Genomic DNA, 65,489 nt, shown 5'->3' with positions numbered 1-65,489 from the left:
AGCAGGAATATGAAGTGCAATTACTGTTGATTATGTTAGAGGGATGCTATCAGAATTGAAAACACCAGATTTGGAACAGAATGCTCTTTTAGGTGATTTTTAAGTATCCCTTAATTTTTTTTCATATCGCATTCCGTGCTGCTGACTTAACTTTTCTTTGAAAACAAAACAAAAGCCCTCCACGCCAAATACTTACACATCGCTTTACAAACAGTCTACTTTGTGCTTATATTTACCACTAGCTGTTCTTTTCATTACACATTTACTTCCTCTTTGTGGACATTCGGGTGAAACTGCTGAGTCCAGCTCCACTGCCTGCTGCTAAAGAGAATGAGTATAGGCAGTTTCTCAGAAGACTTAACATTAATTGCAGTTTAAGATGTTTTTTCTCTGTAAGCATGTGTGTGTGTGGTTTAAAATGTTAAGCTAACACAAACTGAATACCGAAGGAGCATTTTTTTCCCTCTATCCTGTTACATTCCACTTTATATAAGCAATTTATATCCCTAAATTAAAAAAAAACCCTTTCTAACATTCTTGTGTAGGGCACTTGAGAAAAGAAAACACAGTATTAACTGTTCTGAAGTCTGCTTTTAGGAGGGAAGCATGTTGGCAAAGGAAAGCTTCATCCAATAGGGCCCCCCATGAGAACATCCAAATTTAGATTAAGGCTCCGTCTTCATGAACTGCTTCTAACTTCCAGTGTTAGACAGCATTTGCCACAGCTCATCTGTGTCCTTGTGCTTCTGGCAGCTCGGTGTGGCTCCACCCAGCAGCTGTGGCATGAAGTACCCCCTGGGAAGGCGTCACCTGGTAAAATGTGCCCTCGTACCTGCAGCGCTGGGCTGGACAGCGGTACAAGCAGGGGAGCTTTGGTAACTAACATACTCAGTTTTTGCCAGAACTGGAGTTCCTCTGGCAAACTTGGTGCAGATGAGGCCTAAAAAAATATCAGGCTTTTCTTTGTAGCATGTTACCATAGTACCTAAACACATTCATGCACCAAAAACCAGTTCTGCTCTGACTATTCTGTGTACGTGTGGGCCTAGCCAAATGGGATCACTGTGTCTGTTCTCAAAAAAATGTTAACTGGATATATTTTATGCAGCATCTGGATGCGAAAAAGATCATTTAATAGTTGTAAAAGTGCTTAAAGTAATTATGCCACTGTTCATGTTATCATAGACAGCCATGAATGGTAGAAAGTAAATCTGGAATAGGCTTCGAAGAGAGGTGGTACTATCACCTAACTTGGAGGTAGGTCTTCAAGAGGAGGCTTGATAGTCACCTGGCTGGGGTCATCTAACCTTGGTCCTCTTTCCTGCCAGGCGCAGGGGGTTGGACACGATGATCCTTTGTGGTCCCTTCTGACTACAATCTATGAATCTATGAAATGGCTAGAAATGAGTTTTATGCTGTGTGCACCTTCCCTGAAATGCATCAAACAAATTGGAATCTGTTTTCTGAAGCTTGCTTTTTATCTGTATCCTCTGCTTGTGCAAAAGAGTAAGGTTGACAAAATCAGAGTAAGTTCTTTTTAATTTTTTAAAACAAAGTTGATTTTGATTGAAACAAAAATCAGGATATATTTATAAGCAATTTAAACTTGAAAGTTAACACAATGAGCATACTAGAAAAGGAAGACACAAATGATCAATTTGAAATATTTAATCATAAAACACACTTGCAATTAGAGCTCTCCACTTGCTTGCACTATAAAATCAGCATACTGTCCAGATAAATCAGCTATGACCCTAAATAAAATGGGCCTGGAAAAAAAACCCATGTAAAGAGCTTGTCCCCCAAACAGGGATGAGTAAAAGAGGAAGGAACTGTCTAAAACTTGGTGTAAAAAACCACAACAAATAGCTACTGAAGGCTTCAGCTGTTTGCTGTGGCTTTTGTTTCAAAGGGTGTTGCCACTTTTCCAAGCAGTGGCTGGGAGACTCTAGCTTGTTGGAGAATTTGGGCCCTTTGAAGCAAAAGCTGCAGCAAGCAGCTTATCCTCAGTTTGGTAACGTGCTGTGAACCGCCCAATTCTGAAAGATCCAGGTTCTAGGGGACTATGAATGCATTGAACCAGAGCTTGAAAAAGCCATTTGCTTCTGACACGTGGGAAGCATGCAGTGGCAAACACGAGGGCCTACAACAAAACTTTTGTAAAAATTAAGCTTGCTTTCCTTACCAAAAAGACTTTTTGCCTTCCAAATATGAATGCAGAACTATAGTCTTTGCAGACCACTTCAGTTCCTTTGCTGCTATTTTAGTTTCTCCAGACAGCACCAAAAGTGAAATTACATCTTCTCTGATTTTCTTATTACTGTTCACAACTGTAGCCAGCAACAAAACTGATCTGAGTCACGTCAGTGTATGTTGTCACTGCTTAGGACGGAGGCCAGTTGTGGGAGAGATGAATAAGCTAGTCCCAAGTCCTCTGCCTGAGAAAGCTGGAGATGGGTAGAGCAGCAGTGGCTGGTCCCTCCTTCGTAGCAGCCAGCAGACATGGTGGGAGGGCTGGGGGGAAAAGAGGAGCCCTTTTCCCTTCCAACAGCGTGGAATTAGGATAGAGGGAAAGGGCTTCGAACTCCAGCTACTAGGAGCTGGTCTTTGTCCAAAGGCTTTGCCTGTTGAGACTTCCGATTGGGAGTTGCTCGGTTTGGGAGTTGGCCTAGCAGGTGTAGTTCTCTGTGTAGCAAGTGTTTGAACCCTTGTCATATTACAGATCTCGACTCATTAATATACTAATGAATCAAGAATAAGCTATAACTTGTGTTGACATTTAAGAAATAATTAAAGAATGGCATTAAGTTGCTCTAAAAATGTTTGCAGGTTTTTGCAGAAAGTGTAGCCTTAATTGACCCCTTAAATAAATTTTGTGGCCCAGAAGTGCAGCGCTGTCTTTTCATTGCTACAGTTAAAAGTCATCAGGGAAATCTCTCTTTATTATCAGAATTTTAGTGTGGGCAGGGTATTAAAGACAGTTGTCTTTATTATGTCCTGTCATGTGGGAGGCTTATTTTCTTCTTTCCCCATGGTTTTATGGTACTTGCTTTAAAAAAAAAACAAAACCCAAAACCCCTCAAAATTTGCATGGATTTTGAGTGTCACCCATTCAGTATTAAGTTTTCATTAACCATCTTTTGTAGAAGATTGTAAATGTGTTAAATCTTCCCAAGTTACAATATCTAGTTACTTGATCAGAGTGGAGAGGTTAAATTAAATGAAGTTGCTATTTTGATGCTTTGAGTCGTTTGGATTTTGTTGTTACATGTTCCAGCAAATCTCATTTTGGGGCTTTGTACTATATTCTGCCTCCCCTTCCATCCTCCTACAAAAAGTACTAGATTCCCAAGCTGAGTAAGAGGGATGCTTGAAACATCTTTAAAAAAATAATATAGCTGGCTGATACTCTTTCAGATCTGTTCTACATGGATTGGTATAGTAATCAAGCTGCATGTATTTTAATTCAGCACAAATGTGCCAATTATGGACTGCAAGGTGTTTCATGAACTGATGGTACCTTTTGTTCTTTCTTAGAACAAGTGATTTGTTTAGGGAGGTTGTAAACCATGAATTACAAAGGCCTTTCATGTGTAAGAATGAGTTTTTCCAGACAGTAGCTGTCAAATTAGCCTTCTCCTTAGTTTTCATTTACATTCAAATACTGTTCTGTTTAAATGTATTCCTTTAAAGAGCTGAGGAGCCCTTTTTTTTTAGATACTGAAAGCACAGTTTTGTTTGGAATTGGATACATGGTTTTTCTGCTGCAAAATGAGCATTTAGATGTATTTTTTAATCAGTTGACAAAAAGGGCACTAGAAGTAATTTAGCATCCACAGATGACTGAAAGGGAAGATGTAGTGTGAAACAGTCTTCTGAACACTGAAGTATCATTTAACACACTGACTGTGAAAACATTTACACAAATCCAAGATGACTTTGAATTTAAGGCAAGCCCCAGTTTGTTATAATTTTCCATGTGGGGGGGCAGGGTGGGGTGGTGCATCTTAAATTCATCCCCCCAAGGAATGAACTCCCCCACAGCTTGGCCCACTGGCAGGAAAAGCAGTGGCAGGGGGCTAAGTGGTGGGGAAAGTCAAGGGTGGGCAGGAGGCCCGCTCTGTCTTTCTAGCCATTTGTCTCTGCCACTTGCAGATCTGGAAAGGTGTTTTCTATGAAGCCCTTGGTGAAATTGCCTTAGGTGTGGTACCCTGATTCAGTAGGCTTTAGGTTTATAAAAAAGGTACATTTGTGTGGTGCTATATCAGGCGCTTAGAAGATCGGAGTCCGAGACTACCCTGCACTTTTAAATCTGCTCTGTTTTGAAGTCCCTCTACAAGGTGGTAATAGAAAGGTTGCATTATAGAAGGCAGTTTTCTTACTGTCATGTTTCCTAGAGCCTGACGAGCCTTCCTCTGAGCCATCCTGCAAGCTCTGCAACAAGGATGAAGGTGGCTGAGACTGAGCACCCAGGATAGCCAAAGGCAGGCTGTCTCAGTGGACAGAGACCAGCAAGAAGAGCAAAGGCAGGTCTGACAAGTGATGCATTTGTTTGTGCTTCCCTCCTATCCCTCGTCTTTCCTGCCCAGTGCATGGGGGCTGGACCTGATGATCTTGCAAGGTCCCTTCCAGCCCCTTCCAGTCTATGAATCTATAAGCCCCTCCACCCCAATTACATTCGGTACACTTGTACTCAAAGGAAGAACAAAACAGAACAGAGCAGTCTCGAGTTGCTTTATCAGCAAGAGATGCACTGGGCATTTACCAGTAAAAGTAAGGAGTTCAGTGTCCTCTGGTAAATGGTGCTTGCTCCTGCCACACTGTGCTTGATTTCTGAAAACCAAGGATTGCAGCACTGTCGGGATGATGTGCAACAAATGTCCCAGGTCCAGGAAGAGCACACACCAACTGCTGAAACTTCCTTAGCCTGACGAAGGGTTTTTGAACTCGAAAGCTTGCTTAATTAACTATTCTCCAACTATTTGAGTTGGTCTAATAAAAGATATCAAATTCACCCAAGGAACCTTGTCTGCCCAGGTCCCAAGTGCTTTCTTCACACAGGCTGTGGGGGTCGACAGGGGCTGGGTGATACTGGTGAGGTAGTGATTATGTCCCAGTCTCCAGGCTGTCTAGAAGCCATGTGTAGCTGCTGGTCCAGACCAGGAATCCTTGCAGAGTATCTTTTCCACCAGGATAGAAATTTTATCAGATCCTCTGTGAGAGCCTCCAAAAAGCTGTGGCTGGTTACTTGCATCTTTTCCTTCAGGTTCGGGGTCTAGTAGCTGGTAAATGAACCAGGGCAGCAGCAGGAGAGGGTCCTGTAGCAAGCTCCCATGTCAGCTGTGGGGCTCCTGCATTGCTACCAATAGCAAATTTCTTAGAAAAAGAAAAGATGGCTTCCTGATGTGTTATGCTACTGCTGTATATCTCAGTATATCTCACAAGCTTCCTGTTTTTAAATCGGTGCCCTCAAGTAGGGGGGCCTTGTGCAGGGCATCTTTAACAGGAGCAGCAAAGCTGACAGTGATGAAGAGACGAGAGACACTTCAAGGAGGAAGGGTTCGTGGAGCTGCTGAAATGCACCAAGGTTGCCAAATGTCAGTGGAATCAGTGGGCACCCTCAGGGCTGCAGCTCCTAACCTTTTGCCGCAACATTGATTTATTCCCCTTATTCAGCCATTTTTCCTCCAGTATCTTTGCTTTTTGTTCCTACCAGTCATGTGGCACAGGTAAGGATGGCACTGTTCATAATAAGGAAGGGTTCGATCATGCTGGAAAGACTTTTGGAATCCATACTGGTGGAAAGGGTAAGAAATTGTAGGGGTCTGTAGGCATTCAAGAATGAATGGGCAACCGAACAGAAGAAACAAAGGAGCTAGTAGAATGCCGTCATGGAAGACAGATGTTGTTCAGCCACAACTCCCTGAGTGGTGTGAGCATCCCATAATGTGTCTGCCACATCCCTGCATCTGAAGGTGGAGCAGGAGCTCCTGTTTATCTGACATGGTTGCTCAGTGTCTGTGTGTGATGCTGGCATGAGCCCAGTGATGCGCATGCGCTCGTGGTCTGACAGAGTTGGCTGTTGAGTCAACAGAACTTGCAAAAACTTTGCAGTTCTGCATAGCAGATCCTGGCTGTTTCAAACTGGGCACCCAGAAAATAAGGTGTGCCAGTTACTGGGCATCTTGGGGCCAATACTGCTTTGAGCAGGCAGCTGGACTACATGAGGTCCTTTCCAGCCTAATTTTCCTATCACCCTGTGATCTGCTAGAGCTCTCAGCTGCATAGATATGGGAATTGATAGAGGCAGGTATTTTCTTATTGCATATGTGCCTGCTCTAGACTGTCAGCTCCCTGGGGCAGGGACATGGTTATGTTTATACATTTCCAAGTACACTTGAGGCACTGGTATATGATAGTAATCTTAATTACACAGAGAAGTTGCCTCCAAAAGATCTTAATAAAAGAACGGTAAAAGAAGAAATTAAATACAACCAGTGCACAGTAAAGAAATGCGGACAAAAAGGGATCGAGACAAAAGCAGTGTTGAAGAATGAAGTAGTAGCAACTGTGCCATTGGCCTTAGTAACTCAATAAACGTATTGCTGTATTGTCAAGGTTATAACAAAAGCCAAAATAGGATCACTAATATAATAATGAACTAGCAAAAAGCCACTGGGCTAATCTAGCCCATTCATTAGCTCATCTTGAAGCCTGTTTCCATTCAAACCTCCTTTAAGGAGTCTTGTTAGCTTATGAAGTGGCACATGGTGTCACTCCCTCAACACTATCTGGTGTGAGCGTGTCTCAGCCCAGTGGAACTGGTTCATTTAAGCATCACGGGAACAGGATTTGGGGATCCTGGGCAAGGGATGAAGGTCCCCAGTTTGCCTTTGGATGAAACTTTGCCTAGGCTTCCTGCAAGTCATGCATCATCATTAGGGTGTCCACACTAAACCTCCAGTACTACAAAGCTACAGGGTTAGCAGCATTAGCTGGCAACAGGATAGGGCTCCTTTCCTGTGTGGTGCCCACAGATGGTTGGGGTGAACCGGTGCATCCAGAGGGAACCTAGCCTGGTAAAGGCTTGCAATTCTAATAAAATTGTTAAGCAGCTTAAGCATAGGAATAGATGCTGCCTCTCCAAAATACATTTTTTAAGCTGTAACATCATGCATCGGATCTTCTTCAACCGTGTTTTGCTTTTTGATTCAATAGACTTCCTTTTTGATAGGGCACTAAAAGGGCTTCTAACAGTATGGCATTTATTTCTGTTGTGGTATGCTGATGACATACTCATCTCTGAAGTCCTTTTAGCTAAAATCATTTAATTCTTTTGTCTTTTTACCACTAATCTTCATATTGGTTTTAGGGATGCTTATGTCTGATGGAATGCTAGGACATAAATTTATAAGAGGAAGAAACATTAGAGACCTCTCTGTAAGGCAGAAATACCCTAGGGCACATCTGCCTTTTCCAAATGCACATTTAGTTTTCATTTCATCAGGCTGATAAATTAGAAGTTACCAACAACAAAAAATACAGTGGAAACTATTTTTACTTTGGGAGCATAATAAAACCCTATCAGTTTTCTTGTATTTATTACCTTGGAAACTACTGTGTTAGGTTTTGTTTCTTGACTGAAACAAATGTTATTGTGTAACAGAAAAAAATCCAGTTTCATTGTTTAAGGATTGTTTTAGTTTTCAACTAAGGAGATGTTTAGGGTTTGTGGGTCTGTCACTTCTTTTTTCTTGCTCAGATTTCTTAACAATAAAATTTACAAAAGTTTTATTAAAAGGCCTGAAGTCTTTTTTTTTTTTTTTTTTTTAACATAAAGATTTTTTTCTTTATGTATTTATTAGACTAAATGTATGTGCCACCCTTCCAGAAGGGCTCAGGTGGCTTGAAAGCTTGGCACATTGATAGTACTTGCAGGTGGTTGCCCTTGACTGACCTTGGGGATCATGAATGGGGCATAAGGGAGAAGGTAATTCCTTAGGTACACAGAGCTCAAACCAGACTATTTTACTGGTCAAAACCAGCACCTTGAATCGCACCTGGAAAACTTGGGGCACGAGTTGTGCTCCTGGCATCCACCCCTGTCAAAAGGTGGGATGAGACATTCTGCAACAGCTGCAGCTTCCAGGTGGTCTTCAAGGGCAGCCCTACATAGAGCGCTTTGCAATAGTGTAGTTTGGATGATGGGGACCAGAATCTGAATCTGAAGGAAAGGATCTCAGCTTTCTCAGCTCGTGGAGTTGGGGAAAGGCACTCCTAGCCACTGCTGCCACCTGGAGATCCAGGAGCACCCCAGTGCTGGGAACCTGAGTGACAAGGGGATGCTGAACCCCATCAGTGATAGGTGTCCCGTTCTTTCGGGCCACATGGATTGCTCATCTCTATCACCTGTCTTGTCTGGGTTCAGCTGCATCCAGTCCTCAACTGTGGCCAGGTCCTGAGAGAGGAGAGGGACCCTGGGCTGCAGGTTGGATGCGAAAGAAAGGTAGAACCAGATGTTATCAGCATAACGATGGCTTCTTTCTCCAAATTTCCGCACTGTCTCGGCCAGGAGCCTCACGTATGCATTGAACAGGAGGGGTGGTGGAATGGAGACCTCGGGGACGCCACAGGGAAGGTATTGAGGGGGTGATGAGCCCGCGCTCATCACCACTCTCTGGGACCTCCCTGTTAGGAAAGAGTGGAACCAATTAAAAGTGGTCCTGCGACAACCTGATAGGTTGCGTATAAAAGATTTATCCCTCATGCTTGGCTGTATCAAAAGTCCCTGAATGATCTGGCAAGATTAACAAGGCAAAATTTCTCTTGCTGCTCTTTGACTTCAGATAGTCACCTAAAGCACAGAGTGCAGTCTGTGTGCTATAACCAGGGCAGCAGCCGGATTGACAGGGTCCAGGAATCCATTTGCATCCTGTCTGGCAACCACCTGTTTAGTGACCTTCCCCAGAAAGAGGAGGCTTTAAATAGGGTGGTAGCCTGGCTGGAGAGTCAGTGTCAAGTGATGGTTTCTTGCGTAGAGGCCATACAATTGCAGAGGTGTCTGCAAGGAGGTACTGACAGCCTCCATCAGCAGTGGCCCCAGTCTCCTTCATCTGGCGTTTACAAGCCAGGATGTGCACAGATTTAGTTCGTAGTTAGCTGCCCACATCCTCCACCCATGCACATCCTCTGTCTCAGTGGGCAACAGCATGTACAACTGACCCATATAAATTGGACAGGGCAGAGCCTCCACAAACTGACCAGGTCATCAGTAACTATCAAGGTCAGTAGGATTGTCCCCCAGAGAGTTCTGGGATCCTACTGGCTCCATTAGTCAAGGCAGACCAGCCTACGTGGTCCACCACCCCAGTGCGGGCATTTGAAGGTCCAGGATGTGCATCTTTAGAAGGAAGTGGTCTGACCATGACAGAGGTGCCTTCCTCCTCGATTAACAGGACCCCTGAAACCAGGAAGGTGCAAAAGGGGTCCAACATGTGCCGTGCCTCCTGTGTTGATCCAGTTACTGCCTGGGATAGACCCACGGTAGTCATGGAGGTGATGAAGTTCTGCCCCAGCCCTGAAGAGTTGGTCTCCATGTGGATGTTTGTCATTGAAGACGATAAGTCTGGGCATCCTCAATGCCATCTCTCAAACCAGCTGGGCTAGCTCAGCAGGGAGTCTGCTGTGCAGCCAGGTTCTCGGTACACCAGCAGGATCCCCATTCCATCCCTGGTCTCAAACGGGTGGGTGCACTTCATGGCGGGCAAGTTTGGCAGCAAATACTGCTTATTGCTAGATTGCCTTTGAAGATCACTTCTCCCCCCAGAAAAACCAACAAACAAAAAAACCCAGCCTGCCATTTATAGGCTGATGATGCACCCCGTACCTGGCCACAGCTATTTTTGGTAAATGCTGGTCCAGAAGCCTCTTCCAGCCAGGTCTCAGTGATGCATGCAAAGTCAGCAGCTGCATCCTGAATAGGATTGGAGGCTACTAATGCTAGGTCAGTGGTTAATAAAACAGCAATCGGAAACAGTGGTTGATCAGGTTTTCACTGGCCCCATGACTCCTATGTAGTTAGCTTTATGAGTCTGAAGTCCAGTAGAAGGCAGGGTAGATTTGCACCTTACAGACTAACCAAAGTAGGTACAAGGCACGAGCTTTTGTGAATTGAAGCTAACTTCATCAGGTGCTGTTGAATGTCATGTACGAAGGGACAGAGGAAGAAAAAGATGGGAGCAGACACCAAGTGCTACCCCCTGTGCTCTGAGGGCATTTTCTCTGCCTCTCCTACAGGCACAAATGCCCTTCAGGCTTAGGGAAAGTTGCATTTGTGCCCAAAAGCTTCCAAAGAACAATTTTTCCAACTATTTAGTTGGTCTAATAAAAGATTATCACATTTACCCAAAGAACGTTGTCTGTTTGTGTCCTTAGACCAACATGGCTACAAACAGCTACCCTAAAGCATGGTAGATATACATAGTGCTTTTAATAATAATAAAAAAAGCCTGCCCTCTCACTCTAATAAAGGGAATTATAATTATCCCCATTTTACATGTTTACCCAAGACAGCACAGAAAGATTGTGGGAGTGCTGGGAAGAGAATCCAGATCTCCTGACTCGGTCCTATAGGTTAGCCACAAAAACATCCTCCTTCCTCCTCACTTTCCACTGAAGTGAGGAAAGTTTCTATAGAGGAAGAAAAGAAAAAAGACAGATGACAAAGCTGTATGCAGTTTGGGGCCCCACACTTGAAAAAGGATGTGGATATATTGGAAAGGGTCCAGTAGAAAGCCACAAAAATGATTAGAGGTCTGGAAAGCATGACTTATGAGGAAAGGTGGAAAGAGCTAGGTTTATTTAGTCTGGAGAAGAGAAGACTGAGAGAGGATTTGATCACAGTCTGCAAATACCTGAAGGGCGATCGTAGAGGATGGTGATGGGCTTTTCTCTGTGGCCATGGGGGACTGGACTAGGAGCAGTGGCCTCAAGCTGCAACAGAGGAAATTTAGGCTGGAGATTAGGAGGAAGTTTCTCACTATGAGCGTGGTCCAGCACTGGAGCAGACTAGATGAGCTGCAGAATCTCTATCCTTGGACATTTTCAAAGTAGGTTGGGCAGACACTTGGCTGGGATGGTTTATTCAGGGATGATCCTGCCTTGAGCAGGGGCTGCACTAGAATACCTTGTGAGGTCTTTTCCATTCCTACTTTCTTGTGATTGTACAATCCTATAGATATATCGATAAAATCCACGTGACTTTGACTTCCAACACAGTTCTCAGCCTAAGTTGGCAGGACTTCAAGTGTAGCAATTATCCCACCTCCTAAATAAATGACAAGCTATTTGCAACCACCCCTAAAACTGTATGTGCAGTACTGTTAAAATAAGGTACTATTAATTATGATTAGCTTCCATTAACCAGTCTAAATAATTTTTATAGAACAATATCAATATGTAAAAGAGTTCTGCAAATCTTCTAGCCCTGAGCTTATTAAAAAGGAAGGGGAGCCAGAAATTATCTCACTAACAGGGATTAAAGTACACATTTTAAGCTGTATAGTTGTAATGTCAAAGATAATGAAAAAGTGTTATCCCCCTCCCCCCATCATCGGTCATCAGTTAGAAAATGGTAGGTTAAGTCTCTTCGTAAGGGCTGACAGGCAGCTATCATCAGGAGTGATGCAAACATAGGAAGCTTTGCTGAAATAGATGCTTCTTGTAGAGACTAATAGTTGAATTGAGCTACTTACTGAGGATTTTCCATTGAGCTTCAGCTTGGTTTAGTGTGCCAGCACTTAAGAGGGAAAAGGTGGTGCTTCTGAGAGTGTGATTCTAAACTTCTGTGATTCAGAAATCCTACAAAATACCCCAATAATATTCTCTGCAGCACTTGGTTGCCTTTGAATGTCCATACAGGCTTTCAGCTCATCTTACCCACCTGTGAACAGAGTTTACAGAATGAGTCAGTAGCACGGAGTTAAAAATAAAACATGCATCTCCTAACCTAAGATTTGCCTTAACATAGGAGATGTCTAGTTTGGCATTCAGTGGCTGTGTCTACACAAGACACTTTACTGAGCGGTTGACTAATCAACTGCACAGTAAAGCATCACCATCTACACGTGCAGGCATGTACCACACAGTAAACTAGTTTACTGCACAGTAAATTTACTACCTTCATTTACAGGTAGTAAATGTACTGTGCAGTAAATCTACTGCACAGAAAGCCAAATAGCAGTAATTGCATGTGTAGATGCACCTAGTCTCTGGTACCAGATAAGACCCCATGCTTCTGTTTCTGAGGGCAGCAGAAGAACCTGTATAGTGGACAATCATGTAACTTGCCTAGAAACAGAAATAATCACTTGTGTGAGATCTCACTTTACTTATTTGCTTTATAAAGTGTTTGGGAAACTAATACTATTCTTGGAATGAAGGCTTAATACTTTGTGGGATGATGTGTTTTTTCCATGGCCGATGACTGTGGAGCAGTAGAGAAACCTGTGGTGAAGCTCTTGCTTGGCCGATTCTTGTAGTAGGAGATCTGCTTGGAGCAGGAGTTCGTTGCTCCCCTGCCTGCTTTATTGAAGGCAACACATCTTGTTTCTCTGCAGGCTGGAAGATAACGTTGTGAGGCTCAGCTTGTATTCTGGATTGCTGGGAAAATGCAAAATATGAATAATCCTTATGTCTTAGTGGAGCTGGTACTTGGAGATCTGCTGGTGGAAAATTAATGCAACAACGTATAGTAAACATGTCCTATGTTTTAATGACGTATGCATCTTCTTTGGCATCCGACTTGTTCCAAACAACGCATGTTGTACACTGAGTGATGAATCTGAAAGTCCCTTTCCAACTGAGGTGCTGTATTTTGACAATTCAAACTGAGTAAGGTGGTTTGGTCACAAAGGTGTGTCCAGCACTTTAATCCGGCTGTTGTTAGCTTGCTTTAGTGCTTGGATATTCAATTTTATTTGCAGGATTTAAAAAAAAAAATGCCTTTCCTGATTGGTACCGTCTTGCAACTATGGAAGGAAACAAGAAAAGCTTGAACGTTGCCAATATGAATGACAGATTTCTGGAGCTAATATAGCTTGAGAGCTTCCATGACATTAATAAATCCTGTTTTGCATATGTCAGGAAACCAGAAATCCCTTTAAAATATAACAGCTCATCTCATTGACATGCTATAATTATTCAACCATTTTAGTTATAGAACATTGTCCTACAGGACTAAGCTCCGTAATAAAAATGAGGAGCGAAGTGTTAAGCACTTGCTACGCTGCATGTTAAAACCCCACTTTCTTTGCAAGAACTGTGTGTAATTGGGTTGGTGGCAGCGTTTGACACAGGTGTGTTCCTAGAGGGGTGCCAGTACCGCTCTCCCTGCACCGTTGGGAATCCTTTTGAAGTCCTCAGTCTCCATGCTCATAGTAGATGCAGCATCAGCCCCTGTAATACAGATGATAGCAATACTGGCTTTATTTTATTGCATTGCTGTGTAAGCAACCTACTTATAGCAGGGTTTCCCAAGGTATTTAGCATCCTCTGAATAGATATCACATCTCCCCGGGAACCCTGCCTGCCTGTGTCCTTAGACCGACACGGCTGCAACCAGCAACCTTTGCAATGGTCTAGCTGGTCTAATGAAAGATACCACCTCTACCACGAGTTCTGATTCCTCCTGAACAGAGGAGGCATTTATGCTTGAACTGTCTTTTACTGAGGAAGCTCACCGAGCTCTTGTGGACGGCTACGTTCCCAAGAGCGCGTGTCCAGATGAAATGACAAGCGTGTAGTGATAAACCAAGTTACAGGTTTTCAGGTGTTGTCCTTGTACATCCTAGGGCAGGGGTGTCAAACTTGCCCTGTGCCCCAGCACGGCTGGCAGCGGCTGCTCCAGTGGTGGCAGGGCACTGGCCACATTCATTGGGGTCCCGTAGCCCTGGGCTCCAAGGACATTGCCGGCTGGATGGAGCTGCCGAACATTTGATACCTGTGCCCTAGGGTATGTTCATCCCTGCCTTTCCCTTTATAAAAACAGATCAGAAAGACTCAGGATTGCTTCGTAGAAGGTTATGGGCCAGGTTCCTTTTATTTACTGGGCACACAATCTTCTGTTTGGAAAGATTTTCTTTTTTTTGTGTGTGTAAATGCTGGTTGTGTTTTACATCACAGCGCACCTGGATTTCCAAAACACTGACAGGGATTAGTGAAGTGGATGTGACCCAGTAGCAAAGGAGAACAGTTGAGGGGAGGGAAGAGTTTTTTACTTGGGGCTGGCACGTGCAGAATTTGACCACTGATGTGCACCGGTCAGCAGTTCAGTACCAAACTGGGTGAGGTAAACGTATGCTACCTTTAGTTATGGGTCAGCCTGCTCATTTCAGATATAGAGATCATATCTGTGCTTGCTTAGCTCCCTTCCTTACCCCTTTCCAGCCCCTTTTCCTTGATTAAGTTCCAGGAACTAAGTGTCTGTTGTCCGGTTGCTTTCAACCTTCATTTTTGCTGCCCAGAGTCTAAGCAAAAGCATCTAGGCACCTAAATACCTTTGTGCATCTGTGCCTTATTTCTGTTGCATGAAAACTCTTGTGCAGCAAAAGTATTGTTAACTATAGGACTAAACAAAACAGCAATAAAATGTCTCGGCCATGTCTGCACTATGGGTTCTCGCTACTGGAGCTCGGTCCACGAACGTGCAGATCCAGTGTTTGTTGTTGGGACTCTAAAATCCCGCAAAGAGAATAATTAGGAGGGGGCATTTGGTCCAGTGTCTGAGAGGAGGGCAAGAGAGAGATCGAACCTGTGACTCCAAATGACAACAGAATAATTGCTAGGGCTTGTAATTTCAGCGCGTATTTTAGATTGTGCATAACGAGTGCAGTATTTCCTAGCACGTAATCGATTGAATGCTGTTCTGCTACCACCTGACTTAATGTGCTGTGTAAAATGTAATTAGATTTTGATATTTTAGGATGCCATTTTTATTCCACATAAAAAGGTGCCTCTTGCAAGTACGTGGAGAAACATATTGATGCAGTGTCATGGCTCTATGTTTTTTAATATTTCTGTGATCTGAGGTGTCGGTTGAAGGCTTTTATGCTTTGGAATAATTTTCAGGAGTTTAAAAGAGAGAGAGAGAGAGAGATTATACTCAGTCTCAAGGCCAGTAACAATCAGGCCATCAGAGCTGACCTCCTGGGTGCAACAGTCCATTGCATTTCACCCGGTTCTCCTGCGTGGAGCTGAGTGGCTAAAACATACTCTGGTCCCGAGCCCTGTAAAACAGTTTGCTAAGGATTGGGGTTATGCTTTGGTGTGAGATCTGTAGCCAAGTCTGTGGCACATTTGACAGGCTCTATAAACTGAAAATACTCCAGGACATTTAATGCATTTTACTCTCACTCTTGTGTGCTTTATGAATGTCCAGTACACACAAGATTAGCAGTAGCTTAAATGCAGTGCGTTACCACGTCAGAGATTTCTTTGGTTTTACACTGGCATTGGCAGTTTCATACTAGTTTTGCAAACCTGTGTTAAGTTTAACACCTTTCTCTGCTGCGGTGGTGGAGCGGTACAAATTGAAGATGACCCTCCAATGAATAGGTTTTGTACGTGGAACAGAATAGACATGTATAGAAGCTAATTATTGGGAGGGTTGCCTTGTATTCAATGTCATTTTGGATTTGGGTAAATACGGTATCTTTGTTCATTGAGAATATTAAGTGTTTTTGCAGTGCCTGGCACAGCCCTGAGAAAATTCTCCCTTCAAATGGCTAAACTAGACTGCACAGGAAATGCCTTTTTTATAGGGCACGCACGCAGCAGCTTATAGTGGGGGATTTCAAGGTCTGTTTCTTTTTAGCCCGATGTGGGTTCCCCAACGCAGACATTTTCCCTGCTGACTGTAGGCAAGGCAGTTGTTTTTATTTTACAAGCTGACTCAAGTGCAGGGTCCAGGTGTTGCCCAGCTGCACATTTTCTGATGAAGTAGCACGAAGTGGTGCATTTCAGAGAAGGAAGGTAACTTTGTGGGTTTGGACAGTTCTTACCCAGACCGCATGAGACTGCACCGTATTGAAACTATGCGACTGATAGCCGAGGAGCCCAAAAGGCTGAAGCCAGTAAGGGCATGTTCTGTGTTTCATCCCCTGTTATAAAGCTTTGTTTTCCATCAAGATTGACTATAAAAGTCTTTTCTTTCAGTTTCCCTGGAATTTGAGGTTCGAGGTGCTTTCCAGAAGACAAAACAGAAAACAGCTGTCTGCAAACTGTATGATAAATTTCCTGAAAAAAGTGTGTAGTGAAGCTTATCTCCTTGTGCAGTACATGTATTTTGACAGCATACCCTCCTCTGGACAGATACCACAAATAGACCTGCCTAGACACTGGTGGCTAAATGTATTTATGCACTTCCACGGCTCTGATCTAGTGTCTCTGTTCAGAAACCTGCAGTACAAAAATGACATTTGGGCTTCTGACTGGTCATATTATACTAACATCTGGTTAAAGCAAATATAACTTTGTTTTAGCAGTCTGGTTTGTCTGCAAGATTCATGTGGGGGATGAGAAACAACTTTTTTCATGGAAATGCAGCTGGTGAGGGTGAAGAGCCCTAAAAATGCAGAAACTGGGTCAAATGGAGAAAAAAAATGACTGAGATCAGGCAGAGCAAAGTAAGTGGGAGGACGTTTAACGGGAACAAAAGGGACTTATCTTTGAAAAGTAATGAGATTCCTGATGGGAGGGAAAGGAGCGCGTGCGAGAAGGTGTCGGGGACAGAGAATCTTAGCAGGGAAAAGTGGCGTTGTATCCCACAGGTACATTTTGTTCTGGGTAGAGCCCTGTAGCCCGGGGGGGTCCCGGACCAGCTGGCGTGGCATGCATCCCAGGGCAAGCTCCACACCAGGGCCGTGCACGGACCCCATGTGTATCTGATCAGACCCAAGGCAGCACGGGCCGGATGACGGGGCTCCGCAGGCTGGATGTTCGACGCCCTGCCCTTCAGGCTTCCGGTTTCCAGCATTTTGGGTCTTCGCGGACTCTCTAAACTTTAGGCTTTCCATCACAAAAGAGCTGAGGGTTCAGGCGAGGGTGGCTGCTTTCCGAAGGAGGAGCCTGAACATTGCTTTGTCCATGGCAAGCAGGTTCAGGCTCTTCCACAAAAGAAGGTCCTCCCTTTGTCTCCTGTTGCAGAACAGCCTGGTTGCATTTATTTGGAGTAGTCTTCAATTTTCTACCAGTGCCTAGACATCCCATCCTCGGTGCTTTGGGACTGTTGGAAATGGACCTGTAGCCCCCTGTGCTTTGAACCCATCTACCGCACCCTGCACAGAAATCGTGTTTTAAAAGGTATTGGTCTTAGCAACGTCAAAAAGGAACAGGGCAACTTTTCTGACGTATATTTTTCCAGAACTTTCTGCAGTCCTGAAGCAGAAAGGACAGAAAGCCAAATTCTCTGAAAGGCTTTATTTAACAAGTCTACCCAGCTAGTTTATTTCAGTTAACTCCCTATATGCAGTTAAAGGAGTTAACTGATGATAAATATTTCTCCTCCCCTTTCTCCAACAACAAGGTCCTTTGGCTAGCGGAGCAGATGCTTGTTATAGCCTCTGGGGCCCAACACCGAGGAGTGCTCCTTACTTGGCCACATTGATCGTCACAGAAGGATTTTTAGCAGTTACACTTGAGTATTTTTCTTATGTGCAAAAGCTTTGCTAAAACTATCAGTAACTTCCTCCATTTATTTTTGGTGGTAAGTAGTTGTTCACTCAAGTTTCCTGTCTTAGACTTTAGGAAGCAGGGTTTCAAAATCAATGTCCCTGGAAGCCATTGTTTCACAGTATTCATCCAGTTTATTTTCCGAATGGCAGCTGCAAATACTAATTCACTGTGCAGTCCCACTTAACACAGTCTGGCTTCAGTTTGCCAGAAGACTTTTTATGGTTTGGGGTTCAATGTTAAAAGCAGTGTTCAGTTTTTTCAGTACAGTATGAGAATGTCAAACAGGTGACCGACGGTCTTCCTTCTTGCCAGTGTGTTGTATGGAGATCATGCTAGGTTTGTGGCAATGCTGAGTAATGTTTCCCAGGGAGGGGCTGCTGTTTTCTCTCTATCCTACAGTGGGGCGATGTGCAGAACTTCCCGGCACGTGGCTGTCTAGGGTGGATTTTGAGAGGAGTCATCGGAAGTTTTTTTTTAACTGATTTTTAACGTTGCCTTGGCAGCAGCGTACGTGGGAAGTCCCTGGGCCATCTGCATAATTGGGAAAGCAGAAATTGCCTGCATTCGTGGTAACAAAGGTGGCAGTTTTGGAGTGATGTTGTAGCCACAGTGGTCCAGGAATGATGTGAAGCAAGGATTTTTGTAGCTGATAGATGTTATTGGACCAGTTGCATGGTTGGGATAAATTTTCTTAAAATAGACACGTGTGGATTTTGCCCATTCTTTGCTCTTTTGTAGTTTAATTAGCTGAATAGATTTTGCTTGAATATTAAATTATTTTTGGGTTGGTTGCAAGAATAAATATTGACGTTAAAGAAAATTAGACGCTTCCAAAGGCAAATGCTGATCCAAAGGACCGTAGTTGTCTCCGAGTTTGTATCTTATTGTTATGTGTTGTCTTGTTGTGCCTAGCATGGGAGAAAGATGAGAGGGAGTCCTGTAGATTAAAGACAGAGAGAAAGAGAATTGAAAATCATGATTGATACTTGTTGAACATTTTTAATGTTACAGGGAATAGGTGGTGGCGTTAGTTTAGATTCTGGTTCCTTTTTTAAGCAAAGGGTAAAAATGGTGAAAGGTACAACGGTTAACCTTTTTTTTATTCAAGGTTTTAATCTGATTATGTTAATCATCAACATCTTTTTTATGATCATTTTTCTCCATTAGCCTCTCGGTCCTCTGCATTTCTCTGGTCTTGGGTAAATTTTTGACCTTAAGAAATTTCTTTTCTTTCCCACAGACCTATCAAAAAATAGATTCACGGAAATTCCTCCTGATGTATGGCTGTTCGCACCACTCGAGACATTAAATTTGTATCACAATTGCATCAAATCCATTCCCGAAGCTATTAAAAATCTACAGATGTTAACGTATCTTAACATTAGGTGAGTAACCTTTTCTCCCCTTGTCCTGTATCTCAACACTAGACCCCCACAGCTGGTGATAGCCTACCGTCCATTGCTCTTGCTCCTTCCTTTTTTTGGAGTAGTAACTTTTCTTAGGCTGTAGAGACTGGCTCGTTCTGCACAATAGGTTCAACTTGCTTGTCATACAAACAAACGATGATAGATGTGCCTGCAGCGCTGAAAACAATTAGCCACATCATCTGAGAGGAGGAACGAGAAATAAGCATCAGCTTTCCAGGAAAGATGGGTACGCTGTCCTGTGCTGCGGAGGTAGGCAGGTGGAGGATGTGTGTGAAAGGAAAACTAAGACCCCCATACATAGTTGAGACCTGGCCTTGCACAACCTGCCTCCATTATGGTCCTCGGTTGCCTAAAATATTCTAAAATTATTTTCTCCGTTGTAAATTCTGCATATGGGTTTTATGACCCAATTTGAGATGACTTGGTTGAGATATGGTGACTTGGGTCTTGAAACCTCCAATGTACTTTTTCTACTTCTTGTTCTTCTTATCTAAAGACCTCAGATGAAGTTTATTTCAAAAAGCTCTCGGAGATGTACTGCACACGACCCACCTTGAGATAGGAATTGAATGTTAAAGAATTTATGGGCTGGAAAACTTTCAGTTTATGAATGGTGTGCTCTGTGGAGAGTTTTAAAAGCACCAGTAATGAAAGCCCTACAGTGTTTTTTTCTAAACAAATCTCATGCTCTTTCCTGCGCAAAACCTCAGAAAAACAATTCCCCTCTTGTTTTGGGTATGAAAGATGCAGAATGTATTTCCCGAAACAGAAATAGAACTGGATGCTAATTTCTCTGCAACTGAGCCCTGCGTGTTATTGCAGCCACTAAATGGTCTAATGGCCAGTTGAGTTACCTTTCTTTTTTGTACGTACTGGGTAACCTGACCAACTAGGCATTTAAGATAGATGCTGCACCATTATTCTTTCTTCCAGCCACGACCCCCAAGCCCCCTGAGGATAGGTGTGGGAAATTGTAGGAAAAGTACAGAGCTTCTACAGGGCCCAGGTATCCAACATCTCTGAAGTTTCAGTCTGTATTTGCAAATCTGTTTACAATACATTTGTCACAAGATTTTTAATTAAATTTACTTTTTTCCCCAAATTACCCCATGTATCATGGAAAAGAAGCATTTGTAGATGACATTGCTTCTGACAAAGTTTTGGTGAAGGTTTCTGCGGTCCTGTGCACTGTGGTCATGGAGAAACAGAATTAAAACATTCAGTTGTTCTGTTTTGATGTATTTCAACTTCATGCAAGTGATTGAAACTTTTGGTTTTGTTCCAATAAGGAACTGAAAGAATTTTGAAGCCCTCTAGAATGGCCTCAAAGCAGAATTTCTGTACTTTTGACAGCTCTCTTTTTAAACCGTTGAAAACTGCCACGGCTTCCCCTTTATGCCTGACAGTGATTGATTCGTTACTCTAGCTGAACAGTTTGCTTTTCAAAACACATGTCTTGTCTAGCACAGGTATTTTACTAGGAAATGTATTTTTGTATATACCTGTGACAAGAGGCGACCTGTAGCTGGAAGAGTGCAATGACAGCATGAATAGGGACATCTTTCTTGTTAGTGTAGCATGCTTCTGTTGTGCAGGGTGGTTACTGAGGCCCATGATATACAAGTCAGCATTAATTAAAACGTACCTTTCAGCCACATAGTACAGGGTTCGCTGCATCTCTCCATCGATCGGCTGTGCCAAACAAAGGAAATGTTCCTGGGTGTCATTACCCAGAACTTCACGAATGCTTGTTTCAGCATGGTTTGTATTTTTGTACAGCTAAAATTCTCGTCTAATAAGTCAGTAGGTTTTTGTATTTTTCATTTTGTTTCTAGTCCCTTTCACTCGATGATGCTTGGAGGTCGGGAAAGGGGTTTAAATCAGCATCTAGTTCCCCATTTTATTGATGGAAGATGGGCGGCTCTAAACTATTACAGTAGAATATCATTTATTCAGATTGGATGGGGACATGACATTTATTTGACTACGGGGATCTGGCAAACGATTTACGCTAGAAAATATAGCTTACAATTGGATTTAGGTGTATGACTATGTAATAGATAAATTATTATAACTGATAGAAAGAAAAAAGGATTTTTTTTTTATATTAAGAATCTCAAACTCAACGTAAAGTGTCAGAGGCATATAACATTTCTTCTTCTTTTTCCTCCTCCTCTCTTTTTTTCTCCTAGTCGAAATCTTTTATCAACATTGCCAAAATACCTGTTTGACCTGCCCCTTAAGGTGTTGGTTGTTAGTAATAATAAGCTAGTTTCCATTCCAGAAGAAATTGGAAAATTGAGAGACCTAATGGAGTTGGTGAGTATATTTGTGTTAAACATTTACATTATAGAGCATCTTGAAATATGTAATTAAACTTGTTCTTATTAGCATGACTGACCTTACATAAATGTTCAGTTTGTTGTAATTGGGAAATTATGAAGCATGCACAATTTTGAAGTTGTACTAATTTTTTTTGCCATAGTCCATATGCAAATGAAACAAGTTTGCTCAATTGTGTCATCAGTCTAGAACACTAAACCCTCCCCTGTAAAACAATATGTTGTAATCTAACATCTGATTTAAAGAATATCTCTCTGAGAGATTCTCCTTTGCGTGCAAACAGATGTCACCCTTGTGCCCCCGTAAAAATGTTGACGGAAGCACAAATTGCGAACAGATTTTCTAGCCCTTTGTCTCGCTCCAAGTGCCCAAAAATGTTGCTGCAACCAGAAGTGGTTACAGTTTGTGATGCTGTAAATGGGAGGGGATGCTCATGGCCTGCAGAACTATGGGGGTCCCCCACTTGCAGACACACCCCAGTTTGGGACGTGGCACCTGGGGCTGTTGTTCTGCAGGATTGGGCTCCCAAAGCCCTGAGAGGGGCAGGAGCCCAGCCCCATGGGACAGCGGCTCCAAAAGATGTCTATAGACACCAGTAAGCAGATGGGCTGTGTCAGGGGACATCCCAGCACAGCTCATCCTGCTCCAAAGACAATGTTTATACCCCTTGTGCAATATATTAGTGAACTTAATGGCCATTATTTATCACATTCCTTTTCTAAATGTCTTTCACCTGGAAGTCTTCTTTCTGCAGGGGTAAAGAAACATTGTCAGTCAGTTAGCCTGCATATTTAAAAGATCCTTGTTAGAATATGTTTGACATTTCTATAATTTGTTTACCTACTGTCCTCTCCCCTGGTTGAAGTCCCTTGATTCAGAAATATTTACAGATGAAAATGGGATGACTGTTTTTGCTCTTCAGAACTTCGTATGTGTTGCTATAAAGTTAATCTGTGAAAGCCAAACAAGCAGTAATTGCACGTAAGGAGGCAGTCTGGTGTTAAGTAAAGATTAGTTTTTGCAGTCTGGCAACAGCTGCTGCGCCCAGAACGAAACGTGCCTGCACTAACTCCAGCAGTAATGAGAACCGGGGGACGGTGGGTGTCTCGTCAGTTCTTAGGGGTGTTGCTAATTGGACGTTGCAACCAACCAGTGTCCCATTTCTGTCGTAGACATGTCTCGGGGATATAGGTTGCAGCCGTGTTGGTCTAAAGGCAAAAGCAGTCAAAACTCTTGTGACAGGGGCGGCGATATCTTTTATTAGAAGGTGTCTGATGGCAAGCAGGATCTTGAATTTTGCTTTTTTGCTTCTTTTCTTGTTAACAAAATTCAACCTCCTGCTTGCCATCAGACACTTTTGGGCAAATAGACTGCTCCAACTTTTATTCGAGCCTAATTTGCATAAATTGAACTTTCCCACCCAGGATAACTAATACCATTCTCCAGTTCCCCTGTGCAGTATGAAGTTTTATTTCTACCCGGGAGACATTTTACTATTCTTCTTTGCCTGAGGAAGGGCATGTGAGCCCGGAAGTTGCAAATATAAAAATATTTTTGCAACTACCTAGTTGGTCTAATAAAAGATATCACCTCTACCACTAGAGTTCTGACTGCTTTTGTCATAGATATGCACACTTCAGAAATAATTCAGCCTGTTTACCTTTGATTCATTTTTTGGAGGCGAATACAAATAGGAGTTGTTTAACTTGGAAGTAGATTGCGATAGTATGAATGAATTTTAAATTTCTTCTTTTCTCATGCACCCAGAATAGAAGTAGGGAAACTATTGTGTTATGTCTACACCCGTATTGAAAATGGGTCAACAGTCATTTTACACTTTTAAGGCTGGTAGGCAACGCAAATGCCCAGATGGATGCTGGAGAACCATGCTGATAGAAGGAATCCTGTCCTGAGCTAGGGAGCGGTGAAATAGTGAATGAGAGTATCTGTGCAGGAGACAACCCTGCAGCTTCCCAGGCATCCAGCTCTGTGCAGGACTGGGGTTGCCCCGTCCCTGTCAGCACCGGGGAGTTGGACTGATTCTGAAGCTTACGGATTTCCTTATTGAAGAGGAAAGCTGAATGTGCCTCTAAGGACCTAAGCTTTAAAACCAAGCTTTGATTCTTCACCTGTATGTTGGGTAGGCAGTCATCTAAATGTTGTCATAGCATACACAAATCACACCTGGCAAACTAAGTCTCCTTTATTGAACTGAGATTAAAACAGGTTGGAAACTTGCATTTTTGTGCATGTATCTGAGGTCATTTCCAGGTTCAGTACATTAGCAAAGGTTAGAAGCAATCTTGCAACACCTGGGGTAACTCTACTGTTTCATGTGCTCGTTCAGAGATTGCTACACCTTATTGATAACAGGCTGGGGTATTTTACTTTGGGGAGTAGAAGCTCATGCTTTGGATCCAGTAGTGGTTTGGTCATGTAACATAGTGAAGGAGAAGGATTATTATCCCCATTTTACAGAGGAAACAGAACATAAATGACTTGCTTGCATAAGAAATCTTTGGCAGAGATGGGAACAGGTGCATCTTCTGATCAGCAGTCCAGTGCATTAGCCTCAAAGTTAATGTCACTTGTCCACGGGTTTAGGTCTCTTGCCTGGGCGCTCATACTACTAGATGTTACTGTAGGTTGAGGAGGAAGCCCTAAGACTTAGGTTACAGCTGTCTTTGTTTGAAAAAGGGAAAATAATGTCTGTGCTAGCTTTCTTTGTAACATTTCCTTTGTTCAATTTCAGTCAAGCTATTGTTCAACTCACTGACGCCTTATCTTTTGCTTAGGATGTTAGCTGTAATGAGATTCAGGTCCTTCCCCAGCAAATAGGAAAATTGCAGTCACTCAGAGAGTTAAACATAAGAAGAAATAATCTCCATATGTTGCCAGATGGTAAGCTTCTCTTTCTCCTCTCGCTGATTTAAGTCCGTTACACAAAGCATTAGGATGTCTAATTCTGTTTTCTTTCCCCCCTTACAGAATTGGGAGACCTCCCCTTGGTAAAGCTGGATTTTTCTTGTAATAAAGTTACAGAGATCCCAGTTTGTTACAGGAAATTACGCCATTTACAAGTAATAATTCTGGATAACAATCCAATGCAGATACCACCAGCACAGGTTAGTATAAAACCCTTCTGGTTCCTTGGCTAACCATAGATTTAAAAGAAGGGGAAGGCGTGCTTGGTTCATTACCAGCCATCAGTCATATAAAACATCCAAGAATGTTTCTTGACCCATGATCCTTGCTCAGACGTTTTGTTTTGTAGCTTGTCCTTCATCTAGCCCTTTACTGTAGCTGTCAGGAAGCACATAGGACCTGCCCAATCACCCCCAATTCCTGTGCAAGTTGCTGAAGTTCAGCATCGGGTCACTTCTCTGCCCTATGTTGTGTCCATGGTCTGACTGGGTGATCAAAATGTTCCATTCTGGCCTTCAAAATATAGAAATCAAATTTTGGAAAGGAAGAAGAAACTGCTACATTGCATGGCAAACTGATAAGGTATTGTGAACTTCCAGTGGTGCAGCCCAGGAGAAAAACTGCAGCTGCCAGCATTAGGATCAGCTTCCTTTTTCCCACAGGATCCCCCGTCATCTTTCCGCTTCCCTATTGCTGCAAGCTCTTTCCATCTTTACACTTGCTTTTGTCTGCCCTGACGTTACTAGGCCGTGTTATTAGGCCTGTCCAAACGCATCATCCTTTTCTCCGTATTTCACAGAGACATTGTGTTTCCCTTTGTTCCTCTCTCATTCAACGTGTTCATCTGTTCTGCCACCCTCTCCTCACGTAGATGGTTTAAATGCTTCTCTCCTGTTGTCACTCAGATCAGCTGCAGCCTTCTGCTGCAGGCAAGAGACTGGCACTTGCGTTTGCCTGCATAGCAGCTCTGTCTGTCTTGGGCTTTTAGGCAGTAAGATTTTTTCATAGCTTGACTAATGAGCTACCAGAGCTGCATTTTTATTGGGTGGGTGGAAGGCGGAAATCCCTTAGATATAAAAGGTATTTGTTGGTACGTGGTATTGTAAATATATCATGCAGCTAAATAAATTTTTTTGTGTGTTTCCTAACAGATATGTTTAAAGGGCAAAGTACACATATTTAAATTCCTCAGCATTCAGGCATGCCTCAGAATAGATAAAAAACCAGATTCTTTGGATCTTCCATCATTGGGAAAACGAATCCCCTCCCAGCCACTGACAGACAGGTATTTTCCTTTCTTCATTTTTGCTTTGAATTCAATGTTTAGCAGGGCTGTGCGAAACACCGTTTTGTTTCGACATCCGTTTTGCCATTTCAAAGAGACGGTGTTTCATTTTGTCGTTTCATTTCAAAGCACTGTCCCGTTTCGTTTAGTCAAAACTGTTTTGCTGTTTTGACGCGTTTCGGTGTTTCGCTCATAGGCTATAATGGGACATCATGAAAATTCCTAAATCATTGTCATTTGTTGTCTCGTTCAGATCCAAGTTGCAGGGATGGTAGCCCCTTCTGAGGGCATGAAGCCTGCCAAGTTTCAAGTAGGTAGGTGCAGGGGTTTCTTGGAAAACTGCACCTCAAAGTCCTGAAAGCAAAACTCGGTGACGCTTGCTGGCAGCGGCAGCCTCCTGTCATCCGGCACGCAGATCCAGGGGCCTGCAGCCCCGGGAGGGCTGCGGGGCTGTGCCGGACTCCTCCCCGGGGGGTGCGGGCCCCTGGATCTGTGCTGGACGACAGGAGCCTGCTGCTGCCGCCTGGAACCAGCACAGCTCGCACCGAGCGCCGGGCTCCATGGAGTTTGGCCCTGGCTCTGTCCACCTCCCACCACCGGGCTGAGCTCCATGGGGTGCGGAGCCACTCGGAGCACAGCCCTGGTTCTCCCCTGCCTCCTGCCACCTGCTTTGAAACTTGAAATGTTTCGAGTGCCCTCATTTAATTTCGAAGCTTTTTGTTTTGTTTCAATGTTGCTGTTTCGAGCTTCGAAACGAAATACTTGGCGAAATTTCACACAGCCCTAATGTGTAGGATGCTGGAGAAGCACTGCCACAGAAAGTCTGTCCAATTTTACTAGTGGACTAGCTTGTTTTTTTTCTCTCTTTCTCTGTTTCAACTCTTATTACAAAGCAAATTATGATTATTCTCACTGCAGATTTAATGTAGTATATCAGAAATTAGACTGAAGTCTTATTTTGAATGTGTTCATTGAAGCAGGTCACTTTTTTTTCTTTAGGGCTTCTGCAGTACACTATGGCATTACGGTTATATTTCCCTGAACTTGCTCAGAGTGGAACAGTTTGTTAGCAAGAAAGCCTGCCTCCTAACCACGAGACAGCCTTATATATTTGAAGAAACAATAAGTTGAACTGTACCCTACAAAGCTTAAAACAATTTGGGCTTTTTTGCCTTGAGTTCTCCTGAAGTCAGAAACTTGGCATATTTTACTTGACTTTTTTCATAGATGACCTTTTTGAAATAAGCAAATAAATATACTTCCTTCTGCTTGGACTTTCAGTCTGTCTTGCTTTAGGACACCAAATATTCTATACAGCATTGTTGTATTCTTGGCAATACATTTAAAGCTGCATTCACAACCCTTAGGTTTGTCAGTAGTCAGTGCTGAACCAAAGGTAAAAGGTTTTCCTTGTGCTGGAATTTCTGGAACGTTTAATTTCTGAGCAGGGCCCTGAGTAGCTATCCAGACAGGGCTAGCAAGGGGTAGTGAGATGACAGCATTCGACCAGAAGGCAGGCTTGATACTAGTTAGGAAGCCACAACTCTGGGTGAAGTTTTAACGCGTTGTAGTTTCTCAAAGGAAGTGATGCAGCTGGTATTTAACACTGCTCCCGGACATAGTACTTGGGTGGACTGTGAGAAGTGGTCTGAGTTTACAAGAAACTGAACAAGATAAGCTAATCCAGTGGGGGCCAACCTTGTTGGGGAGTGTGCCCCGAGTGCCATTCTGATCTTCCCTGCCCAGTCCCTTGCTCTGCTTTCCACTTCCTGCCCTCTGCTCCCTGCATGATCTGTGGCTCTGTCTTCTGCTCCTTGCCCCGTCTGCTGCCGTGCTGTCCCCTCCGCAGTCTGCCGCGTGCCACGCACAGGCTGCCCGTGGCACAGGTTGGCCACCTTGCAGGCTGATCTTTTGAATCTTAATCTTCTTTTAAAATAGTTTTTTAGCAGTCTGAGAAGGTCCATAGTCACGCCTGTCGCAGCTTGGAAAATAGTGTTTTCCTTTTCACTTCTCATGTAGAAAAGTTAAATTTTACTTTGTGTTTGCCTTTTTCCTTCTTATAGCATGGAAGACTTTTACCCCAATAAAAACCATGGTCCTGACTCTGGCATTGGCAGTGATAATGGAGATAAAAGACTGTCTACCACCGAAGTGAGTTTTCTTGTACTGCTTATTTAAACTTCTTTGTTTTAAGAAGTTTTATTTTTTCCTTCAGATTCTACAGACTTGCTGTGTAATGTTTAGGAAAGCTTAAATAAATGAAAGGGCTGTTGCAGTTACATTCAGTCAAATGTGGTTTGTTTTGACCACATGTTTAGACACAGCATGTAAGGTTGTGTTTTAAATGTGCTTTCGCTTATTAAAACAAATAAAGTGAAGTGATGCATAATGTATTTTTAATGAAAGGGATGTTTATATTGAAAAAATGTGTTCTGAATTCAGATTTGGTAGAAAATGCTGTTTGACGTGTTAGATGTATAGTGATCAGCAGCATCTACTTTTTCCAAGAATCTGCTCATGTAGCTGTATACTTCTTGAGTTTAGCCAGCTGTAGTTTGTGTCACAGCAGTATTACAATTAAACACAAGAACACTGTGAAAATGGAACTAATGAAGATTATTAAAATGTTTAAAATCCAGGTTAAAAGAGACTTGAGCAGGGGTTGGCAACCTTTAAGAGCAGCAGGCTTCCACTGCAGGCCACTGCTCCCCTGTGCAGCACCCAAGCCCCTGCTGCCACCTCCACGATGTATGGCAGCTATTCCTGTCCCCAGTGGGCCAGATCCAGTCACTTTGTAGGTTGGATCCAGCCTATGACCCATAGGTGCTGACCCCATAATTAGACTGTTCACGAAAATGGAAATATCATAGGGTTGTGTCAAGAGAAAACTAAGAAGGAAAGTGGTCACGAAGACTTGAAGTGTGATTCTCTCAGCTTTCAAAACTGGGTGATGCTAAGTGAGCGTTTGGCAGGAAAAATAGTTGGGTGTTTCAGGAACTGCTGCTTTCACAGGTGCACATTTTACTCTGTCAGGAGCATTGTGCTGCAAGTGTTCTGCGAATGAGAAATGCTGATTTGCAAATGAAACAGAGCAACTTGAGCACTTGTTGCATTGGTTGTTAGCCTTTTTTTTCCTTAAATCTTCTTTCATTTGAGGGTCATTAAGGACAGATTCCTTACTGTAGTTTATGGTTTATCAATAAAACATGCAGTGAAATAAGTAATGACCATGGAAGTTATGTTTCTGTTGTCACTGTTTTTGCAGCCATCTGATGATGATACAATCAGCCTTCACTCTCAGGTATCAGAATCAACAAGGGAACAGACTTTAAGAAACGACAATCATTTAATAGGAAATAAACACGACTCACAGAAAGGTAAGGCCTGTGGCACGTGTGTTGTTGTAATGTGCTTAAATTCTTGTTTGGTCAGGGCACAGATCATTTCAGTTAAGTACTTCATAATCTCGCATGATGGTGTAGTACATCTATATCAAACATCATTTATCATTTCAAACATCCCTGTAATAAAATGATAAAGATCAAGTCAGCATATGCACAATGAGAAAGAAATACATGTCTTGAAGATCCTTTCTACATTCAAAAGTCAAGATTTCACCATATCATCTTTTGACTTTGTTACAAGTACCTTTCTTTCTTAGGAGTAACATTAGATTGAGAGAACTGTTTAATATTCTCTTTTCCAATCTCCATCAATCATCACTAGACCAGGAGGTGGATGATTATATTGACCCTAATGCGGAAGATGCAGCTATTCCTGAACAAGGAGATGTACAAATTGGACCGTTTATCTCTTACATTAAGGTACTGTAACTTCAGAAGAGGAGAAAACTAGATGGCACATTTCATTCATTAACATCTAAACTCTTAATTATTTCCATTCTGTATAAGGAACAAGGAAAGCATCCTGAGAAATCTCAGAAAATAGAACGGAATGAAGACTGGGGGGATGAAAAACGGTAAGCCAGCCTTAAAGACCTATTTTCCTGAGTATTTTTCAAACTTCTGCGTGTAAGATGGATGTGCTATGATGCATAGAAATAATTTTGGTTGGGGAGAAAACGTTAAAACTTTTAGCAAGGACTTTTCAACTACAGTCAGGTAACATCTCCATTTAGTTAAAACAAGCAAGTAACAGAATGTGCATGCATTTCCATGATCTGCCAAAAACAAGATTTTTAATCTAAACTAATGTTTCATCTTTCAGGCTTCAGAAAGAACAGTTGTTGGCAGAGGAAGAAGATGAACTGAAGGAAGTGACTGACTTGAGAAAAATAGCAGCTCAGCTACTGCAGCAGGAGCAAAAAAACAGGTATTTGGGTTTTGTGTCTCAGTAGTCAGACAAGTTGCATGCTATTTTTAGTTATCAGATTACATACAGTTGTGCATCTTAAAATCCTTGGTATTTTATAACTTTGAGAAGAGACTTGTGCAACTAAGCTCATTAAACAGTTGAAGTAGTTCATAAAATATTTTTAACTGTGCCATGTGTCTGTTTGCATAGAACTGGATAGAGGAACCTCAGTACTCAAATACAATGTACATATGATGCAGAACAAGGAGCTGATTGGGGTTTTTTTGTAGCTCATGTCATTAAAAGAGATGAAAATAAGTCTGAAGTGAACATATCATATATTATGGAGTTAACCTACCCTTTCATTATGTGACTTGGTGTGTAATTATTTTTCAAAGTAAAACATTCCTATTTGGAAATAGTGGAATCTAGTATTAGAAGATTTTTTAACACTATTGCTGATGTGACAAATTCATTTCAGCTTAGTGTTTAAGCATGAAGATACAAGTATGCACATGTTATTTCTTTGCAGCTGTTGTTCTTATAAAAAAGGAAGTTTTCAACAAAGTTATATGTTCTTGTAGGATAATACATCCTTTCAGATTGCTGAGATGTGTATTTCTAGGTTTTATAGAGGAAAGATCATGGCATGTTCAAGCATGCTTCTTTCACATGACAGAACATGTGAGCAAACAAGCTAGATATCATTAATTTCATCCTGATTTCGTATCTCTCCTCTAGCTAGATATCACAAGTTCATCCTGACTTCTTATCTCTCCTTATCAATTGACATTTTCCCTTGAGCATTGCAATGAAATGGGTTCTTGAGGAGGGATTTGAGCCAGGACTGGAAAATGGCCTTGAGGATTATTTCAGGGGTGGTATTCCATGCATAATATGGAAGAAAGCACACAAGGTGTTTATGCGAGATGGGCCAAAGGGCTGACAAAGGCCCTGCTCTTAGTGGGCTATTTGGGACAAGAGGGTGAGAAGAGTCATTTGCCAGAAGGTGTCTGGGGATCGTGGTCATAGTTAGGAGAGGAACAGGGAACAGGAGCACAGTACTGACGGTGAATGGCGATGGGCAGGAAGGGACCTCTGCTGCTGAGCAATCACAGTCCATGTAACAAGGTGATGACACATCCCACAGTCCACTGAATCCCATTTTCATTAGTCTTGAGTTTCCACATTGCTGCAGATGCTCTGCTGCAGTTTTTCTTAAAAGGCAGTGGGGAAAGATAAACAGTAAGAGATCATTATACCCTGCTACTGCAGCTGGAAAATTGTCTTCAGGACCGTGCCAGTGCTCAGTCCTCATTTGAGTTCGGTGTGAATTGTTCGGAATGACTCTATAGCGGTAATTACTTGTAGTTTCATGTACTGTATTTAAAATTTGGACATGTCCATTGGGATGGGAAAAATAATGAAGATAGGAACATAATTAAGTGTATTAAAAGAAACGTAATTAAGTATATCATTGCTGTTTTATTGTAGTAGAGATTTAAAGTAAGGAGATTTGCATCTAAGGAAGAGCCGTCCTTGCTAAGAGGCAGGCTGGCAAAGATGTTGCTAAGAAAAGGCAAATCTTTGAAATCCTTTCTCTGATATGAAATATAGCCGTGGAAAGGCAGTATTTGAAAGTTGTAGTGTGCATTGTTTGCAATGTGCTGCCACTTGTCTAATAATAGTTTGGTTTTTTTTTAAATTGATAACAAACACCATATTTACCTGCTGCCACCACTGAGGGTAAGCAGCAGCAGGCGGGTGGGAGGCAGCAGCTGCAGCCCAGAGCCTGAGTTGGGGCTGGAGCTGCAGCAGGGTCTGCCCCCCAACCTTGTACTTGAATCCAAAATGAGGGGCTTTCCTCCTCTATCTTGAATTTGAGTAAATATGACAGATTGAAAAACGTTTTATAAATTTCCCAATTATATGATCATTCACTTACCTCAGTATTTAAATGAAGCTGCACACGTTAAACATAACCATTACTGTACTGTATACGGTAATTTAGTTCTTAGTTCTGTCTTTTGCCTCAGGTGGCTCTCTCCTTGCATATTCCTATTTACTTTGATGCCTTTGGAACTTGCATAAAGAACGAGTGTACTTCTAAACTTGTGGTGACAAATTCAGCACTCATTGGTCAGTAGCATTTAGTAAGCAATAAGTTAGCCTTGATTTTGCTTGTGATTTTGTCAATTTATAATTCCTTCTAGTGACAGCAATACATAATCTTTAGATGTTTACAGTAGAAATATTTCTGGTTTTGAATCTGAAAATATGTAAATACTTTCAATGTATAGCTTTGATCTGATCACATGAAATTCTCTAAAATGTATGCACGCAGAAGTAAGGTCTTATTAACAATAACTGATCATTTGGCATGTTTACTTTTAATCCTATGCAGTCTGTCCACTCTCTCCTTTCTCCTTGCTGTACTAATGACTTCCCTATCCTCTCCCATCAACCTCTCCTGCTTCCTTCTTCCATCTTTGGGTTTGATGTACATGAAATGTGAATACAGACGGAGACCATTAAGCTATAGAACTTCATTCAGTGAAAAGCTGTTCCAGAGGACAAGGGCAGCAGGACGTGCATCAAGGTATCCAGTGTTTGTGGAGCTCTAAAATTCAGCAGATGATAATGTGTTGAGCACAAGCAACATTAACTGGAATTTGCTTATTCAAAATAAAATAAAGCGACTGGAGGAATTAGCATAAGATCCCTAATGACTAAAAATAGATCTCAAGGTAAATGATTATGCAGTATTATCCCCAAGGAGAGAGTATGCATTTCAGAACATTAGATACCCTTCCAAAACTGGAGTTTAGGAAGTTTATGAGCTTAAATCCTTCCCTTGGCTCCACCAGTGACTCACCAAACTACAGTTCTCAAACCTCACATCTTGTCCTTTGCAAAAAAAATGTTATCCTAGCATAGCTCAGGAATGTTTGACCGCTCCTCTCCAAATGCCTTCATCTCTACATATGAAAGAACAGTATTTCACGAGAAGACTTGTTTTTGAATGGCTTTAAGCGGTACTTTTTGGAAATACTAGCTTGAAATTGAGTCTGGTTTGGTGAACTTCTTGGTTCCAGTGGGGGACCAAGGAGTGAGCAGACAGGGAAAGCCACATGGGAGTAAAGAAATTCAGTACTGGTATGCAAAGGGAAGAGCCATCTGTGAAGATAGGAAACGTGACTTGAGTCCATCTCTCCTTTGATTTTCAAATTCCTCTGCATCTCTTGTGCCATTGGGAAGGCCCATCGAACTCCTTGTACACCTTGCAGGGATCACTACCCCTGTGCAGTTCCTGCTTCCTTAACATTAAGGTTTAAAGTTAATACGTTTACTTCAATGGGAGTTTTTCTTGTTATTCCATATTTATTATGTCATGTAATGCAGACATTGCAGCTTTATATATAGCTGTTTTTGTCTGATGCTGTTAGAAGACCTGAAAAATTGGATCCTTGATGATAAACTATAGGGAGTATGCACTGCATGATGCAGATCGTTTGTTCATGTCACAGGTTTGAACCTGCATGATCCATTTAGTTAAATAAGATTTACATAATTACATAAACATGCGGCATCTAGAAGACAGCCCACCGCTGAGACTCCTTAGCTTAATGCTGCTCTAACAGTCCGGGATGGGTGTCAGTGGAAGTATTTAATACATTACTTGAATTGATGACTAATAAAGGCAATTTTAGAAGAATGATGTGTCACCTAAAATTACGGTGTCTGTCTTCCTGTAGCCTTCTTCTCTTTCTTTCAGTGAATCATGGTTCTGATTGTTTGTTTGTGTGAGTCCCATTTTGTATCTTAAAAAACCCTGCACTCTGGGCTCAATCCTGCACACATTGAAGTTAATGGCATCTAGCAATGCAAAATTGTTAGTCCCAAAGAATTCAAAAGTTATAAGTCTGACCACTAAATATCTTGACTTCGTTAAAGATCTTACGATTACAAATTGCCCTCATTGATTTGCCTTCTGTTTTTCAAATCTTTAAAAGGACCCCGCATGTCCTGCCAGGTCTTTGGGTGATTGTTTCGAGTTAGAAATGCATGCGCAAATGCAGACCACCAACTAGTTTGGACCGGACCCTCTAGGTTTTAGGAGAAGGCAGTTACCATCTTTCATAGACATTAGGGCTGGAAGGGACCTCAGAAGATCATTGAGTCCAGCCTCAACTCATCCCCATCTTATTCATCCCCATTTTATCTTCCGATTGCTCTTCTCACTTCTTCCCGGTTCTCTAGTTTTTACCCCTTAAAACCTCCTGCCCAGCACCCACTCCCACCTTACCATTTCTCTTGCCCAGCGTCCTAAGTTCTGCATTTTCCTTGCCCTCCACTCTTCCTCCGTATCCACCTAACCGCTTCTGCAGTCTTCCTTCCCGTATGTTTTTTTGTCCCAGTCTTATTCACTGCACTGTGTCCTACCGTTTCCTCTCTCTGCCACTTGTGATGCACAGGGCTGAGCTTCTGTGTTGAAAGCAGCCTGGCTTCCATCCATGGAGAACAACTGAGATGGTGTCCATTGGGGTGAAAATCAGCTGGGGCAGCTTGTTGCTAAAGAGCTTTAATGAAAAGGACACGCAGCGTTTGCAAGACTGAGGTACCATGAGAGTTAGGAACTTTGCTGCTGACTTCAGTGAGAGCAGGATTGGGTTTTGCCGAGTTCCCTTGATAGAAACGCATTCAACCTGCATGTGACATATGTCCTGACATGCTTCGAATGTTTATTTTGCAGGAAGTGTTTTGTAGGGTGCTCTGTACACTGGAAAGGTTTTTAAAAAGAGTGCTGTTTAGATAAATGTGTATATTTTTTCCCCCCAGACTCCTTAATCATTCGACCTCAGTAAGCACAAGAAACAGGCCAAAGCAGCAGACCGTGGAATCCGAAAAAAGGTATTAAGAAAATTATAGTCTTATTTGTCTACTCAAGTTACCCGTAGCTGTGTAGTTACTGGTGACACTAAGTGATAGGAGTGAGTGATCAGGTAGCTTGCTGCTTCATTTTATTGTGTGCGCCAAACACTCCGTGTGTGTACAGTCAGTTTATATCACCATTTCTCCTGTTGAAGAGGACTTACTAAATATCAACAGAGGAACAGAAAAATAACAACACCTCTATAAACTATTCTAAACATTTTCAGGATGCCTCAGGCACTTTTTTTACTCTGTCAGTTAAGAAATGCGTTTTGGTGGTGTTGGAGAGATGTTAGTATTGTTTAGCTTTTTGTATCATTCAGATGAAGCATTCTCTGAGCCTCTGAATTTAATCTGCCCTTTTAATTCTAGCGATACAGGCAGATAGGCGATACAGACGCTTATCTGTATGATGTTTAACTTCCGTATGATGTTTAACTCGGCAGTAGGTGTGACATTTCTCACGTTGAACATTTCTTGAGTAGAATGTAAGAAATAATTAGTTTTTGTGTTTGTCGAGGAGCTCCTGTATTTAAACCGTTAGTACTTAAAAAAAAATTGTCAACTCTTATATGCCATAAACACCACGTTTTCAGGTTATTTGGGCACTGAAATGTTTAACAGTAAACTGAAAGTAAACTTCTTTTTTAAATGATCATTTTTTCAGGGATATCCTTAACTCTGCTTACTCGAGTTTTTAATGGAAGTTGTTGCAGCTAATACCAAACATTTGTCAACTCTAAAAAGAAGCATTGAGAAATCCAAGTCATCTTCCTCAGACGTGGGGGGGTGGAAAAACTCTTTTAACGTTTTGCCGGTCAACAATCAATGTCAAATCCTTCCCGCAGCAAAATGGTTGGGTTTAGCATAAAGTGGTGTTATGAGAAGGGGGTGTTAGCAATGAGTAACACTTTTACTGCAACATTCGTCCAGGGATGCATGCTGCATCACGCTATGTGCCCCTAATTCAGGTTCTGTTTGTACGGGAGACAAGTAGAGGCTAATGGATGAAAAGCAATTATAGCTATCTAAAAGGTGAGAGAGAGAAAGTAGATGAGAGAGAATACTATACACAAGGAGCAGAAAGCAGTTCAGTACTTAGAAATCTTGGTATACTCCAGCTGCCTTGGTCAGCATTAGCCAACAAACTTTTCTTTGCTGGCTGCTCACAGATCTCCGTGTGTCAGCTGCTGGCAGCCTTTTTGGCCCACTTATTAAATGTTCAAGCATGTTCCTTCCCCGTGCTGCCTCTCATTCTAGAGAAACTTTCTGTAGGCATCCACAGCACTATCTCATCGTACTCCTTCAGAACCTTCATTAAACCTTTCTTTTCCCGACTCTTGCAAAGCACTTGAAAATAGTTGGGGTGCCGGTTCGTCATGCCAGTCAGCATTATCTTTTTTTATTTTTTCCCCCACTTCCCTGTCTGGTCTCTGTGTGCTGTCTCTTGTCTTGTAGATAGGATGTAAGCTCTTTGTAGCAGCGATAGTCTCGTTATTCTTTGTTCTTTATCATTCTAGTCCTCCCCTCTCAAAAGGGATGTAGCAGAGGTAGATGAGGCACAGAGAAGGGCAGCAGAGATGACTGGGCATGGGGAGGCTTCTGTACGAGGAGAAATAGGCTAAGCCTTTTCATTTTAGACAAACACCGACTGATGGGGATGACTGGTGATAAAGGTCTATAACAAGGGTATTCAGGCCATGGGCCAGATCTGCCCTCTGGAGTCATGTCATCAGCCCACGGAGCTCCTCAGGGGTTTGAAAATTTGGCAGTGGGGGTGCAGTGATGACATTAATTGCTGTTTCCCTGCTGCCAAATTTCTGGACCCATGGGGAGCCCCGCAGGCCAGATCATATGGCTTCAGTGTGCCAAATCATGCCAGCATGTGCCTGGATCTGGGTGCACGGGGCTCGGGCTGGGGCTAGTTCAGAGACCTACAGGCCGGATCTGGCCCACAGCCCATAGGTTTAACACGCCTGTTGTAAAACCCAATAACCAAAGAGCATTGGACACGTTCATGCAGGATTGGTCCATTGGGGGATATTAAACACAACCTCCAACTTAGAAATTCCCTGGCCTCTGAATGCTGGATGTTGCAAGAGAAGAGGGACAGGACAGATGAGGCTGGACGGGTCCTGCATAAATACTCTTCCCCTTAGTGTCCACCCTGTGAGATGCAGGATACTGAGCTAGAGGGATCTATGGTCCAGCCCGGTACAGCTTCTTTTATGCTCTTACATTTTCTTTACAGTGCCTAGAATAAAGGATCCTGGTTCATGGCTAGGCTTCCTAGGCGCTGTGGTCATACAAACAATAATCCATTCAGATCACTGTTGTAACCTGTCTGTAACCTGTCTGGTTGATCTGGCACGTTCGTGAGGATTCCTGCCATCCGCCACAAACGGTTTTTCATGTACTGGCAACACAGGTATGCATCTCGCTGTCATAACCTCGTAGCATAGTGAACCTGCACGATTCATGCCACGTCTGATGTTCACTCCATTTACTATCCTTTCACCTGGAAAAGTTGTAGTCTTGTGTCTTCCTCAGCTTCAAAGCTTCTGGAGCATTCAGGCATTTTTCCTTTCCCATGTATTTTACAGTGATTTTACCCCTGTGTCAGGAAGCATCCTTTCCTGCTGGATGGTACAGCACTGCTATTCAATGAGCTGACAGGTGTGCTGGTGCTTGCGTGTAATGCACAAAGCAAGACAGCTTTGTCTCAAAAAACTTACAGCATATGTGAGGAAGCAGTGATATGTCTTGAAAGTAATGCTTAACTCCTCCGAGTTCAGTCATCAAAGCAGTGGGAGATAGCATTCATGATGTCTGACTACTGTCAGGAGCAAGCTTAATGGGAAAGTCCCTTGTCCAAGGGTGACCGGCATTTTTTTATCACTTAGTCTGTTGTTTTGAACCAGTCTTAAGTAGGTGAGGAACAGATACGATATTTCTAAGAAGGAAACTTGGCAGATACAAACTTACTTCCTTTCAATGTCAAAGAGAGGAATTTGTTAACCAAAAAGTTTAGAACCTGTAAAGCCACAGTCCCGTGTCTGAGATGAAATGCAGCCCTCCAGAGCAACCGTTTCTGGTGCTAATTATAGGATTCACTTCAAGCAAGAAACAACCTGAGTAGATTCTGTTGCCTGTTTAAATATTTTCTGTAACAAATGGAAATGCAGAAAGAAATAAATGCGCAAGGAACATTTTCTCCCATGTATAACTGCTTTGCAGTGCTTTCTCTTTCTGCTTTGCTTTTCTGGGGAAATATGTGTCGGGTATATGTATTGTTCAGTAGTTTTTAAACTGCCTGTGATGTTTCTGGCAGGGGCATGGCTCTTGGCAGGAAGATGTATGTTGTCTTTTACAAAAGACACATTATCGTTGTACGACCCCAAAGTGAATTCTTAAGGAGTTTTCTCTGTCTGTGGTTTCTGCCTTCCCATTCTTCCGTTTTAGGTTTTCCAATACAAATATCCTCAAAGTAAGATGACTGCACACTATACTAGCCCTCAGTGGGGAGTTTCCCAATTTGCATTTTGTTTCCCCAGAATAATCCTGATTTTGCTTCTGCAGTCTGGAAGAAAGCTAATAGATTCAGGTGCTGGATTGAGTTAGGTCATGTGGTGAGATGTGAAATCCTATGGCTCACTGCTGAGCAGCACTCAGTGGTTGGAAAGCAGGAAAGAGCAGTTAGTATCCACAGCCCATGAACCTTTTCTCTCCTTTGTGGAGTACTTGATATCCACGGTATCCTCATCTATAACCTTTATATCTCATAGATTTCATAGATTTCATAGACATTAGGGCTGGAAGGGACCTCGGAAGATCATCGAGTCCAGCCCCCCGCCCAAAGGGCAGGAAGTCAGCTGGGGTCATAGGATCCCAGCAAGATAAGCATCCAGTTTGCTCTTGAAGGTGTTCAATGAAGGCGCTTGAACCACCTCCGGTGGCAGGCTGTTCCAGACCTTGGGGGCTCGGACAAGGTCTGGAGGTCTTGCAAGGTCATGCAAGGTCTTGCATGTTGCACATGCAACATATCGTTGCATGTGCTCTGGTCATACGGCTGACAGTCTGGGTATACGCCGGCCACGTCCCGTGAGGGTACAAGTTCGTGTTTGTAAGCCTGTCTAGAGTGGCAGAACCTTTGCGATGAGGGCCACTTCCTGTGTTTCTCTCCGTCATAATTGACCACGCAGTAGCATGTGCTGCCAGACGTTGGAACAGTTGCCCCTGGGCTCTTAAGGGGAAGTGCATGTTTTCTAATGCTGCCTAACCTGCCCCTTCACCACCCCCGAACCTTCAAGCAAGTGGCATTTACAGCAATGTGAGAAGAGGCAGGGAGTCATACGGTGCAGGCTCAGCCCCTTCTTCTCATGACGCATGGCCCTTGCAACCGTAATTAGCCTCCTTTCTTCTGCAGCAGAAGGGAGCATTGTACTGTAAATATATTACAGCTTTGTACACCAACATCACATGAGAGCCAGTATTTGAAGGACATTGCTTATTTCTTCTTTTCCCTAAGTACAATATAGGTATCGCAGCATTTTAGCAATATCTATTATCCAAGAGCTGGAAGGTACCGTATGTGCCTAGCTATGCATGTTATGAGAAATGAGCATATTATATGTCAGAAGACTATGAAAACAAGTTTCTAATATACTGAAATTGGTGCCTTTTTAATTTTTCCTCATTTAGCCCTTTATACCTATAATTTTTTGAATAATGTGGTTTCCCCATGGTACCATATCATTGGACAGTAGCAAATGTTGTACCTATAGTAGGGATGGAAAAAGCACTTATGATCAGAGCACTGCAGATCTGTGACCTCAGTAGTATGGAAGGCTTTAGAGCTGATTTTGACAGGGGAAAAACTAAGGATATGAAGTAAATGGAAAATGAGATAAAATACAACTTGAATTGGCCAGACTAACCTGTCTCTCTTTTGACTGATAACTGCTTTTGTAAACAAAGGGAATGTGATAGAGGCCATCAGTATAGAGGACCAGACAAACATCTGAAGTGGTGCCACTTGGGAAATTGTGAATTAAGTTGGACAAGATGGGTATTAGTACAAATAGGCAAGGGGATTACGGACTGGTTAAAGGGAGGTGATAACAGATAGTGTTGAAGGGAGAAGTCTCATATGGGAAGGGGAGTTACTAGTAGAGTCCCTCCAGGATCAGTTTTATTTAGTATCTTCATTAATGACTGTTGCACAAAAAAAAAAAGTAGAATCGTGCTGATGAAATTTGCTGGTGGCACAAAGTTAAAAGACATCATCAATATAGAGGAAAACTGGAATACCACAGAGGAAGGATGGGATTGCTTTGAGGTCTAAGAGTAATAGAAATGGAATAAAACTCAATAATACAGAAGACAAGGCTAGGCACTTGGGGAGTAATAAAAGAGTGGCTGCCCTAAGCCTGGTGCTCGGCAGCTAGAAGTGACCGAGGAGGAGAAAGGCCTGTTTGCATTAATTGTTCACAGAACGAGCCTGAGCTGCCAAGGTGCACCAGCTGTGGGAAACAGTTCAGCCCTCAGATGTATCGGGAAGTGTCTCCAGAAGGATTGGGAAGTGTTTGGGTCATATAAAGCTATGTTAAGACCTCATCTGGATATTGTGTAAAGTTTTGGACATTTGTGTGAATTCACATGGAACAGATTCAGAGAAGGTCTACCTGAATGGAGCCTGTCTTGTGAGAGGATCCCGAACTGCGCTTCCTGAGCTAGATGAGGAGAAATGGGGCCGTTCGTAACTACTTTTAACATGGTGCTTGATTAGTTTACGGAAGCAGTGATATGGCATTATTGCCTGTGAAGCCAGGGGGCTGGACTCAGTGACTCAGACGATCCCTCTGTTCTTCACACTCCGTCCCCCGGGATTAGCCATGTTCCCGTAACAGCTTCTCCCGACATCTCTATCTGTGAGATGAAAATACCAAAAAAAAAATGCTAAAATCTGTGTCCTTCTGAATTTCGACTCTTCTCACCTTGCTCCGTTTCTTCCCGCACTGTTAGCTGACGTCTGTGCAAAACGGCTGAGCAAGCTAACACCAGGCAGGGAATTTTCAAACCTTTCCTCTTACTTAGGATGACCAGGTTAAGACGCCTAGATTGATTTCCAGAGGATCCAGGTATGATAACTCCACGTTAATAATCGAGGAGTGTCCATTGCTTGCAGGTCTGAAAAGCATTCCCCACCATTCTTAAGGCAAGCACCCAAAGTTAGTAAATATTTGGGCTTTGAATACTGTCAGAGCATATCAGTACTAGCAAAGTAAATTGAAACCGTGCGATTAGTCTTGCGTTCCACATAGAAGTGAATAAAATTAATAGCGTTAAGACTTTTGACTTGGTTTGTATTTCTCATTGTACGGGTGCAACAGTGGTCAGAAAAGTGTAGTTAAAGAGTATTTGGTGGCTTATACTAAAACTGGAAGAATATTTTGAGGGGTTCTGTAAGGGTCTATCTTGAATCTGTTACCATTCAGTATTTTCATCAAAAGCCTTGGATGATGGAATAGAGAGCGCACTCGTTAAGTTTACAGATGATATCAAGCCAGGAGGAGTTGCAAGTGTGTTAGAAGACAGAATTAGAATTCAAAATGTGCTAGACAAGAGGAGTCATCTGAAATGGGATGAAATGCAGTAGGACCAAGGGCAGAGTACTACACATACACGTGAAGTAAACGTTCATCTCAGGTAGGACCTCAGCAGTGTCTGCACCCAGTTTCAGACAGCAACCTTCAGGAAAGATATGGATGATTTGGAGAGAGTCACGAGAGAGGAATAAAAAAAAAGAATCGGAGATCCAGAAGACGTGAGCATTGGGTTTGTTGGGTATAGAAAGACAAGACTGAAAGGGAGAGAAGTCTTGAAATATATAAAAGGTTACTACAAAGAAACAGAACTGTGACGATGGAAGGAACTTCTAGGGTCGTCTAGTCTAATTCCTGCACAAATGAAGCTTTCCAATGCAAGACAGACATCCTTCTTTTATTCCCTCAGACCTGAAGAAGAATGTCTTGCATTGGAAAGCTTGTCTAACTATCTCAATGGTGCAGTTGGCCCAATAAAAGACATCACTTGATTCCTGGGCCATTATGGCTACAACGTCACTCTAATATGACCAAGATTTTATAAAAATGGGTTTTTGAATTTTTTTTAAGGTTACTGGTGCCATCTTGTGGCTCACTGTAAACTGGTAAAAGTCAAATCACAAGTGTGCGTGCGTGCGTGTGCACACACACACACACACACATCTCTTACGCGGGTTGGCTACTTACTTTTAGGCAAAGCCGGAAGTGTTCAGATAAGCCAGTGCGAAAGTTGAGGTCCTTTAGAAAGTATGGTTAAAAAGTTCAAATCCTGATGTGAAGGTACATCTAACTGTGTTTCAGCCTTACATTTTGTATAAAGTCTGCCTCGTTGACAAACTCTAAGCCTGCTGCAGATGCACTTGTAGCTCACACTCAGGGGGTTGGATTTTCCCAGTGGTGCCTGCACCCCGTGCCTCCTTGTAAACCTGCGAGAAGGCATGAAGAGCAAGGTAGCCACAACCCTCCTCCAGTTTCTTCTTGCAGCAAGACAGAACCCAGCGAGCCTCTAAGCCACTTATGGTCCCTTCAGAGCCCCTAAACCAGTTATCCTTCCAACCCACCTGGTGCCCACATCTGACCCTTGCTGAAGGAGAGTCCTTGCAAATAGCCATTAGATACCCCCTCTGTACAGTGGGGCAAGGCAACCGCTGTGCCTCCGAGTGGAAAGGATCAGTGAGAAAGACCTTTCCTGGATTGAAAACTAATAGATACGAAACAGAGGGTTAGTCTTCTCTTTTTTTGCCATGGATTTAGGTTAGCAGTGGGGGCCACCCAGCGATCTGTACAGTGTTCAACACAGAAATCATCTGAAAAGGGGAGTGAATAGTAAAATGGCATGGTTTGCAGTTAATTCCCAGAGTGCTCAGTGTCTGAGGATAGGGAGAGACCTAAGACGTGTCAGGTGTATAAAACAAACAAGGGGGGTGAAAATTTGGAGCAGAGAGTGACAAAACTTCTTATAGGAGCAGCAGTTGCAGCTTGCCCCTGCCTGACTGTCACCACAGTATAGTTGACTGTGGATGTAACTCCAGCGATCAGGGCGTGCGGGGTCCCTTCCAGGCCCCAGTCCGCAGAGCGTGGGGTCTCTCGTGTTTCAGAACTGCCGAGCTAAGCTCTTCAGCTCCAGATGGGAATCTGCTTTTGGCTCTGGAGTTTCCTCCTTAGTTCCCCAGATTGTCAGCAAGGAAAGCTGCTGGTAAGCAGTATGGAAGAAATGAGTTTTGTGCCCATGAGAACATTGAAATATGACCTTTAAGGAAGATTTTGCTCAAGGAATAGAGAGAAACGCCAACTGTAGATTTATTTTGTGATACTGAATAATACAAGGAGTTTGGGGTATTGCCCTCGAGTGCCTCTGCTTTATTTTTGAGATTTATCGGTTTACTTTCCCTCTCTTCTAATATCATTCTGTTCCCTATTGATTGTGTAGCGGTTCTACACGCACCGTAAACTGACTGTACACAGGGCAACCCATGTAAAAGCAGAACATACTGCTTTATTGGTAACATGAAACACAACGTGCCTCCACTTTTTGGAGAAAGGCAGCAACTAAATTTCACAGGAAGTATTTTAAGGATCTGTTTGAATCTGTGTTGAAAGTAAACTGCTGGAGACTGGGAAGCACGTAGAAGAGGATGAAATAGATCTGGGTGCAAACATGTAATGTGACATTCTAATAGAAAATCATGGAATTCGTTTTTGGAGTATCAATTTTTAAATTGTGAACAGTAGGTCAGCACAGTGTTGCTGGGGATTTATATATTTGTAACACTGTGCCCAACTTTAACCTATCCCCTTGCATGAAACACTTCTGTCTTCATGTAAAAGAGTAAGAACATAACTGGGCTGGGGGGAGCGAATGGGGTGCAAACATCACAGCTGCTGCCGCTGCCCAAAGCACAAAACTGCCCAGTTAACACCTCTAAAATATTTTGGCATTCTTGCTGTTGACTTTTTACAAATGTTATAACACAGCAGCTAATAAAACCAAGATCATACATATTTATATGGGCTTTTGTTTTTAAGTGTCTCAGCAGATGAAGCAAACTCTCCGTTGTCTCCATACAGCTGGCAGGTAAGTAGGTGCATATACAACTAAATCGTATTTTTAATGCTTGATCACCATTTCAGCAGTGACCTGTGCGTAGATGAGTCACTTCCTCTGATTTCTTTCAGCATGTGCGCACACAGACAGTTTGCAGGTGGAAGCTAAGGTCCCTCTTTATGTAGCACTCCAGTTTGTTCTGTATCCTCATATCTTCAGGTATTAGTCACGCTGTCTTTAAGAACTTGGTAATGCTGCTAAGACACGGACTGTGTGTTTTTCTGTCTCCTTGTCTCAGACTTGCCAGATTGTTATTTTCCTCAGGTTTAACAAAGTCTGAATCTTGTAGAGCTCCAGTCTTCGCTGTGTGCGCCTAATTGAGAAGTGGTTCCATTACACATCAAAAGCGTGTGAAACTTGGAAGACCAAACTCCGAATGTTTGATTTTTAGATGTTGATTCCTCATTTGTGTTTTGATCGTTGTTATGGTGTCCAGGTGTGCTAATAAGAAGCGAGGTTTAGAAAAGCCAGTTGGTTGCTTTGCGATCCTTGTAGTTAAATCATTCCTTTTGAACCACCTTCCTTTAGCTTTTGTGGTATGGCTACGCCTGCAAAGTAAGGTCACAGCATGGCGGTACTCCCCACTCATCACGTATGTGCATGCTTTTTCCCCACGTAGGGAGCAGGGGGGTGGTATCCCCCCTGGCTATGGGACAGGAGTAAGACGGGGTGGGAAGAAGTTACTTTATACCTCTGTTTGATGCGAACGGGATTGCAAAGCACAGTTGGGTTTGGCTGAAGGTTTGCTCTTAAGGGTCATAGCAAAGTGGGGTGGGGGGAATTTCCTAGTTTTGAGGTGTCGTTTGGAGAGGTGGCTGTTCCTTATCTCCGGGGTGTTGGCATTCATCGGAAGCCATTCTGAGCCCTCCTGATAGGGTGGGCTATAAATCTTAACAATAATAATAGCAATGCAAGGTATCTTATCCCACTCTCATGGAGAGGGAAGCTACCTTCCTTTAACGTTGGGGTAAGAACGTGCACAGAAGCAGGTACAGTTGGGGTAGCCGACATGCTGCAGGCTCACCCCTAGCTTACTTTACAGTAACACGCCTGTGTAGTCATCCCTTCCTAGAATAGGACAGTGCTTCTTAATTACTTCCATTCACTGATCTCTTATGACTAAAACTTTGATCATTTCCTTTGTTTCCTCATATTAATTTGTATGTTGCAAAGATAGAAGTTTTCTAGCGCTATCTAATGAACAAACACATCATTGCCGCTAAGGATTACAAGAGCGTGCTTTTAAAGAATAGTTGTGGGCGGTTGGCCTGATATGTAAAATTTATGCACATCCCAATTTATCCATATGGGAACTGCCACCGAAAGCGCATGAAAGGCTAGTCAGGCCTCATACTAACACTCATAATAGTAATTGTAGGCAATGGCACATGGCTCACTCGTGAAAGCCAGGTGCAGCCTGAATGACTGGGAAAGATATGAACTTTTAAAAAAGATAAACGTGTTATGCTTTTCCGATTCCTCGTGTAGAATTTATTGTAGAATTTTGAAACGCAAGAAATGTTGTCCAGAGGTTACCCGTACTTGAGATGTGATGAAGTCATTCTGCCAGGCTAGCCCAGGAAAGACTACTGCTTTCAATAAAACATGCTTTTCTGTTCAGCTTTATTATCATCACGTAATTTTAACTCAGAACAATTCATTCCAGTTCTAATACTTGCCTACTGTGTATTTTTTTTTTTATTTTAAAAAACAAACAAACCAGCCTCTAGAAAATCAGAAGGATGAGACAGATGAGCAGCACTGGCCAGAAACTCAACCAGTTATTTGGCAGAATGAAGAGAGGAGGAAGAGCAAACAACTTAGAAAGGAATATTTCAAGGTATCAGAAATACTTTTTTGTTGGTGCCTTTTTCACTTCGGAACTCTAGCTTTCTTAATCAAAACAAGATCATTTTTCTGGTACAAAAAATGAAGAAAATTCAGCTTAACTTATCACTAAACTATACACCATGTCTCAAAAAATGTCTGTGCACTTCAGTCACTAGGAGTACAGAGGCACGTTGATTAGCGGTGCCGATTCTCATTTTTCAGAAGGTCGGCAGCGCGCTTGCAGCGTGCACGACAGGGGGTGCTCAGAATGGGCGTTAGTGAAACATCCAAGCACTCCTGGTGGCAAACAACAGATATAAGTGTGTACGTTCATTTTGAAACACGCGGCCATATGATACAAGCAGGTACATTAAATTTGCCTTCTGCATTTTACAAGAGCAAGTATTTCTTTGGGTATCCTTTAACCGTACAAAATAACAATATTTTGAATTACTCTTGAACAAAAATCTTTACTCTGCGCCTCTATCCTTTTTGGGGCTATTTAGAGTTGGGAGCTTAGTGGATTTTTTGCAAAAAGAAGAAAAAAGGCAGCCTAGCATTTTTCCTGAACTTGTTATGAGCTATAACCTCCATTTAGTTCAGCCTGGTAGGTGAATAGATGTGTTTTCAGGGGGTTATGACAACGCAGTGCGCTGGAAAATATTCTCTCTCTGAAGCAATCCGTCTTCTCAGGCTGTGCGCTAAAGACCTTGGATCAAGTCTAACCCCCAATTCTCCCGAACATTAATTGGTTCTTTCCTTTCTCCTTCCCCAAACTTAGTCACAAGACGTGTGCAAAAATAGTTTTTATGCTCAGTGTGATGTTTTTACGAAGTTTAAATAAAATGTATAATACATCTTAAAGCAGTTACTATATCTTGATGCAGCAGAGAGGTACTTAGCCATGTTAGCCTGAAGTCATAGTATCTGATGAAATAAGCTGTTGCTTATGAAAGCTTATGCCTCTCTGCATTAATTAGTCTATAAGGTGTCACTCTGCCTTACCCGATACAGCATGTTAACATCAAACATTTTCATAATTGATCTCTTAACATCTAGCTGAACACTTGCATTTGAGACATTTTCTATTACTGCTTCATTTTGTTTGCAGTGTGTATCAGTGGTCACAAGATGTCAGTGTCTACATTTTGCAAAAGCAGATCTTAGTTTTGTCCATCTTTTGGAGATAATGTAGGTGTTTGTGCTTCTGACTGGATTGCGAATTAGGATGTTCGGAACTGTGAAAAGGGCTTCAGGAAATTTAGCCATCATACTTCTATCTGGAAAGGTGGCCGTTCCAAAATGTTATGCAAGTTTGAAGTTAATTGCATTTGAGAACGAAGAGGGTATTGTGCATAATTTAGTCCAAGGCAAAGAGATTGCAGTGGGGAGTGTGGACAGGAAATGGGGTGACTGGAGACCAGAGTGCTGATAAGGGAGAGACATGGGGTGGGAAGCCGGGGGTGTCACTAGGCAAGGAGCATTGTAAGCGAGGGAGACTGAGGCAGAGATTCTGGGAATAAACTGGCTAAGCACGGAGACAGGGACTGGGGCAAAAGACCTGAGGAATAGAGGCAGGGGCAGAACTCTTATTTCACTCGTGCACAATCAAAGTGTGGCTTGAGACTAGTGTTACCTGACTAAGATGTGGGAGTGCTTGTTACCCCCGCTGAGCATGTAAGTGCCCCCATTACAGGAATAGAGAGATGTCCGTGTATCTCTGGAGGGTGATTCTGTGCATATAATGGGTGCAGTCCACATGCCCAAGGTGGGTATCAATCTCTCCTACATGTCAGCAACAGAAAATGGGACTGTGATGAGAAGCTGAGATGAACAGGACCAAGATAGAGACAGGTTGGTACAAGGCATCTCAGCTTGAGCACCCAGAATTAACAGATCTTGTGACAAACTCCTTGTGCTTCAGTTCCTAGCTGTAAAACGAAGATAGAATAGCCCTTCACCTCACACAGGTGCCGCGGAAATAATTTCACTAATATTTATGAACATTCAGGCACTGTGGTGAGGAGTAGTGTAGGAAAAGCCAAGAAGGAAAATAATTCTGTTTTCAGAGCAGTGTTTGAATAGAGTGCAATAAATATGTAAGGAGTATATAAATAAATGAAGGATTCTGTGGAGAAAATAATACTTGATTAGGTAATTAAAGACTGAATTATTATGAAGGATGTGCACAAGAGAGCTGAATTAAAGCTGTACAGATGGCCTTAATTCTGCAAAGTGCCTGACTTTGCAGTGTTAGCAACGTTTTAATATCGCTTTCCACATGTAATTGTACATATAGTTTAAGTTCCTTTCTGATGGATGCCGCTATAGTAGTCGTTTGATATAGTGTGATGGAGTAGCTACGCTGGCGTCAAAATCCAAGACCAGATTCTGCAAAAATATTTTCTAAAATACACACAATGCAATCATAAATGTAAAAATGTTTCTCACTAACATTTAAAAAACATTCTGTGTAGTGCCATAAGGCCTCATTTCTTCCAGTCATTTTAACAATAAGTTGGTTGGCCGTAGCACTGTTACCTGAGCAAAGGTGGTACCCCAGGGGCGCCAGCAGCAGTCAAGACGTGAATGCACAAGCCCTTGTCCCTGTCCCAAGTTCTGCACTATTTAAAAACATTTGCAGGATGATGGTCAGTCATCTATCTAGCAGTCCCACTGGCATGCATTACTTTTGGGACACGTAAAACCTGTGCATTTTCTACAAATAATAAAAAAAAATGTTTATGTTTTGCAGTACAAGTCTTCCAGAAAGAGTTCAAGTGGAAATGAAAATGATGAGGTGAGACACAACGGTGGTATAAAATACTTCAACCAAGACATTACTTGTTTGCATTGTAGTGCCACTAAGCAATCCCAGACACAGCCCAGGAACAGGTTGATGAGCAGGGTGTAAATGCCACAGGCAGGCTGTCCTTGCCCCATAGAGCTTGCAGCCTACCTAGAACACGAGAGATATATATCTGTATAAAATACCACCTGCCATAGACACTGCGCACGGGCACCTGAGTAAAGTAGAAGACATGGTTATTCTAAGAAAGGGCCGTTTCTTTGTGCCTCCCTCATTATACTGTTGTACAGTGGCTGTCTGCATGCCATAGTGCTCATCCCAAATGCATTTCCCAAATGCATTTCCAAGTCTGGAACGTAAAAGCTAAGAGTTAACATTAATTTTAAACATTGTTTTTCCTGTCTTCATTTTTGTCTCTTCTCTTCCACTTGGTTTCTTGTTGCAAACATTTACAGTGAGACTGCTGCTAACTGTAATAATGACTTTACCTTCAACAATATAAAAAATTGTGAAGCAATGCTTTTGATTACTATAGCAGTTATCATTTCAATAGTCGCTCAACTTTTAAGGGGGTGAAAGAATTAGTAGATGTAATAATTTTTCTGTTGTCCACAAGAAACTGCAGTCCAGTAATACAACTTGATTTAAATCCTGTATCTTCTTTAAACAAAATAGATAGCGACTAGCTCCAGTGTCGTACGAGTTTAAATAATATTTATTTGTAGATAAGTGGGGGCTTTGTGATTTAAATACTTTTACAATTAAAAGTGCAAGAGATTAAAGAGGGAAGCGTTTATCATTTAAAACGTAATTTAATTATGACATTTTAAATTTGAATAGATTAAAATAAGTAATATAGACCTGTATTTTTCTTAGGAAGAATTCAAATTAAATACTTTACAGCAAGAAAATCCCTTTTGTCAAAGTATTGTTGCTAAAAATATGCAATAGTTGATTGACTGGCATGCTGTTAATTGCTACTGGACTCTGCCATATTCAAGAGAAATGTTACCTGTGTTATGCATGCATGCAGTCATTTTCATAACTTCATATTTTACCTATTTAAATCATAATTTTCTTTTTATAATTTCATCTCTGATTTCTTTTTAGCAAGACAGTGATAATACTAATGTGTCTCCACAGTCTCCTGTATCGTCTGAGGTACAAGTTTGTGTTTTTTGGTTTGTTTTTTTTTTCTTTCAGGGAACATTTTCTGTGTGCACTAATTTGCTTTCACCATACAAAAATAGGTGGCTCTCAGACAAATCAGAAAATGTACTCAGTGGGCTTTCCTTTGAAGAGATTTGAAACCTTATATGCATATGCCTTAATTTAAAAGTCAGATATAAAAAGGAATCAGTTGTGTAAAAGGAAGATCACTGGATCTTTTTGATTAATTGATGTACAAGAAAGAAACGGTTGGTTTTCTGCCTCACTTATTCCGGCTGAGAGAAGTCAAAGTTGCCGGGCTGAAAAAGGACAGCGTCCGGGTGGCCCAGTGTTTAGAGAGTTGTAAACACCAGTTGTGATTTAGAACGGTGTCCATCCATACACGATCCTGTGTCGCCAGGTCTTCCTCTGAGTCAGAGTTTCATCTCCCACGCATCTGGTTGCCTGATGTACACCTTAGCCTGGCTTCCTGGGTGATTTTTAAGAAGGAAAATGCATGTGGCCTGACTGATATTTCCCTTGTTGCCAGTCGCACTGCAAACCTCTGCCGAGAAGAACAGACGCTCATAAATCTACTATCAGCTAGGTATCGTGGAGTGGGGAGTCAGGAAAGAGTTTATATGCCAGATGGTGTTCCCCGCCACCCCGGTAATGGAGGACTTGAAGTGTCCCTCCTCCAGCTCTAGGGATGGGAGAGGGCCATGTCCCGCACTTGAACATCCCCTTTGTCTTATAAAGAAATAAAAGGGGAGTCACTCCTGGGCGTGCTTCCCCTGCTGGAAGTGCAGAAGGGGGCCCGTGCCACACCGTGGCCTGTGCTGACACTGCAGAGGGGAGGCAGAAGTAGTGGCTGCCTGCCTGCAAGCTGCCACTGCTTTTTCTTCATGATAACCTGGATTGTTATCCCTGAACCTGCTAGGTGGGTTTTGTCCAGAACTGGGGTGAGACATGTTTGGATGGTGAGCTTTGGTAGCAAGACATATACACATCAGTTCATAGATGCATAGATGTTAGGGGCTGGAAGGGACCTTACAAGATCATCGGGTCCAGCCCCCCTGCACTCGGGCAGGAAAGACTACTCCCTTAAATGGTTTTTCAAATACCTATTTCTTTTGGTTTGTTCAGATGTAATGAAATAGGTCCGTCCACTCAACAGTGCTCTTTAAGGGATTCTTTTCTGTGGCTTAATCTGCATACATGCATATGGCACTGAATTAGCTGAACTTTTTTTTTCAAATAATCGAGTTAAATCCATGCCAATCTGTATGTGGTTACACTTCTGTTATTTCCAGCTGGCTTAGAATTAGAAGTAGGTTCATACAGAGATCTCAGTTGCTTTAAACAGAGACTTCAGTTAAACTGGTGTCACTTTTCTGCCTAGAGAAGAGTGTCTCTCTTTGGCGAGCGAACGTACATCACTGCCTTATTATAGCACCCCTCTAGGATTTAAGGCTAGGATACTGCTAGAAAGATGCTAGAACTCTGTTTTTTCATTGAAGCAAAGGGAAGTTTTGTACTCTGAACATGGAAAGTGGTCAGTGTTGTCTTGATGGGAACAGAAGTTTTAGATGTAATTTTTTTATTCTTTTAATTCCCTCAAACACTGGAGGAAAAATGACAGTATATTTTTTTTTTAACAGGATTATGAAAGGACAGACAGTAACTCTCATGGTCCATTTGGTCTCAAACCTAGGTCAGGTAAGCTGCTGTTGTTTAGTACCGCATGGCAGAGCAGATGCTGACTCTCCCCGCTGTCAGGGAGGGGAAGGACAACAGATGCATGAACTGGGACAAGTGGAAGGGGAGAGCAAGTCCTCACAGGCAGTTAACACAGCGCTATGGGGAGAGGCAAGGCCAGCTGCTCGGAGAAGCTTCTCACTGAAGGGCCCCTCAGTTGCAAAGTAATTTGCTACCCCATTCATTTCTCTTCTCAGACGTAAGCCGTCCTGTGCAGACCAAGGATGAGAGTACACACTTGTCCCTGGGAATACTGCAGAGAGGCAAGGACCACTTGCTCTCCATTGAATAGATGTGTAGAGTAGGGAGCTGCCCGTGGTTCTTTGGCTCAGCAGATCTCATGCCCCTTTCACTGCCAAGCAGCTGCTCACTCTCCTTGCAGGGCGATTGCTTTAGATAATGCTGGCTGGCACAGATGCTAATTTCCCTGAAGCCTAGGAAGCAGGGGGCACGCCTTCAATTAATACTTTGTTTCTTAACTTTGTACTTAGTCATATACTGCATTGCGTGTGGTATATAAACTATATGCAACGCCACTGGGAAATGCTACCATAGTATCAGCAAAAAAAAAGGAGACTGCAACTGGGAGCTTCTTTTCAGAAACTCAGTAGGAAAAGCCTGTCCTGCTTCTACACATTTTGGGCTCATGTTTATCTTTTGCAAACTTGAAAAATGCATCTTTCCTTATTACTAACTTATGGATCCTCAGTACAAGAATATACCCAGCGAAGGTCACTCACATATGGTATCACTTTGGCGATTACACTCTCTCCTAACATGGTGTAATTATAAAATGATTGGTATTCCAGTTTTTGAAAACCTTCTCCTTTAAATTGTTCGAGACTTGTGAGTTAAGAGCGTACTTTATTTTCATATAATGTATGCATGCCATAAATGTAAACTAGCATAACCATGACATTCTGAACAAGTCATTTAAAATGTCTGTTGTTCAGTATGACTGGAAACTTTCCTGCTAAAAAAACAAAGTAAGAAGTGAATGAGAGAGGCTGGGCAAGGATTCAGCTTTGAACATATTGTCCTAATTTACCACACATTAAAATATTCCAAAATATGTGCCAAGCAGAGTTGCACATCTAAATTAACTCTCTCTGCATGGTTTCTAGGCACAAATGTGCATGTGTGAAAAATTATCTAGTCTAGTTTTTTCTGCAAGTTTGACTGAACTACTAGCCCAGCTAGCTGATATATTAGGGGAGTCATCTTATGATAGTGATACATCCTATGATACATAACATAGCTGTCTTAACATGTCAGTAGAGTTTTTCTCTTATTTGTCCTTACTGATGGACTCTTCCCCATAAGGCTGTTTTTTTCCAAGTGCTGAAAAATAACTATTAATTTTTCACAGCTTTCAGCCGTACATCGCGCCAGGACTATGGAGCAGTGGACCCTGGATTTACAATGAGAAGGAAAATGGAGCATTTAAGGGAAGAAAGGGAACAAATAAGACAGCTTCGCAATGTATGTGCTATAGTTTGCTATATAGGTTCAGTCTTGGGGCCATAACTTCCCTTTACTCTTCCCTACCAGTAAAACCCTTGTTGTGAAGCCTTTCTATGATAGAGATTATCACGGCTGTGCAAGAGCCATCCCCACAGCAACATAGGTCCACCCTAAGAGCTTGCATATGACAAATCTCCTCCTCAAGGAGAAAATGGCACGAAAGAAAACGAGTGTCTGGCTGGTAGGCCTCTCTAGCATGCTGGTTTGCACATCACGTTTGGGTCTTCAGAAGCAATGCAGGGCAAACAGTGCATTGCGAGAGAAGGCTCCCCTAGTACAGTACATCTTGGCTAGCAGTTTGGTAGTTTGGCTTGTACCTGACCTTGGACTTTGAACACTTGCCTCATCAAACATGGGTGGAAGGTAGGACTAATTGCGGCACGTAGCACTAAGCTGGCACTGAGTGTACCTACCTGCATGTTAGGTCAACATGTCACTGTTTCCCTGGCTTTATTCTCCCGACCATATTTGTAAGTTAATTGTATAAAACAGCACTCATTTGGTTAAACAGCTGTTAAATAACAATGAGGTACAATAGAAGTTTAGGACTTTTGATGACCTGTTTCAGTTATATTTTTTACTTCTCCAGCTCCTAGTTGGACACTATTACTTATCACATGGGTGACATCCCCCACTGCCCAAACTTTTCCAGCATGTGGAGAGATCCCTGCGTCATTTCCTATCATTTGTGTGTACGTATTTTTGGAGGTGACCTCTGCAAAGCAAATAGATCACTTGCTTTTCACGGGGGCGTGATTCATGCCCGTTGTGTCCGTCCCTGCAGAGGCAGTTGACCCAGCTTTGCAACCTGACATGTATACCTGCAAATTCTGGACTTGCATGGGGTGTTCAGTTCATCTTTTTTATGATCTTTGAAAACATCTGCAAGTTAGATGTCATGGCTCTCCACATTTGTGTGAGGAGCATTATTGTGGCTGTTGGCTGAGTCCTTCCCTTAGTACTTCTTGGCCTTTTGACTAAGATCAAGTGTCATGTCCTTGAAGATACACCATTAAAAGTTAAGGAAAAACAGGTTAATTGTATGAAAATGGAATATTTGCAATCAATTATAATGTGTTAGCATAAAAATATTGCAATTTTAAACTTAGTTTAAATTAAAATTGCCTTGATAGTGAGAAGTTTTTCTGTTCTTTTCTTTCTTTCTTTTTCGTTCAATAGAATCTTGAATCAAGGTTAAAAGTGATGTTGCCGGACGACATTGGGGCGGCATTGATGGATGGTGTGGTTCTTTGCCATTTAGCCAATCACATAAGGCCACGTTCTGTTGCCAGCATTCATGTACCATCACCAGCAGTGGTAGGTCACCTATATCTTTATAGTCATAGAGCGATAGAAAATTCAGGGTGGAAGGGACCTCAGGTCACATCCAGTCCCAACCCCCTGCTCAAAACAGGACCAGCCCCAACTACATCATCTCAGACAGGGCCTTGTCTACCTGGGTCTTAAACCCCCTCAAGGATGGAGACTTCACCACCTGTATGGGTCACCTGTTCCTGTGCTTCACCACCCTCATGAGAAAGTGTTTCCTAATATCCAACCTCAACTTCCCTTGCTGCAGTGTGAGCCCATTGCTCCTTGTCCTGTCATCTGCCCTCACTGAGAACAGTCCAGATCCATCCTCTTTGCAGCCCCCCTGCAGGGAGGTGAAGGCTTAAATCCCCCCTCAGTCTTCTCTTCTCCAGACTAAATCAGCCCGGTTCCCTCAGCGTCTCCTCACCAGTCCTGTCCCCCAGCCCCACAACCATTTCCATTGCCCTTCAACCCAGTTTGTCCACATCCTTCCTGGAGTAGGGGCCATATCTGAAGTGAAGACACTCTTGGAGTTCCACGCTAGATAGTTGTAAGTGGTCGTTACTCTGTTGTAGATATACATTGTCAGCTTTCATGTTCTTTCCAGCCCCATAGAACAAGTACTCTGTCCTGGATTAAAGGTCTTTACGAAATGATTATTGTACCTTAGTTTCTGGTCCAACAACGGTTACAGAATTTGCACCATAATTTAAAAAACCTGTCATAAAGAAGTAACTGAGAATCTAACATCCTGTTTTACAGCCTAAACTCAGCATGGCAAAGTGCCGAAGAAATGTTGAAAACTTTTTGGATGCTTGCAAAAAATTGGGCGTCCCCCAGGTATACAGATTACTTGACTGACTAATTTGCTTGTTGATACTGACTGCAGGCAAGGTTTAGCAGCATTGTAGGAGTTTAGATTTCTGACCATTGGGGAGTCAGCTGGTTATAATAGAGGACTCGGGACACCTGGGTCTTACACCTACCTCTTTCTCTGAGCAGCCGTCTAAGCTTTGCCAAATCATTTTACCTCTCTGGGCTTCAAAATGGTGCTGAGCATTGCAATTGGCTTTGAGAGCTCCTGATGAAATGCTCTGTGTAAGAGCTAGGCATCACTGGTATCAGAAACCTTTAGTAGCATATTACAGTGTGTATGGCAGATCTTCCTGCCTAGGAAAAACCCTACATTAAAATAAGAGATTCAGTGCACCTTTTGATGTGCAGATAGAGCTACCAGAAGCAGCTCGTGACCCCTTAACTGTACTACGAGAGCTCTGGTCCTTGGTACTGCTCTCACATTGGCCAGGTTGATTCTCTTACCCCCTCCACCAGTGGAAACTCATTAAAAGAGAAATTTCCTTCCCGTTTAGAGGTGAGAAACTCCAAAGAGTTGTACTTGGAGTAGCCAGATGATTGTTGGACGGGTTACTGTTTCTTCCTGCCCCAAAGGAGCAAGGGCACCGTTTCAGGTGGAACCATAGTTGGGGTTACGATGCTGTGCTTCTGCCCTGCCCAGCATCTGCCCCCCAGATCAGCTGAGGTCCTGCAGAAGTCGTGTTCCCAAAGATTTTGCTATCGATTCCGACCCCACGCGTTTATAAATAATTTTTAAAAGGGCGAGGAGTTAACACTAGATGGTAGGCACTTGTTTTATCTGATACTGTGGGAAAGGGGAATCTCTGTGGAGGGTGATTTTGTTGCCAAGTTTCCCCACCCCGGCAGTGCAGAGACCTGTACAGAGCTTCCACGTGTCAGATGGAGGAATGTGACCACGAATCCAGAACTGCCCCGCCAGCCCATTTTGTTGCGTCTGTTTATGAAGGCAGATAGAAACCTTTGTTCCTGAATCTTTAGTTAATTAAGATTAGTACAGGCCTTCATTTAATGGAGGGAAGGGGATTTCTGATAGACTTGGGGGTCAGAATTTCAGCATTAATGTTCTTCAGTTTTATAGAAATGTTTTCCTTGATTTGCTAATTACTTATATTTTTATTTGCATTTTTCATACTGCAGCTCTCAGAATTTCTGTAGAGTATAATTAGGTTCTGCATACCTTCTCACACTCAAAGTTGCCATAGAAACATGTGTGCAAGTGTAAAGAGGGGTGATTTCTGTACAAAACGCTAATTAGAAGCAATGAAGTATTTGAGTGCTCGAGTCTTGTAAGAATATATTGTGTACCCAAGCTGGGCCAAATGACTGCAATATGATGCATGTGTTGCTTTATTTTTCAGGAAAGGCTTTGCTTGCCTCACCATATTTTGGAAGAAAGGGGTCTAGTGAAAGTTGGTCTCACCGTTCAGGCTCTGCTTGAACTGCCACCATCTAAGGCGTCTCATCTTTCCTCTGTGTAACGTGACTTTTGGAAACCAGACAAACCAACCTTTGATCTGTTGATTTGGATTGCTCCTGGGCGATTCAGCTTCCTGATTGGGAACATCCAAGCCATCAAAAAGTCATTTCTGCCCAGATACTTTAGACAGAGCCTTATTCTGGAGTTAAACATGAACCTTGTTGTGAAGCAGACAATTACCTGAATATGTTGGTATTCTGATTTCTTTTTGGGTTTTTTTAAAGTGTGGATGCACAAGAGATTTTGACAGCATCAGGTTCACTTTCCAGGTAATATAAGTTCCAAGTTTCCCATTAATGTTTCATGGTGTTACATCTAAAAATTTAATTTTTTAGCTACCTTCAGTTGATTTAAAAAAAAAAAAAAGCCCTCCTGTAAAGCGTTTAAATCAATTGTTTGGTTTAAATATACAGTTCAAAATACGGCGACTGTATGATGGTGAAAATCTGAGTGACTGATCGCATTTAATCCATTTTAACATTTCAAATAGCGCTGCCTTTTGGGTTCTTGATTTCTTGCACTCTTGTAATTTATACATTTTTAACAGCCCCAGTATTTAGTTGGACAGAAGTTCATTACACAAAAGAGTATACAGTAAAAAGGACAGATTTCACGGGGGGTTTTCCAGTCTTCTAGGTTGGTGCCAAAATCTTTTTTCAGTTGTACTGTAGATTGTTTACATGTGAAGTGCCTGTGTAATTGATGACTTAATAATAGTCTTAAACATTTTTGCAATTTCTTTATGTCTGAAATAGATACAATGGGAATTTTTAAATATTTTAATAGTTTTTTGTAAGGTCAGTGATATGTGAAGATATAAATGATGCTTCACATTTTTGATGTTGGATGTTTTAAGTTTGTTGCACAATTTAATTACTTATTATGGTGTCTAATGATGGGAAATAATGTAAATACATTTTATTTATGCTATTTAATTTGATAATATCTAATCATTTCTGTTTTAATGTATTGTTGGACAAAAATTGTCATTTTTTAATTATTTTCCTTGTTTGGGACAAACAATAACATACACAGTAAATAAGATGTATAAGGACTAGTGACGCATACATAGTAATCATTAAGGACATTTTGATAAAAATGCCAAAATCTCAGGTTTATACTGTGACTTTCAGGATTTTACATTGTGTTGTTCCTGACTTCACATTACATTTTTACGACAAGAATCTTCATAAATTAGTTTAAAAAATCAGACTAGGAATCCTTATATTCTTTGCTGTTGAGAGAACTTGCTGGTTTGGGATTTATTGTGAAAATTAGCCACTTGCGTGGCATAGCGTATAATCAGGTTGCACCTGGTGGCTCTCTACAGTTAACTCTGTGCCAAGAATATCAAACTCTTGGGGGGCAGATATAAAAAAAAATAAATCCCCACAATGGAAGTTTTCTCAACTACTGGATTTAAATACCTGTTTGGTTTTTACACGTGTTCAGATTGGTATATTGCTTACAATGGTCTAAGAAGCAGAGTTGACTTCCCCAAAAACAAATTCAGGTGTGTCGGATACTTTGTTTTAGATAAGTGTGTGTGTGTGCATTCGTTACCTCTCTAGTGAATATGTAGGTCACTCAGAAATGTTAGTTGAGGTCTGGGTATGTCACAGACTTTATACTTTTGGGCTAGGTTACTGTAGGTGAAAAGAAAAAAAACCTAGTGTGCCAAACAAAATATGTAACAAAAAATGGTTCTGCTATTGCCAATTGACATACTTTATTTAATTTCATTTGGCAAAGGAACAAGGAGCAAATGTTCTTTTATTCTGTCCGTCCTTCCTTCCTTTCAATGGACCAATAAGCCAGTCAAAAGAAATTAAAAAAAAAAATGTGCTGGCTACAAGATTTAGAAGGTTACGTTATTCTAAGACTTTGTTGAACTGAAATCTGTTGAAATAAAAGTGATTTATGTGCTATAATTAAAATATGCTATTGTAAATACAGCATAGTTCTCAAAAGTATGGCTCACTGAAAAAACTCGTGCCCTCTGCAAAATTATAGATATAACAATACATTTAAAATATCAGCTAAGCATGTAGTCGAATGGGGAAAATGAAATAGTCTCAGTGTAATATCAGCCACTAAAATAAGTACCCTTATTTATCCTTTCTCTGAATAAATTAATTTTAACCGTTTACCTTAAATTATTTTGAAAATGAGCTCTCTTAAAAATGTATCAGTAAAGTTGTTCTCATTTCATGTAAATGGAACATAATTAGTTCAGTTTTTTAAAAAGAACAAGCCAAGCTTAGTTTGATAAGGAGCCTTTTGTTTTATTGTACATGCTACTTTGGAGTAGCTGAAGAATTAGTTTATCGTTCAAAAGAGAAAATATATTGTATAGCAGCTCTTGCCCTCTGGACAACGAGCGTACGAGTTTCTGTTCCAGTATGTTAGCCATGGGCTTGCTGGTTGCTTATCTGATTTGGACTGTGACGGCATAAGCATCGGACTCTTGTGCTTTAAATATTTCCACCGGTCTTTTATTTATTTTTTTGCTGGACCAATATTTCCCCTGTAAATCTTGCTCAGGTCACTGAACCTTGCACTTGGCACCCCTTCGAATGAACTGTTTTGTTGATCGCTTGATTTCCCAGTCATCATGTAGCAGAAGATGATAGAAGTTTATGCCCACAGGGAAAAATTAAAAAGTCTGGCTCTGTGTTGTGTGCCAGTTGTTTAACAATTATGTAAAAGTTAGTGCATATTTCTGTAAGTATTTTAAAAAATGACTTGGAAAAGAAATTTAAACATGAAGTCATTGTGGATTATCTCCCTATATGTGTGATAAACAGTAAAATGCCAGTTAATGTTGCCTAAGGCTATCAGTTAATTTTTTTAGAAGTAGCATCTTCATGACTATTCTGCAAGTGGCCTTGCCTGCCCGCTGTCTGCAGATACGATTCTGGCCCTATGTCATGTCCTGGCAGGAAGAGCCCACTGGATGAGGCAAGATGTGGCACGTAAGCCAAAGTTGTTCCTCCAGCATTTCCTGCTTCACCATGGTAAAAATGTTGTGGCTTTCTAGGATGTCTGAGAGCGCGAGCCTGGGAATCTCTGGGGAGAGGACCCCCACGTCTAGACAGCTCTCATCTCCGCTAACCGCACTAATTTAGTATGGGTTTTGTAGAGCCATTCTGAAATTAGCTGCATCCCCATGCTGCTGTTTTGGCTGCAGCTGCTGACGAGATTGGAAAGGAGTTTGTGCAGCTCCAGTGTTTAAGGGGTCAGTTCCCACCCCCCCCCGGAGGACTCGACTCCTCGGCATGCTCCCCTTCCCTGTCCCTGCCACAGCATGCAATAGGTAGACAAGCTTATTTGGGTAAATGTGAGGGGGTCTTGGTTGTCTGCCTATGTTCTTAGACCAACACAGCTACAACCAGCACCCCCAACAGCATTCAATAGAAACCCCACACCTGCAGCCCCAGCGAGCAAATGAACGGCCAGGATCACTGGATCTATCTCAAGTGAGCCCTGGATTTTCATGCCGAAAGCAAAGACATGCACAGGAAACCGTGCGTGATGCCTGTGATTAGCAGTGCCGGCTCCCAGAGGAGAGCGGCCGTGGGAAGATGCGAGAACTGTGGTAGTGAGGTTTTGTATGTATATTTAAAGTGCTGTTCCTTAGAGTCTCCAGTCTTATGAAGAGCCATCAGTCATTTTCTTATATGTTTTTGCCTTCTGATGACCTCAGGAGACCCTCCTTCCCTTTACTTGTGGGAAACTGCTCTGTGGCATTTACTGAAGTGCAGGCAATACCTTGCCTCTCCTTAGGTGAGCTCTGGGGTTTCCATTTCATTTAGGACGTCGTGCAGTTACTCAGAGTTTGGCCTGGCTGTGTGGGGGCTTCAGAAGTGCACAGCAGTGGCTCCTGTTGCAGCTTATTGCAGTTTTTTCCCCGAGTTGGTTGGGAGCAGGGTTAGGCCAAGAGTAAGAATTTTTGGAAATCTCCCTCGAGTTTGGATTATTGATCTGTTCCAGGAGCTAGAGTTCTTCAGTACCAAGCCCCTTAATCAGGGTGACTGCAGTCAGGTAAAGCTATGGCCTGGTGCATTTGACTCGTTTCTGTGCGACTGAACGTACCAAGATATTTCCTCGGGTGGGGTGCGGAGAAGTGGAATATTCTCCTGTATAGGTTCAGGATGTTTTGGTGGGTGCAGTGTGTCCCATGGGAGTGTCCTTTTCTTTGAGCAGTACAGTACGTCTTGCCTAGATGCCTTCAGCAGGCATGTCTACACGTGCGCTTTAATGCACATTAGCCTATTTTAATGCACGTTAAATCGTCACTTTAAAAAGTCCTGTCTTGTTAATGCGCATTAGGTGTCAGTGAAAAACTGTGCTCTTTAGTTAATGCACATTGAGATAAGCCAATGCGCATTTTCCTAGGACCTCAGAATGGAGGGTGCGTCTACACATGCACTTTAATGTGCATTAGCCTGTTTTAATGCACATTAAAGCATCACTGGAAAAAAATTTATTTAGTTAATGCACATTAAAATAGGCTGGCGCGCATTAAGCATCACTTAAACTCTGGAGCATTTATACACGTATCTTTTTGTCCTGCGATGCATGGGAGATCCACCGCTTCGGAGCGGACTGTGCTGCATGCGGTTGTATGAGTGGCAAAATGTGCATCGGCACTCAGAAAATGGCAGTGGAGTGCTTTTGATGCAGTTTAGATCAAGAGCGTGCCGCCGCCATTTTCTCATCACTGATGCACGCTTCGCTGCTTATACAACTGTGAGCGTCGCAGCGCCGGGTGCTTTTCAAAGTGCCTGGCACTGCGGCACTTGCATGTGTAAAAATACCCGTGCTCTTAGTTAATTGCATTAAGATAGGCTAATGCACATTTTCCTAGTACCTCACAATGGAGGTACTAGATTTAATGTGCATTAACTAAAGTGCATTAATGCACATGTAGATGCACCCAGCAAGTGTTAAATAGTGGCATTAAAGTGCTCAGTGGATGGCTGAGTGACTTGGAACGGTCTCAGAGATGCAGTTACTGAGTTGTCCTATTTGTTTATACACAAATAATTAAAGGCTAGAGCTAGACTAATTAGACTTGTGACTTTGGGCATAGCAGACAGTCAGCCTCAGCTGTGTCCAGATTTCCAAAGCTTTCCCGTAATGTAGCTAAGTCCCTAAAATGCTACACAAAATTCAGGAGCAGATTGAGAAATTAGTTGCAAGAGTTTAACTATGACATGAATCAGAAGTGATTCTGAGCAAAATCCTGGTTTTATCGAGAAGTCAGTTGAAGTTGTGTTACTGACTGCGCTGGGGCAGGATTTCACCCTGCCATTTATATAAGGAAACCGGAAGGTACGGGCACTTGAGATCAGAACTAGGCTTTGTCAGATGTGATGACCCTGGGTGTAGAAGTCTCCAGTAGCACTTTTTAGCTAATGCCACCGTAAATTAGGCTGTTTTATAAAAAGTACCGAGTTATTCATGTTTGGTCAGCCTCAGGGAATCCTAAAATAGGTATACTTCTACCTTTATTTAGTAAATGCTTTAAGATGTTATGTGCCATATGCAGCGTGGAGGGTAAGAGACAAACCCCTGCAGAAGCTCAACCTTCATACTCCAGCTAAACAGCTTTAGTAAATGGTGAGGGGGAGAACTACCAGCAGCTCTTTTGCGGGACTGAAAACTATTTCTATTAATTATGATATGACGTGGGGGCAGCTCTTCTTTCCCAAGTTTTGAGCAAACGCAGGGGCCAAATTCAAGCCATAAACGTGTTCAGTCTTGAATGTGTTTTTGCCAAGATAGGGGTTGTCTTCATTGTGATCCACGTTTCTCCCCCGCATTTAAGACGGTGCATTGAAATACATAATTTCAAACCTTATAAGGACCATGCAGGCAAAGCAGATGCAAATGAATGCCAGCCTCTGACTTCTCCTTGTAGTAATAATGCTAGCGTGTAGTATAGGGTGTGCATTTTATCCTAGTCCTCGCCCCCAAATAAATCGGCATGCCAAGGCAGCGATGAAGCTTTGTGATTGGTGAACTTGAAGTTTTGGAGGAAACTTGACCAAATTGTCACTTTTTGACACGTTTTTTAGAACTTAGTGACTGACAAAACCGTTGAGGTTTCACTCTTTAAAAATCCTGTTTTATCACAGTCCGATCTACTGTACTTAAAATCTCTTGACAGTGGATTCCAGCTGATATTTTCAGGAGACGTCTGTACTAGGTTTTTGACGCTCGCTCCCTTTGAGAGATTACTCTGCGTTGGTGTAAAACAGCTGTGCTGATTCTCCTTACCTGGCCACACCAGTGTCCCTTTTTGACAGGCGTATTATGTGAAATACTAGCCCTTCCCTTTCAACAGCCTCCAGTGGGAAACGTCTTTGATTTCCACGTGATTTATTTAAATGAAAGGAGGAGCACTTTTACGTGAAGTCGCACAGGCAGATCCAGTGAGCCGCGTTGGAGCGAGTGCGTGCAGCGTTCGAGTGCAGCCAGTGCCCCGAGGGAGCTGGCGCTGGCTTTGTCCGTACCATCTCACTTGGGAGGCAAATTAGCGTGCTGGAGAGATGGTAAAGAAAACCGTGGGTGGCTTGTATCGCTGCACAGCTTTGGGGACGGGGGGTGCGAAGAGCAGCTCCTTGTTACGGCTTCCTAAGATTCGTGTTTCCCTTGACAGGCCAGGCTGAGAAAACAGCTGGCTTTACCAGCTTCCCAAAGGCTGTTGACTGCAGTCTTGCAGAGAGCTCCTGGTACCCTTCCCCTTCCTCTCTCGGCGTTTGTGCGATGATGGGTACCGAAGGAGCTTGGGGTCGGAGCTGAGACTCAGGGTGAGGTGCAGCGGCTGTCTTCCCTCCCTGTTGCACACCCAGAGAAGGATGTTCCTGTCCTCCTCTGACCATCCCCTTCTCACCTCCTTCCTGAGCATTACGCTGTGCCAGCAACGAGAGCTCGTATCCGCAGCATCTTGCCCGCAGGCCGCGTTGCTGTAAGCAGTGAGGGGGCTAGGGGAGGTTGTGTCCGGGCAAACCCAAACCCTCTTGTGCAGCATCAGACCTGACTGCCTTCTCTTAGATAGTTTGCAGAGTTCGGGTACGTAAAGCTTTGGCCTTCTAGGAAAAATCTGTTGGAGAAGATGAGAATAGTTCTTTCAGAAGAGTCGTGGGTGAGCGGACTTTTGGCAATGCCTAATTTTCACCCAAATCGCTGTGCTGTAACTGGACTTCCAGGAGAAACGCTCCTTTTGGCGAGCGCGTGGTGCTGGAAGGACACCTGCTTCAAGATGACTGCTTGACCTCCAACGTACTGTGCAGTAGTTGGTTGTCACTCATCCCTTCTCACCATTTATATGCAGCTTGCATTGAAGTGTGGTACACAGCGCCCTTTCAGAGGTGGAGAAAAGCTGTGGCACGCCCCAATGAGTATTTTCTTAAAACAGAACATTTTATGGCATCGTTCTTCTGGTGACGTAAGCAGACGAAAAAATATCACAGCCCCTAGAAACAGTTGTCTTTGTACTGGCCCTGTGTTAAAATAGAGATTTCTTCGTGATTTAATCCCAGTTTCAGTTGTCCATAGCACAGGAATAATGCTGCGGATTTTTTTGTAACATGGTAGAATGGGGAGATCTGTTGATTTTTTTTTTTCCCTTCAGTTTTGAAATGTTTTCAGTAGATCGTTTATGATTAACACCGTTTTAAGTTGTATTTTTATGTTACACCAGATTTCAGGGTCATTTCCTTCAGCTGCTTTTACTCTGCTTACTTTGTTAAATAGAGGGAAAGAAAATTACTGTAAAATCACCTAGATACAGCCTCGCCGGTCAGGAGCAACGGACACAGTAACAGCCACGATGCATCAGTTGGCATAAAATGTTTGAAATGTTTTGTAATCAAGTAAAATTGAAGATATTTGAAACGAGCTATTTATTAAGTGCAACTTTTTTCATGGCTTCAGCATCCTCATCTTTAAAAAGCACTTCAAACCTCCCCTTCTCACAATTCAACCCTAATGACCAACTCCTTTTAGCACTTAGTAACTTTTGGGAACCTACAAAAAATTGTGGGGAAAGTAGCATTAACTTCTGTGGAACCAGGATTTCCCCTCGGTGTGTTTATAATTGATCTGCAGTGTCCAGCAGTGAGCCACTTAAAATGATCTATTGGCACTTGAGCATTTCCTTTTCTTATTTAAGAGTCCTTGCACAGTCAGGCAGACGTCAGGGTTATCCCCCAGTGGTAGTAATTTCATGATGCCACATTGTGAAAAATCTGGTACTTGCCGGGAAGCACCAAAGCCTGCGGTGTTCTTCATTTGTTTTTGCGATGTGGCTGAATCGGTGACATCTGCCCAGGATGCAGATTTTGGTTCGGGGCCGGGACGCCCCAGCGCGGCACGCATGGGCGCCTGTCACTGGGCGTCCGTGCTGCTTGCAGAGGGCCTGCAGGATGGAGCCTGTTGCTTGTAAGTACTAGGGCAGTTTTATTTACTGACCCTTGTAACTGCGGTGAGCATTGCCAAACCCACGGGAGTTTCCGTCTTGCCACTGTTCATTTGTTGCATCTACAGTACATGCAGATGTTTGTACCATCTGTGTATCAC

The 65,489-nt window shown here is 42.5% G+C and overlaps 1 protein-coding gene across 2 annotated transcripts; it reads left to right on the top strand.

The window, feature by feature from the left end:
- The first annotated feature begins 18,973 nt into the window (after nucleotides 1-18,973).
- LRCH2 (leucine rich repeats and calponin homology domain containing 2) lies at nucleotides 18,974-61,730 on the top strand. 2 transcript variants are annotated; one of them, XM_025205095.1, is made up of 21 exons: nucleotides 18,974-19,115; nucleotides 21,350-21,476; nucleotides 24,296-24,401; nucleotides 24,489-24,625; nucleotides 25,577-25,710; nucleotides 27,774-27,861; nucleotides 28,976-29,087; nucleotides 29,437-29,534; nucleotides 29,622-29,689; nucleotides 29,938-30,042; nucleotides 32,546-32,623; nucleotides 34,864-34,935; nucleotides 44,088-44,136; nucleotides 45,890-46,006; nucleotides 48,752-48,796; nucleotides 49,916-49,966; nucleotides 51,616-51,673; nucleotides 53,082-53,194; nucleotides 54,416-54,553; nucleotides 55,310-55,387; nucleotides 56,782-61,730. In XM_025205095.1, exons 1-21 carry the CDS (start codon nucleotides 19,093-19,095, stop codon nucleotides 56,899-56,901), a joined length of 1,917 nt encoding a protein of 638 aa, XP_025060880.1. In that variant the 5' UTR covers nucleotides 18,974-19,092; the 3' UTR covers nucleotides 56,902-61,730. The 2 variants fall into 2 exon arrangements, with proteins under 2 accessions (XP_025060880.1, XP_025060881.1); XM_025205096.1 differs by lacking the exon at nucleotides 32,546-32,623.
- Nucleotides 61,731-65,489: the final 3,759 nt, after the last annotated feature.

The sequence above is a fragment of the Alligator sinensis genome, unplaced genomic scaffold (assembly GCF_000455745.1).
Source record: "Alligator sinensis unplaced genomic scaffold, ASM45574v1 scaffold1059_1, whole genome shotgun sequence".
NCBI lineage: Eukaryota > Metazoa > Chordata > Crocodylia > Alligatoridae > Alligator > Alligator sinensis.
The sequence above is the reverse complement of the archived record's forward strand: the minus strand, read 5'-3'. Positions and strand labels throughout refer to the sequence as shown.

Coding starts and splice junctions, on each gene's coding strand:
- LRCH2 (XM_025205095.1), top strand. CDS start 19,093: ATGTTAACGTATCTTAACATTAG. Junction 34,936..44,087: donor ACCGTGGAATCCGAAAAAAG/GTATTAAGAAAA, acceptor TTTGTTTTTAAG/TGTCTCAGCAGATGAAGCAA. Junction 53,195..54,415: donor AAATAAGACAGCTTCGCAAT/GTATGTGCTATA, acceptor TTCGTTCAATAG/AATCTTGAATCAAGGTTAAA.